Below are 64301 nucleotides of genomic sequence, written 5' to 3'. Positions count from 1 at the left end.
GAGTTCAGACGAGCACCTGCAATGGAAATAACGATAAAACAAGGATAGGCTCGCAACGTCTCTTCTGTGGGAGAGAGGTTGCAGGGTAGAGAAAAGGGCATCCCCCACTAAGCCACGAAGTCTATTTTGTACTCTGTCAAAGCAGGATAGGCTGTTTTTAGCAGCTCCTGCCCAGATATGGCAACAGTATTCCATCCTTTTTGTAATGTTAAAACTTTTACATTAAATAAAGGAGTTCAAATCATTTTCTCTTCGTGCAATTATAATCAGGGCATCCATCGTCCGTTTGCCGGGGGTATTTACGCCGAGAGGCGTACAAGAGCTTGTAGGTCATCAGAGCATCCCTCATTAAATACTTGTAGAACCGGCAGAGGGATGCAACATTTCGTCGATGGAACAGAGGTTGCAGCTTAGATGACAGTTCAGGACCTACCAGGTTGGCGACTCTTCCTAACCTGTCCAGGAGATAGACTATTAGCTGATGCATCAGCCCAAGTGTGTCAACAATACTCCATACATGGGCGAATGGTGTCCTATTAGATGTACAGGATACTTTCAGGCGTAAGTAACTTTCTAGCACGGTAGAGAGAGACCACCTTCTTCGCAGAGGGGTGGAAGAAGATTCTAGCTAAGAAACTTTTATTTAGTTCTAGAGTGACAAGGATGACAAACAACCCCCATATTTCCCCCCGTTTGAGTTTGGCTTGTGCCTAAGTTTTTTGTTCATGTTCATTTTTGCCTGAATAAAAGATTTAATATCTGGAAGTGTAGTATCTGTTCCGGAAGATGCTGCAAGCAAAAACCCTATATACCAAGAGACTCTCACTATCCAGTTTTCATTTCCCACATCTCGGGAGCTGGTCCCCATTCCTCTCCCCCTCTGTAGATTTAAAAACGGTCTCATGCCTTATTTGTTCCCATGGGGAAGCAAATAAACACAGACCACCTTCCTCGCAGTGGTCCTGACAATGCTCTCCATGTATCTGTTCCAACTCATGTTCCCTGTGAACGATAGGCCGAGGAGTTTTAAAAAATACTTTCAGGTAATGTATCTTTAGCACTAGCTATTGGTGATTGAAAAAGGTTTCTTGTAATTATTAGTTCTGGCAGCATTGAATGTTACCATTCATTTTTGACCCTACGCCACTACAGACTGGAGGTCTTCATCTAGTGTATCTACGGTTGCCTTGAGTATGTGTTTATTTGTTCTCCCTAATGCCTTTATAGAGCGTAGTGTCGTCAGCAAATATACCCATCTCAGAGACTATTTTATCACGGAGGTCATTTATGAATATCAGAAATAACAAAGGTTTAAGGATCGACACCTGAAGTATACCCGTATTTATATCATATTGCTTGGATTTATAGCCATCGAAGTAAACCTGGATTCTTCTCTAATTAATTAAGGATTTAATTATGCTAAGTATTCGTCCAGTAATACCATAGGATGTGATTTTCATGAGAAGACCATCGTGTCATACTCTGTGAAAAGCCTTAAATATATCTAGGCTACTACCCTTCACTACCCTGCCTTATCCAGTGCATGGTATATACGTTCAGATATTACAGTTAGAATCTTTACAGTAGAACAGGCTTTCCTAAATCCGTATTGTTTGTCGGTAAGAAGTTTAACAGCTGTAAGGTGATGGACTTCTGGCGAAAGAACGGACCCAGTATCGCCCTATAAGCCTCTCCCCTCTTCACGCCCAAATATTTGAGTTCATGCTTAATCAAGCTCTAGTCTATCAGTCTAATGTGATGCTTCCTCGCTGACTATAACCATGGTCGTTGTCAAGTCTAATGTAAATAAGTTCTTGTTAAACTGTTTTCTTAAACAAATAAACCCTACTCAAGTTGTTCAAATAATCCAAATAATATGAATTATCAATCCTCATCTCAAAAAATCAGAAACGCAATGAAATATAAATAGATTTTTAAATACTTATTATCACCCTTTATCGAGGCCGGAGAAGAAGCACTCGAAGATAAACGTTAAAGAAATGTTCAGGTAAACAGTGAACGTTTTATTAAAGGAATTGAATCAGTGGGTCGAATGAACGGAAGATTACATAAAAGGAATCTATTATCTGAGAGAACGGATTAATAAGTATTTGCTTATATTAGATTTCAAGACGACCATGTTGTAGTTTGTTGGAAATCAACCTCGTAATATTTTGTTCCACAGATGTTTGTTTTTTTAGTACAGAGAGGGAAACAGGAAAGTTTCATGCCGTGGTTGTAGTTAGATGAGTTCGTTTTATAAATATTTTCCTTGCAAGAGAGATCAAGGATTAGAGCTCAGCCGAGCACGTACCAGGAAGATAACAATACAGCAGAGAAAAGCTAACAATATCTTTTCTTAGAGAAAGGGGATGTAAGAACGAGAAAATGTCATTCTCCACTAGATTGCGTAGTCAATTTTATACTCTGTCAAAGCAGCACCTCCCCATATATCTGGCTCTTATGTAGGTAGAAGATTATGTCAGGAATGGGGTACTTTCTGGTAGAAGCATTCAATCATTTTTATAGTGACTTTATCAGCAGGTTTGATGTAAGTTTTCCATTTCGTGTCTGGAGTGAAAATCAGTCCCAAGAAGTTTTTTTTTTTAAAAGTGGGGCTTCTTTCAAGTGGGAGAAAATGAGGATCTTAATTCACTAGGTGTTCCAAAGTCAGAACATACACAGAGAGAGACAGAGGGGGAGAGAGAGAGAGAGAGAGGGAGAGAATGAGAGAGAAAGAGAGAGAGAGAGAGAGAGAGAGAGAGAGAGAGAGAGAGAGAGGGACCTTGATCATTAATGCTCTTCAATGCGTTTCAACAGACAGTTGGAAGTACCCGAAATCCAATGGATCTAAATATTTTTTCTGTTATTTTCTTAGTTTTATTTCTATTACGGCCTGTAATAGTTAGTGTTCACTAGTTATGTAAGGTGATGTTTACACTCAAGTTTTTTTTGTTTGTGTGTCATATTTGTTCTGTATTGATCTGCCTTTTATTCAATTTTTTCCTAGTCTTGTATCCAGGTTTTGAGAACTGTTCCTAGTGCCCCTAAGATTATTTGTATTACAGCAATTTCCCTCTTGTTAGCTATTATCATATCTGGTCTCCTTGCTTAGATTAGTTTGCCTTGTTTTACTTCCATTTTATTGTTTTCGTTCTTTTATATTTTCTTCGATTTGTGTCTGTACGATTTGTAAGCGAGAAAAATATTGGAAGATAAAAAGGAAAGAAAAATAGTCTTTTGCTTTTTATACATACATGCATGCATACATACATACATACATACATACACACATTATTATATTATAGATGCTAAAATCTGGGAGAATTTTCCTTCTGTTTTAATTGGTTGAAGCAGACTGTTGATTGAATACCTTGTTAAATCAAGAGTTTCCTCTGTCTCTTCCAACAAGATACATTATCAGAGATACAAGAGTTTTCACTGCTATAAATTAATAGTCGAACACGTAGCACGAAGAGCTGAAATCTATTCAAAGTATCCACCTTCACTCTCAATAATCGCCTCGATACTTAGCAAATGGTGGTGATAAGTCTGGCTTTGTTATCGTGGGGGTCATGTTGGTGATGTTCTCAACGTTGGACCAAACAAAGTAGTCCAGTGGGTTCAGGTCGACGGAGGAGGTAGGGCCAGTGAAAGAAGTGTACAAAGTCGTAGCACTCCTTCTCAAACTTGTGGGCGGGCGCCAAGTTCTGCTGGCACATCCAGAGTCTGCTAGCTGCCACCTGATTAGACCAGGGAATCACTATACCCTTCAGCACATTCTGCTACACTTTGGTGTTAACTTTAAAGCCGACTTCGAGGAGGTGAGGTGGCAGGATATAGCCCTGCCTTGAAACCACACCAAAGACTGTATCGTCCGATGCATTGAACAGTGCCGTGAAGCGTTGAACCGTAAAGATTTGCATATTGAGGGCGCTAGCAATTGTTCTGTTGTCTAAAAATTACGAAAATTTATCAAATAGAACAACTGCTATTGTGGTTTTAATTTAAAAAAAATCAATCACTATAGACAACAAATTGTAAAAACAAGGATTCATTAGTTAAGATATCGAAGAAGTCGATGGTTTAAGAATCGTGCATTACAGTGTTCAGAAAATTGTATAAAAAATTTTCCGCTCTATTATATAAATTATATTTTATTAAAAGTTATTAATAAGAATCATTGTTCATTGTTTTATATTAGAAAGAAGACTTATTGATAAAGGTTAATAATATTTCAATAGATGCATTGGTTATTAGTGAGCAGGCAATAAAAAACATTCAAGTTGTTTGTGTGTGTGTGTTTGTGTGTAGACATGTTAGCAAGCTCAAAGTTGAACGGTGGGATGGCGAGGACGCCAGTTCATTGTTTTCGGCTCAACTGGTTTCTTTAAGAAAAACGTGTCTTTTTAAGGAATCAAAGTGACTCCCAGAAAGACCATTTCGAATAATCTCAGAAAATTATCTGATTGGTCCCAAATATAATTATTTGTTTTTATTTAGGATAATGCATGCAAAAACTGTGCGCACAAACGAGTTTAGCCAATTTATTTTGGACGCCGAAGTGTAAAGGTTGGCGGTCACAGCTTTTTTGTGAAAATATTTTAAGTTTCTTTCATTCATTTTCCTCGTCAAAAAATAAATATTTTTTTAATAATATAATGCAGTGAGTGTTTTCCTTGATAAAAAAAATGTTTCATTTTTTTAAATGTTGCAATGCTGTAGAGAGAGAGAGAGAGAGAGAGAGAGAGAGAGAGAGAGAGAAGGACATCATGTGACCTTCTTGACTAATGAGAATGCGAGAAAATTTGCATCCTTTGTTCTTTCAACCAACAAACTTGAAAACTACCCTCCCTATTGCAACTTTACTATAAATAAACCCAACATATAAACAGCCAAATTTCAGCCTCGTTTCACCTATCTCTATTCTCGCAACCTGTTTTTGTGAGTAACGATCATCTAAGTGACCTGTTTCCATCTTGATTTCAACGAAAGAGCTTGCTGCCCCTCCAATTTTTTGGATCGCGGCAGTCGGGCGCTTTTGGTCGTTGGCCAGGAGTTGTTCTTTTTGCGTTTTTTGCTTTTGCCCACTCTGGGCAACCATTAACTGCTTTTTCTCTTTTTCTTACAGATAGTCCAGGGTCCAGCTGTCACTTAAGCAGCCGGCAGGGCCAAGGGATACTGACGTGCCTCTTTTGGCGAAGGTCCCCTTGGTTTCCGAATCGGCGGGTGATCAGCCGGGCCTTGGGCCACCAAAATAGATGGAGCAGACCTCTGCTCCTTCCACCTTGGGGGACGCCCCGGGTGTAGTGTCCGTGAAGGGTCCGGGGGGTGCCGTCCCGCAAGGCACCCCCAGTTCGAGAAGGGTTACTGGGGTCGCCGCCCCAGAGTGGTTCGGATCGCGAGCGGGGGTCGCCACCTCCAGTAGGGTCGAGTTGGGTGTTGCCACCCCGAAAGGCAACACCACCATGTCCGGATCGAGAGCGGGGTTCGCCAACCCCAGTAGCGGAGAGTCGGGTGCTGCCACCCCGAAAGGCAGCACCAGTGGGGTCGTATCCGCAGCGGTCGGTACCCCAACGGTCGAGGCGGTGCACAAGAGACCGGTCAAAAAGTGGTGGGTGCGGGAAAAGGAACCTCTTACCAGATCGCAGTCAGCGAGGGGAAGTCCGGCTAAGGAGAAAGAAGAGGGTCTGCGGAGGTGCAAGTCGGCGGAAGTCATAGTAGTAGATGGGTGCTCCCCCAGGGTGGGAGGGGTCGGGTTGTCGATGCCAAACAGCCAATTCGAGTGGCCATCCCTCACAAACAGCGACTGTTCCCCAATTCCACCGGGACAGGGAAACAAAGTGGTACCACAAGAAACAGCAGGGACCAGCAAATCCACAGCAGCGGTACAGGAGAGCGGGGCATGGGGTCCGAAGAAGATAACGAAGAAGACCCCGGAATACTACCGAAGGCTGCTGGAGGGCAAATACAAAGAATATGTCACCGGTAACAAGTTGGGAATCATCCCAGGAGCCCTGGAGGACATTAAGCTGCGTACGGTCTCCCTTGTCACCCTAGATGCAAATGGCAAAGGTTTGACAGGCGTACCCCTAGAAAAAATGTGCGACGTCATAGGAGACTTAAAAATACCCGCACAGTACCTAGTCAGAAAGTACCACGCCACGTGGGATCTCCTCCTGCCGACGAAGGAGGAGGCAGAAAAGCTGGCAGGAGGAGACCTCACGTGGAAGAATCTGAGGTTACGCCCCGAGTACTTGTCAAAGAGGAGAGCCGGGATAACAGTGCTCGGGGTACCAAGCTTTATCACGGGGGATCAGTTGGGTGCCACCTTGGCCCAGTTTGGAGAAGTCGAAGAAGTTGTCCCTACAAAGGGGCCTAGAAATATCCAAACTGGGTCATATAAAATTCATATGAAGGTAGACCGAAAGAGTTTCCACGACATCCCGGCCCAGTTGACCTGTGAAAGCTGGCAGATGGCAGTGATAGTTGAAGGAAGGAGGCCATACTGCTGGCAATGCTCAAAACCCGGCCACGTTGCCCGTTTCTGCCCCCAAAGAAAGGGACCTGACCCTCCAAAAACCGGAGCAAAAACGGGGGCTAAGGAGATACCAGTGGCGGAGGGCAGTAAGGAGAATGTCGATGAAGGAGGTGTATGGAGCAAGGTCGTCGCCAAGAGGGGCAAGAAGGAAGGAGTCGCCCCTCCAGCACCAACAAGGACACCGGCGACGACCGCAAAACGAAAGCTGAAAGTGAGTTCCTCGGAGTCCGAGGGGGAGGAAAGTGAACCCTCGGGCAAACAAGCAGGGAAAAAAGAGAGGAAGGGAACCCCAAAGGCATCCCCGAAGAAGTCTCCCCCTCGGAAATCCTCGGAAAAAGAGGAGGAAATGGAAGAACAGGAAGAAGCAGCTACTGAGCCTCCAACACAACCATCCCCAGAGGACGCTCAGCCCACCCCTCCCCTTTTCAACACCCCGGAGCAAGATGTGACGGCTCCAGTAGAACACGAGGTCATAGCAGAAGAACCGGAAGTGGAGAAGACGGCCCCCAGGAAGGAAAAAACCAGAAAATGTCCATTCTGGCCGGGGGTCCGTCTCTGTGAGGTCGATGAGGCGGTCGGTGACCTCAGTGGAACACAGAAAAAATATCTACGAATACTGGAGAGCCTCAAGATGGTGGAGGGGAAGGAGGTCACCGACCCCAGAAACTTCCCTGACGCTCCACAGATCGTAACGTTCGTCAGGCCAAACAGGGGTGGGCGAGCCAAGGCCCTTTGGAGAATGTTGGAGGAGGGAAAATCGGCATTCCCGGGGATAAGATTAATAGACGGGGAGCACCCATCTCTGGAGCCAATCGCGAAGCGATGCGAAGGGAGGGTCCCGGTTTACGTTCACCCCTCCTTTTATAGGGCTATTAAGTTGACGTTCCCTCTGGACGTGGGAGGTCTGGCCAAAGACGGGCGGCTTACGCCTGTCCTGCTTACGGTCAGTCTTGGGCAGACCTTTGACGCTCTTTCCCCCGAGGATTTCAGACCCTTGATAGACGAATATTACTAGTTAGGGAAACATGGCCACAAGCTTGAACCTAGCTAGTTTGAATGCGAGGGGCATGAGGTCTCGAAGCAAGGCTTCTCGCGTGCTGAGGGACCTCATGGCCCTTGAGGTAGACATAGCTGCAATTCAGGAGACCTACTTTGTTGGGGCTGGGGACTGCGATGTGCTGGTAAACGACTTTGACGTTTACTCAGCATATGGCAGTCTCCATAGCCGGGGGGTTTCTGTGCTAGTAAGTCGCACCCTATCTGCGACGGTTACACTTGTTCATGCGGACGCTCATGGGAGGCTGGTCGTGGTCGATGTTGCCGTTAGCAGCGGCGCGTTCCGGATCATGGCAGTTTATGCGCCCAACATCCAAACCGAGAGGGTTTCCTTTTTTCGGCGGGTGGAGGGGTTTCTCTCGGGTCCGGAGCGGGTAGTATTAATGGGGGACTGGAATGCCATCCTGGACCCCAAGTTAGATAGGGTCGGGGGGTCTAGAGGGCCGGGTAGGTGTGAAAGCAGCCTGTCTGACCTGATGGCCTCGTGCGATCTGGTCGACAGGTTCCGTCTGGATCACCCCGGGAGGGAGATGTGGACGTGGCATACTAGTGCGGCCGCCTATCCAAGTACATACTTGGACAGGATGTTAATTAGAAGGAGCGACGTAGATTTTCTATCTTGTCCCACGTTCCACTGGTTAGGTCATTCGGACCACAAACTCGTGTTGGCCCGTTTGAAGTTAGGTAATAGGCCTAGGTTGGCTGGCTACTGGAAGATGAACGCCTCCTTGTTGGAGTCGGTCGACTTCCGGGAGCAGCTGACGACACTAATTCAGAGGGAGTTAGTGGGGGCGGTTACCGGGAGTAGATGGTGGGTTAATCTTAAGGTCACCATTAGGCATTTTTGTGTCCAATATAGCCAAAGCCTCGCTTTAACTAGGGCTCGGACCAAAAAGCACCTAGAGGATAGATTGACCCGGGCGGTGGCAGGGGGGGGATTCCCTAGATCTAGCACTAATTAAGGGGGACCTCAATCGCTTGGCTAGCGAGCGATATGAAGGTCAAGTAGTTAGGGCTAGGTTAAAGAGAGTCTCCAACGAAGCCGTGAACGTTGACGCTGTTGAGCGTAAGGCCGCTTTAAGACGCGGCTCGGATGGGTACATTCGGGAGGTGAAAAACCTGGAAGGACGTTCTCTCGTATCGGCGCGGGAGATCTGCAATGGGTTTCGGCAACATTTGGAGGAGCGCTTCACCAAACTACCCAGACTCCGCGGCCAGGAGTTTGGCAGCTATTTAGCTGGCTCGCCCCGCCTTACTGCGGCCCGAGCGGCTAGTTGCGAGGGGGTGGTTACGGAGCGTGAGGTCATTACTGCGTTGAAGCAGGTTGGCCACAACAAATCTCCGGGGCTCGATGGTTTGCCCTACGAATTGTACTTGAGGCTGTCGCCCATGTTTGTGCCCCTTTTGACGGGCGTGTTTAACCACTGGTTTGCCCAGGACTCGATCCCGAGGCAGGTAACCAAAGGAGTGGTCACGCTTCTGAAGAAGGGAAACCAACATGGTGGGGGGAACTTAGATGATTATAGGCCCATAACTCTGCTTAACGCAGATTTTAAGATTTTGGCCCGTATTCTTGCAAACCGACTGCAGGTTGTTATCGACGAGTTGGTCGAACCGGATCAGAACTACGCTGTGAAGGGTCGAACAATTCAAAACAATCTGCACTTGGTGCGCACGATAATAGAGGGGTTAGAAGACGACACAGGAGCCGCGCTGATCAATTTAGATCAGTCCAAGGCGTTCGATAGGGTGGACCATGGGTTCCTGAGGGCTGTTGTGGAGGCCGCCGGCTTTGGTCCGGACTTCCGCAAGTGGATCTCCGCCCTGTATCGTGACCCCGCGGTGGTGGTGCAAGTCAATGGTAGGTTGTCGGAGTCCTTTGGGGTCTCCCGGTCGGTGCGGCAGGGCTGTCCGCTGTCGCCTCTGCTCTATGTCCTGGCGTTGGAGCCCTTCCTTCGCAAATTAAGGGACGAGGCGGCGAGACCAGTCCTACGCGGCATTGCTCTACCTGGCCGCCGATTTGCCAGGGTGTCCGCGTACGCCGATGACGTCACCGTTTTCGCAGCCAGTCGTAACGACATCGAAGCGGTGATAAAGGCGATCGCTGAGTACGAAGTTGTCACAGGGGCCGTGATCAATCGCAGCAAGTCCGTCGGCCTGCGGTTGAGCGCCTGGACCGGGGTAAACTCGCTTCCAGGTGCGTTCGGCTGGACTGATGGCCCGGTTAAGATCCTCGGTGTGTGGTTCGGGCCGGATCTCCAGCTGGACAAGAATTGGTCGGAGGTACAGACTAAGGTCGAATCCGCTGTCGGAACTTGGATTCGAAGGAGATTGTCCTTGAAGGGTCGTGCGGAGGCATGCGCCACTTACGTGTTTCCGTTGATCCTTTACCGTTTATCTGTTCTTCCCCTGCCTGCGGACCGCTGTAAGGCTTTAGAGCGACTCCTTTTCAAACTGCTCTGGAAGGGAGGAAAGCCGTATGTCCGTAGACAGGTCTGTACGCAGAAGCTTAGCGAGGGAGGCTTGGGGATGCCTGATCTGCGCAGCCATCAACGCGCAGAAAGACTGGCGTTCCTGAGTCGGACACTGATAGAGGAGGCACCCTGGGTTCCGGCCGTGCAGCGCGTTTTCCCACGGCTATTAACCAACCCCGCCGCCGAAGGTCGCCGTCGACCAGCGGGGGAAGGGCGCTTCCTGACCGAATGCCGAGCCGCCCTTAGGGCATTGCCGGGGTCCAATGACCTTGCACGGCCTAGGTGGAGGCTATATGAGGAGTTAGTGGAGGGTACCGCGAACGATCCGCTGGTGGAGCGGCTACACCTGTCGAGGGGGGAGGTTCGCTCGCTTTGGAGTTGGGCGCCTGCCAGTAGCTACATCAATAATGCGGAATTTTCGGTAACGTGGAGGCTAGTCCGGGATGCGTTGCCTCTCTTCGACCGACTTGCCAGGGATTTCCGGGATCCCGGTTATTATTTTCCCCCGTGCCCACGCTGCAACGATGAGAACGAGGACGAAACGCGTGACCACGCGTTCTTTCTTTGCAGCGAGGTGCGGAGTCTCTGGAGGTATGTCGAGGGGGTAACGGCTCGCATCGACCCCGAGCGGTCGGTGCCACTTGATTTGGCGTACGTGGTTGACAATGTGGACCCGCCGTTTAGCAGGGAGAAACGGGCGGTGTTTCTGGCGATACTGGCTGTAGCTAGGTTAGTGACGTGGGTTACACGTCTGAGCATTGTCTATGAGGGGCAATCTGCTTCCGATCACGATCTGGTCCTTTATTTTAAGCATCAACTTAAAATAAAAATCAGATGTGATTGGAAAAGATTGCCCCGCATCGACTTTGATAGGAGATGGGTGCACAACACTAGTTTGTGCATCCGACGAGGAGCTAGGTACGAGCTTGTGTTTCCACCCTAGTAGTATTCGTCTGGAGGTGCTGAAGTTTCGATTGTCGTGCACTCGGAACCCAGCCCCTCATATATTAATACGGGGTTTACCCCGTAATCATGGGTAGGAGTAGGTTTGCTAGTTAGGCGGAGTAACCACCTAGAGTGGAAAGCACATACTTTATTTAGGGCCTAGACTAGGGTGAATGTGAGTTTGATCCCGTCCCCTGTAGTTCTTTGTTTTCTGATAAGATTGGCACTAGGAGAGCTTCCAAAGATGCCCAAAGTCCACCAGTTTTATTTTGTCCTCGGCCCGATTGTACCCCTTACGTATTTTATCTTGGAAGACGCCATCCATCCCTGTGATCCCCGACCCTAAGTTATTTTTCTTACAAGTCCCTAGTTCCTCCACTCCCCCCTAGGGAGCGACCTGCTTGCTTTCACCCTTTCCCCCTGGGGGAAATGGATTGGAAGACAGTGGGCGTTTCATACGACAGACCAGCCGTTAGGTAGGGAGGGTCCCCTTACTAACCCGCCCCCATAGGCATTTTATTAAGTTGTTTTCTTTTTCTTTCTTTTTGGGTGTATTTTAGTTTGCCCCCCTCCCCATCATCGCACCCCCATTTATAAAAAAAAAAAAAAAAAAAAAAAAAAAATACAATACATTACTTTAAGTTTGTAAATACCATTTTGTTTTGTTTTTCTTTTGTACATATTCTTCTCTTTTTACAGTACGAGTGTCGCCCGCCATCCCGATAAGCTGGGGAGCTGTCTCTTTTAAGTAGGTCCTGGTAAGAATGTAGGCGGATGTGTTATGATAGAATCTAGTATAGGTTTTCTAAATAAAATACTTGCTTTCTAACGCAAGTTTAGCTAGCGAATTTAGCAAAGTCCCGTTTTCTTCCCCACTTCCCCCTTACTGGCCTTGTGCCTAAGTTGTATCGGACCCCAAATGAGGGCCTGGCAGTAGATAATGCCAGGTCCGGGGCCGATACGACTAAATAAAACCTGTTTTTGTGAGTAACGATCATCTAAGTGACCTGTTTCCATCTTGATTTCAACGAAAGAGCTTGCTGCCCCTCCAATTTTTTGGTTCGCGGCAATCAAGCGCTTTTGGTCATTGGCCAAAAGTTATTCTTTTGCGTTCTTTGCTTATTGTTGTTTTTGCCCACTCTGGGCACCATTAACTGCGCTTTCTCTTTTTATTACAGATAGTCCAGGGTCCAGCTGTCACTTAAGCAGCCGGCAGGGCCAAGGGAAACTGACGTGCCTCTTTTGGCGAAGGTCCCCTTGGTTTCCGAATCGGCGGGTGATCAGCCGGGCCTTGGGCCACCAAAATAGATGGAGCAGACCTCTGCTCCTTCCACCTTGGGGGACGCCCCGGGTGTAGTGTCCGTGAAGGGTCCGGGGGGTGCCGTCCCGCAAGGCACCCCCAGTTCGAGAAGGGTTACTGGGGTCGCCGCCCCAGAGTGGTTCGGATCGCGAGCGGGGGTCGCCACCCCCAGTAGGGTCGAGTCGGGTGTTGCCACCCCGAAAGGCAACACCATGTTCGGATCGAGAGCGGGGTCCGCCAACCCCAGTAGCGGAGAGTCGGGTGCTGCCACCCCGAAAGGCAGCACCAGTGGGGTCGTATCCGCAGCGGTCGGTACCCCAACGGTCGAGGCGGTGAACAAGAAGAGACCGGTCAAAAAGTGGTGGGTGCTGGAAAAGGAACCTCTTACCAGATCGCAGTCAGCGAGGGGAAGTCCGGCTAAGGAGAAAGAAGAGGGTCTGCGGAGGTGCAAGTCGGCGGAAGTCATAGTAGTAGATGGGTGCTCCCCCAGGGTGGGAGGGGTCGGGTTGTCGATGCCAAACAGCCAATTCGAGTGGCCATCCCTCACAAACAGCGACTGTTCCCCAATTCCACCGGGACAGGGAAACAAAGTGGTACCACAAGAAACAGCAGGGACCAGCAAATCCACAGCAGCGGTACAGGAGAGCGGGGTATGGGGTCCAAAGAAGATAACGAAGAAGACCCCGGAATACTACCAAAGGCTGCTGGAAGGCAAATACAAAGAATATGTCACCGGGAATAAGTTGGGGATCATCCCAGGAGCCTTGGAGGACATTAAGCTGCGTACAGTCTCCCTGGTCACCTTAGACGCAAACGGCAAAGGTTTGACGGGCGTACCACTAGAAAAAATGTGCGACGTCATCGGTGACTTAAAAATACCCGCACAGTACCTAGTCAGGAAGTACCACGCTACGTGGGATCTCCTCCTGCCGACGAAGGAGGAGGCAGAAAAGCTGGCAGGAGGAGACCTCACGTGGAAGAATCTGAGGTTACGCCCCGAGTACTTGTCAAAGAGGAGAGCCGGGATAACAGTGCTCGGGGTACCAAGCTTTATCACGGGGGATCAGTTGGGTGCCACCTTGGCCCAGTTTGGAGAAGTCGAAGAAGTTGTCCCTACAAAGGGGCCTAGAAATATCCAAACTGGGTCATATAAAATTTATATGAAGGTGGACCGAAAGAGTTTCCACGACATCCCGGCCCAGTTGACCTGTGAAAGCTGGCAGATGGCGGTGATAGTTGAAGGAAGGAGGCCATACTGCTGGCAATGCTCAAAACCCGGCCACGTTGCCCGTTTCTGCCCCCAAAGAAAGGGACCTGACCCTCCAAAAACCGGAGCAAAAACGGGGGCTAAGGAGATACCAGTGGCGGAGGGCAGTAAGGAGAATGTCGATGAAGGAGGTGTATGGAGCAAGGTCGTCGCCAAGAGGGGCAAGAAGGAAGGAGTCGCCCCTCCAGCACCAACAAGGACACCGGCGACGACCGCAAAACGAAAGCTGAAAGTGAGCTCCTCGGAGTCCGAGGGGGAGGAAGGTGAACCCTCGGGAAAACAAGCAGGGAAAAAAGAGAGGAAGGGAACCCCAAAGGCATCCCCGAAGAAGTCTCCCCCTCGGAAATCCTCGGAAAAAGAGGAGGAAATGGAAGAACAGGAAGAAGCAGCTACTGAGCCTCCAACACAACCATCCCCAGAGGACGCTCAGCCCACCCCTCCCCTTTTCAACACCCCGGAGCAAGATGTGACGGCTCCAGTAGATCACGAGGTCATAGCAGAAGAACCGGAAGTGGAGAAGACGGCCCCCAGGAAGGAAAAAACCAGAAAATGTCCATTCTGGCCGGGGGTCCGTCTCTGTGAGGTCGATGAGGCGGTCGGTGACCTCAGTGGAACACAGAAAAAATATTTACGAATACTGGAGAGCCTCAAGATGGTGGAGGGGAAGGAGGTCACCGACCCCAGAAACTTCCCTGACGCTCCACAGATCGTAACGTTCGTCAGGCCAAACAGGGGTGGGCGAGCCAAGGCCCTTTGGAGAATGTTGGAGGAGGGAAAATCGGCATTCCCGGGGATAAGATTAATAGACGGGGAGCACCCATCTCTAGAGCCAATCGCGAAGCGATGCGAAGGGAGGGTCCCGGTTTACGTTCACCCCTCCTTTTATAGGGCTATTAAGTTGACGTTCCCTCTGGAGTGGGAGGTCTGGCCAAAGACGGGCGGCTTACGCCTGTCCTGCTTACGGGCAGTCTTGGGCAGACCTTTGACGCCCTTTCCCCCGAGGATTTCAGACCCTTGATAGACGAATATTACTAGTTAGGGAAACATGGCCACAAGCTTGAACCTAGCTAGTTTGAATGCGAGGGGCATGAGGTCTCGAAGCAAGGCTTCTCGCGTGCTGAGGGACCTCATGGCCCTTGAGGTAGACATAGCTGCAATTCAGGAGACCCACTTTGTTGGGGCTGGGGACTGCGATGTGCTGGTAAACGACTTTGACGTTTACTCAGCATATGGCAGTCTCCATAGCCGGGGGGTTTCTGTGCTAGTAAGTCGCACCCTATCTGCGACGGTTACACTTGTTCATGCGGACGCTCATGGGAGGCTGGTCGTGGTCGATGTTGCCGTTAGCAGCGGCGCGTTCCGGATCATGGCAGTTTATGCGCCCAACATCCAAACCGAGAGGGTTTCCTTTTTTCGGCGGGTGGAGGGGTTTCTCTCGGGTCCGGAGCGGGTAGTATTAATGGGGGACTGGAATGCCATCCTGGACCCCAAGTTAGATAGGGTCGGGGGGTCTAGAGGGTCGGGTAGGCGTGAAAGCAGCCTGTCTGACCTGATGGCCTCGTGCGATCTGGTCGACAGGTTCCGTCTGGATCACCCCGGGAGGGAGATGTGGACGTGGCATACTAGTGCGGCCGCCTATCCAAGTACATACTTGGACAGGATGTTAATTAGAAGGGGCGACGTAGATTTTCTATCTTGTCCCACGTTCCACTGGTTAGGTCATTCGGACCACAAACTCGTATTGGCCCGTTTGAAGTTAGGTAATAGGCCTAGGTTGGCTGGCTACTGGAAGATGAACACCTCCTTGTTGGAGTCGGTCGACTTCCGGGAGCAGCTGACGACACTAATTCAGAGGGAGTTAGTGGGGGCGGTTACCGGGAGTAGATGGTGGGTTAATCTTAAGGTCACCATTAGGCATTTTTGTGTCCAATATAGCCAAAGCCTCGCTTTAACTAGGGCTCGGACCAAAAAGCACCTAGAGGATAGATTGACCCGGGCGGTGGCAGGGGGGGATTCCCTAGATCTAGCACTAATTAAGGGGGACCTCAATCGCTTGGCTAGCGAGCGATATGAAGGTCAAGTAGTTAGGGCTAGGTTAAAGAGAGTCTCCAACGAAGCCGTGAACGTTGACGCTGTTGAGCGTAAGGCCGCTTTAAGACGCGGCTCGGATGGGTACATTCGGGAGGTGAAAAACCTGGAAGGACGTTCTCTCGTATCGGCGCGGGAGATCTGCAATGGGTTTCGGCAACATTTGGAGGAGCGCTTCACCAAACTACCCAGACTCCGCGGCCAGGAGTTTGGCAGCTATTTAGCTGGCTCGCCCCGCCTTACTGCGGCCCGAGCGGCTAGTTGCGAGGGGGTGGTTACGGAGCGTGAGGTCATTACTGCGTTGAAGCAGGTTGGCCACAACAAATCTCCGGGGCTCGATGGTTTGCCCTACGAATTGTACTTGAGGCTGTCGCCCATGTTTGTGCCCCTTTTGACGGGCGTGTTTAACCACTGGTTTGCCCAGGACTCGATCCCGAGGCAGGTAACCAAAGGAGTGGTCACGCTTCTGAAGAAGGGAAACCAACATGGTGGGGGGAACTTAGATGATTATAGGCCCATAACTCTGCTTAACGCAGATTTTAAGATTTTGGCCCGTATTCTTGCAAACCGACTGCAGGTTGTTATCGACGAGTTGGTCGAACCGGATCAGAACTACGCTGTGAAGGGTCGAACAATTCAAAACAATCTGCACTTGGTGCGCACGATAATAGAGGGGTTAGAAGACGACACAGGAGCCGCGCTGATCAATTTAGATCAGTCCAAGGCGTTCGATAGGGTGGACCATGGGTTCCTGAGGGCTGTTGTGGAGGCCGCCGGCTTTGGTCCGGACTTCCGCAAGTGGATCTCCGCCCTGTATCGTGACCCCGCGGTGGTGGTGCAAGTCAATGGTAGGTTGTCGGAGTCCTTTGGGGTCTCCCGGTCGGTGCGGCAGGGCTGTCCGCTGTCGCCTCTGCTCTATGTCCTGGCGTTGGAGCCCTTCCTTCGCAAATTAAGGGACGAGGCGGCGAGACCAGTCCTACGCGGCATTGCTCTACCTGGCCGCCGATTTGCCAGGGTGTCCGCGTACGCCGATGACGTCACCGTTTTCGCAGCCAGTCGTAACGACATCGAAGCGGTGATAAAGGCGATCGCTGAGTACGAAGTTGTCACAGGGGCCGTGATCAATCGCAGCAAGTCCGTCGGCCTGCGGTTGAGCGCCTGGACCGGGGTAAACTCGCTTCCAGGTGCGTTCGGCTGGACTGATGGCCCGGTTAAGATCCTCGGTGTGTGGTTCGGGCCGGATCTCCAGCTGGACAAGAATTGGTCGGAGGTACAGACTAAGGTCGAATCCGCTGTCGGAACTTGGATTCGAAAGAGATTGTCCTTGAAGGGTCGTGCGGAGGCATGCGCCACTTACGTGTTTCCGTTGATCCTTTACCGTTTATCTGTTCTTCCCCTGCCTGCGGACCGCTGTAAGGCTTTAGAGCGACTCCTTTTCAAACTGCTCTGGAAGGGAGGAAAGCCGTATGTCCGTAGACAGGTCTGTACGCAGAAGCTTAGCGAGGGAGGCTTGGGGATGCCTGATCTGCGCAGCCATCAACGCGCAGAAAGACTGGCGTTCCTGAGTCGGACACTGATAGAGGAGGCACCCTGGGTTCCGGCCGTGCAGCGCGTTTTCCCACGGCTATTAACCAACCCCGCCGCCGAAGGTCGCCGTCGACCAGCGGGGGAAGGGCGCTTCCTGACCGAATGCCGAGCCGCCCTTAGGGCATTGCCGGGGTCCAATGACCTTGCACGGCCTAGGTGGAGGCTATATGAGGAGTTAGTGGAGGGTACCGCGAACGATCCGCTGGTGGAGCGGCTACACCTGTCGAGGGGGGAGGTTCGCTCGCTTTGGAGTTGGGCGCCTGCCAGTAGCTACATCAATAATGCGGAATTTTCGGTAACGTGGAGGCTAGTCCGGGATGCGTTGCCTCTCTTCGACCGACTTGCCAGGGATTTCCGGGATCCCGGTTATTATTTTCCCCCGTGCCCACGCTGCAACGATGAGAACGAGGACGAAACGCGTGACCACGCGTTCTTTCTTTGCAGCGGGGTGCGGAGTCTCTGGAGGTATGTCGAAGGGGTAACGGCTCGCATCGACCCCGAGCGGTCGGTGCCACTTGATTTGGCGTACGTGGTTGACAATGTGGACCCGCCGTTTATCAGGGAGAAACGGGCGGTGTTTCTGGCGATACTGGCTGTAGCTAGGTTAGTGACGTGGGTTACACGTCTGAGCATTGTCTATGAGGGGCAATCTGCTTCCGATCACGATCTGGTCCTTTATTTTAAGCATCAACTTAAAATAAAAATCAGATGTGATTTGAAAAGATTGCCCCGCATCGACTTTGATAGGAGATGGGTGCACAACACTAGTTTGTGCATCCGACGAGGAGCTAGGTACGAGCTTGTGTTTCCACCCTAGTAGTATTCGTCTGGAGGTGCTGAAGTTTCGATTGTCGTGCACTCGGAACCCAGCCCCTCATATATTAATACGGGGTTTACCCCGTAATCATGGGTAGGAGTAGGTTTGCTAGTTAGGCGGAGTAACCACCTAGAGTGGGAAGCACATACTTTATTTAGGGCCTAGACTAGGGTGAATGTGAGTTTGATCCCGTCCCCTGTAGTTCTTTGTTTTCTGATAAGATTGGCACTAGGAGAGCTTCCAAAGATGCCCAAAGTCCACCAGTTTTATTTTGTCCTCGGCCCGATTGTACCCCTTACGTATTTTATCTTGGAAGACGCCATCCATCCCTGTGATCCCCGACCCTAAGTTATTTTTCTTACAAGTCCCTAGTTCCTCCACTCCCCCCTAGGGAGCGACCTGCTTGCTTTCACCCTTTCCCCCTGGGGGAAGTGGATTGGAAGACAGTGGGCGTTTCATACGACAGACCAGCCGTTAGGTAGGGAGGGTCCCCTTACTAACCCGCCCCCATAGGCATTTTATTAAGTTGTTTTCTTTTTCTTTCTTTTTGGGTGTATTTTAGTTTGCCCCCCTCCCCATCATCGCACCCCCATTTATAAAAAAAAAAAAAAAAAAAAAAAAAAAATACAATACATTACTTTAAGTTTGTAAATACCATTTTGTTTTGTTTTTCTTTTGTACATATTCTTCTCTTTTTACAGTACGAGTGTCGCCCGCCATCCCGATAAGCTGGGGAGCTGTCTCTTTTAAGTAGGTCCTGGTAAGAATGTAGGCGGATGTGTTATGATAGAATCTAGTATAGGTTTTCTAAATAAAATACTTGCTTTCTAACGCAAGTTTAGCTAGCGAATTTAGCAAAGTCCCGTTTTCTTCCCCACTTCCCCCTTACTGGCCTTGTGCCTAAGTTGTATCGGACCCCAAATGAGGGCCTGGCAGTAGATAATGCCAGGTCCGGGGCCGATACGACTAAATAAAACCTATCTCTATTCTCGCGAAGAAATGGCTCGTACCAAGCAAACCGCTCGTAAATCCACCGGAGGCAAAGCTCCTCGTAAGCAGTTGGCAACCAAGGCCGCCCGCAAAAGCGCCCCAGCGACTGGAGGAGTGAAGAAACCTCATCGTTATAGGCCCGGAACCGTCGCTCTTCGCGAAATTCGGCGTTATCAAAAGTCCACCGAGCTCCTCATCAGAAAACTTCCCTTCCAACGTCTTGTGCGTGAGATCGCCCAGGATTTCAAGACCGACCTTCGTTTCCAGAGTTCTGCCGTGATGGCACTTCAGGAGGCCAGCGAGGCTTATTTGGTTGGTCTCTTCGAAGATACGAACTTGTGTGCTATCCATGCCAAGAGGGTGACCATCATGCCGAAAGACATCCAACTCGCTCGCCGCATTCGTGGCGAGAGAACCTAATTTCTTTTAGACTAAAATCTCTGGTTCTAGAATCTCTTTGAACTCTTTCGTATTTAAAATATAAACCTTACGAGTGTCTTTCCGTCACTTTTAGAGTTGCAACATTTTCGAAAAGTTAATCACGTGTGTGATCATCACTGTACATTTATTTATTTTTCAAACCACGTTGTCCCGCGAACACTGATCCTAACCTCAATTTTAAGTTTGCCGCGAATGAGACTTAAAAATGACTTCATTTAAATATTAGATTTAAATTTTCTTAAAATAAAATTAGGATTCAATGTAAATTGAAACCTGTCTATATGCTGGCATAATCGCAGTTTTAATTCATGGGAGTCTGCGCCACGGTTTAATTTTTCTAAATGGATTTTATTGCATGTACATTATCATTAAAACAAACTCGTCCGTCTTAAATGATTACAACCGACAAACTAGTGTAAATTTGAACACCGGACATTTTCCAAACATTTCTGTATATATTTTTAAACAAGGATAAGTTTTTCATATCTGATGTGTTTTTTTTTTTTTTTTTTTTTTTTTTTTTTATTAACCGACAATCGAGGCTGCACATTCCTGTTCCTCTTTTCCAAAGCAAAGAGAAGACACTTTTTATTTGTTAGAAAAATCCAGTTAGGTAGAAGAGGAACTTATCGGTGGGTTATTTTTGCAAGGCTCTCTGTAGAACTAAAAAAAATTGTCCAGCCCGAGCTTCGATAATCGCTCAAAATCGAAAATAGGACATGACTTGGTAACATTTATTGGATGCGTCTATCAATATATTTAATTTTTGAGCGATTATCACGACTATAGTCTAACAATATTTCAAGTTTAAAACTTATCCCGGTAGTTAGAATAGTAAACTTTTCTCCCTTAAATTCTTCAATTCGGTTTGAAACAAGTGTTCAGCTATGTGGGAACAAAAGCAAAAAAGAATGGCCGCAATATCTCTCCTATGTCTTGAAAATGAATTAAAATAAAACCATGATGGTAGAAACCCACCCAATGAAACCAACATTTGAGTTGGTTTCTACCATAATTATCATTGTCGAGACCCCACAGCCATTTTTTTTTCTCGCGCAGTGCTGAACGTTGTTTTTCGAACCAAATAAACATTTTACAGTTTTTCATACCTCTGTTTGTGAAACAAATCCCAAACTTTGACTAGTTTGTATTTTTACGTAGAAAAATAACTTGCCTTTGGTAACATCTGCATATTTACTTCAGAACGTATATTTTAATTCAAGATTATGGTTAACAAAGGGGAGAGCTGAAAGGAAATGGTCAACTTTTACCAAATATAAAATTGTCTTAACCAGCATAGTTTTTGACTTTTTCCGCTTCTCTAGAATATTTAATTTTAAATGAAACAAATGGTATTTATCATGTCAATAGAAATATGCAAGAATGACGCAAAACTAGAAATTAAACATGACGCTTATAATGGAAACGTCCCAGTTTCTCGTATGACAATCTTTTAATAAAATGGAATTCTTCCTTAGCACAATCACATTCTCAAAGAACGCATCTTTTAATGCATTTTAAATGTGAACGTTCTATTCATCAGTTTACTTGTTCCCAAACAAGTTTCATTTTCGAAATGGGTCAAGTAATTATTTCCACTAAAATATTTCGAAGAAATGAATTCTAAACATTGTCATCCCATAATTCTATTTTGTAACTGCAGTTTTTTTTTAAACAATGGTCATGTAAATCTCGTGAAGGCGACACACATGTAGCCATGCGAAAGTTCCGTCGTAGTAGAAATGTTTTTTTTGTCTGATAATCGTCATTGATTCATGGGAGATAACTCTAATTTACTAAACGATTATAAGTTTTCATACGAGAATTTCGGACGTTAATTTGAAGTTTTTTTTTTTTAAGAAAAACTCAATTTGTTTACATTATCACGCAAACTCCTGTTTTGACTTGACAATGAATGCCCTGGAAAGTAACTTCTGATTAATTGCAAGGAAAAAGCGACGCTAACTGCATAGGAAGTGTTAATTTCGACCTTTTTTCTTTTTAAAGAAAAGGCCACTTTGAGAAATTAAGGAAAATATACGTTCTAATTTTTAAAATGTTCCTTTGCATAAAAATGCGACTTTAATTGCAGAGGAAATGTACAGTGTGATGGCTTTTTTATTTAACGATAATTTAAATCTACAAAAGACTATATCATAAATATTCGAATAACTAAATTTTTAAACGATATTTAATGTAACGATTTCGTAGTGTTATTAAAACAATATATTAACAGCATTAGTTATAGCTTTATAACAACTTGCCACCCTTGTTAGTTATTTATAAATATAAAAGCATCCCATTCCCCAACGCGGGTTCGGTATATCTGTACTTATATATACTTAAAAATGTTTTATTTTTCGTTTTAAAATCTGAATTTACTTATTGTCTTAATATTTAGATCTTAATTCCTTATTTCGTCTTAAAATTCATTTTTTTCTTCTTCACTTTGAATTTTGCAAACCCTAACATTGACAAGTAAAACTGATTGTGATCTTAATTTATTTTGGTTTTATTGCAAGGTAGCTGACATTATCTTAATTTATGGAAGGATTTATTTTTTATATTTATGCCCAAGAATATTGAGTTGTATCGGAGCGATATTTTATGCAAAATAAACGTCGCAGTTTCCTTTAATAAAATTAACTTCAATTGTTACATTAAAGTAGTCGCAGCGTTAACCCCCCCCCCAAAAAAAACCCCACAGTTCATATGCAATTACCGTCGCATTTTCCTTAGTAATTTTAAAGACGTTATTTTTATTCTATTTTTTTTTTTTTTTTATAGTTTTAATGTTACAAAACTTAGATTAAAGTATTTTAATGTTAATAAAAATGACAATATCGTTCTTTGTAAAGTTAAATATTTCAGTGTCCCAAATTATGGTTAAAAAAAAAATGAACGAATACAAAACCTTCGATAATTTTATTTTATTATAAACTTAGTTACATTAAAGGCGTCTTAATTATTTGCTAAATGACATTTCCTCTGATTATCCTCGCTCTTTATTTATTTATTTTTTTTAAGGGCATTCATCAAACCGAACAGCTGACGTTATATTGTAAACCAACACAGATGGAAGATGAACGTTATATATTTTTCCTTACAACTTTTCGAAGTTGCTTATTAAAAGTTGTTCAAATAACATTCTCTGAAATTAGCATCACCTTTTCATTTTTTTTTTTTTTGTAATGTTAAAACTTTTACATTAAATAAAGGAGTTCAAAACATTTTCTCTTCGTGCAATTATAATCAGGGCCTTCATCGTCCGTTTGCCGGGGGTATTTACGCCGAGAGGGGTATAAGAGCTTGTAGGTCATCAGAGCCTCCCTCATTAAATACTTGTAGAACCGGCAGAGGGATGCAACATTTCGTCGATGGAACAGAGGTTGAAGCTTAGATGACAGTTCAGGACCTACCAGGTTGGCGACTCTTCTTAACCTGTCCAGGAGATAGACTATTAGCTGATGCATCAGCCCAAATGTGTCAACAATACTCCATACATGGGCGAATGGTGTCCTATTAGATGTACAGGATAGTTTCAGGCGTAGGTAACTTTCTAGCACGATAGAGAGAGAGAGAGAGAGAGAGAGAGAGAGACGACCTTCTTCGCAGAGGGGTGGAAGAAGATTCTAGCTAAGAGAAACTTTTATTTAGTTCTAGAGTGACAAGGATGACAAACAACCCCCATATTTCTCCCCGTTTGAGTTTGGCTTGTGCCTAAGTTTTTTGTTCATGTTCATTTTTGCCTGAATAAAAGATTTAATATCTGGAAGTGTAGTATCTGTTCCGGAAGATGCTGCAAGCAAAGACCCTATATACCAAGAGACTCTCACTATCCAGTTTTCATTTCCCACATCTCGGGAGCTGGTCCCCATTCCTCTCCCCCTCTGTAGATTTAAAAACGGTCTCATGCCTTATTTGTTCCCATGGGGAAGCAAATAAACACAGACCACCTTCCTCGCAGTGGTCCTGGCCATGCTCTCCATATATCTGTTCCAACTCTTATTCCCTGTGAACGATAGGCCGAGGAGTTAAAGTACTTTCAGGTAATGTATCTTTAGCACTAGCTATTGGTGATTGAAAAGATTTCTTGTAATTATTAGTCTTTGCAGCATTGAATGTTACCATACATTTTTGACCCTACGCCACTACAGACTGGAGGTTTTCATCTAGTGTATCTGCGGTTGCCTTGGGTATGTGTTTATTTGTGCTCCCTAATGCCTTTATAGAGCGTAGTGTCGTCAGCAAATATACCCATCTCAGAGACTATTTTATCACGGAGGTCATTTATGAATATCAGAAATAACAAAGGTTTAAGGATCGACACCTGAAGTATACCCGTATTTATATCATATTGCTTGGATTTATAGCCATCGAAGTAAACCTGGATTCTTCTCTAATTAATTAAGGATTTAATTATGCTAAGTATTCGTCCAGTAATACCATAGGATGTGATTTTCATGAGAAGACCATCGTGTCATACTCTGTGAAAAGCCTTAAATATATCTAGGCTACTACCCTTCACTACACTGCCTTATCCAGTGCATGGTATATACGTTCAGATATTACAGTTAGAATCTTTACAGTAGAACAGGCTTTCCTAAATCCGTATTGTTTGTCGGTAAGAAGTTTAACAGCTGTAAGGTGATAGACTTCTGACGAAAGAACGGACCCAGTATCGCCCTATAAGCCTCTCCCCTCTTCACGCCCAAATATTTGAGTTCATGCTTAATCAAGCTCTAGTCTATCAGTCTAATGTGATGCTTCCTCGCTGACTATAACCATGGTCGTTGTCAAGTCTAATGTAAATAAGTTCTTGTTGAACAGTTTTCTTAAACAAATAAACCCTACTCAAGTTGTTCAAATAATCCAAATAATATGAATTATCAATCCTCATCTCAAAAAATCAGAAACGCAATGAAATATAAATATATTTTTAAATACTTATTATCACCCTTTATCGAGGCCGGAGAAGAAGCACTCGAAGATAAACGTTAAAGAAATGTTCAGGTAAACAGTGAACGCTTTATGAAAAGAATGGAATCAGTGGGTAGAATGAACGTAAGAGGAATCTATTATCTAAGAGAACGGATCAACAAGTATTTGTTTATATTAGACTTCAAGACTACTATGTTGTAGTTGGTTGGAAATCAACCTCGTAATATTTTGTTCCACAGATGAGATGATATAGGAAAGAACTAAAATTCTGTTTGTTTTTTAGTACAGAGAGGGAAACAGGAAAGTTCCATGCCGTGGTTGTAGTTAGATGAGTTCGTTTTATAAATATTTTTCTTGCAAGAGAGATCAAGGATTAGAGCTCAGCCGAGCACGTACCAGGAAGATAACAATACAGCAGAGAAAAGCTAACAATATCTTTTCTTAGAGAAAGGGGATGTAAGAACGAGAAAATGTCATTCTCCACTAGATTGCGTAGTCAATTTTATACTCTGTCAAAGCAGCACCTCCCCATATATCTGGCTCTTATGTAGGTAGAAGATTATGTCAGGAATGGGGTACTTTCTGGTAGAAGCATTCAATCATTTTTATAGTGACTTTATCAGCAGGTTTGATGTAAGTTTTCCATTTCGTGTCTGGAGTGAAAATCAGTCCCAAGAAGTTTTTTTTTTAAAAGTGGGGCTTCTTTCAAGTGGGAGAAAATGAGGATTTTAATTCACTAGGTGTTCCAAAGTCAGAACATAAATAGAGAGAGAGAGAAAGAGAAAGAGAAAGAGAGAGAGAGAGAAAGAGAGAGAGAGAGAGAGAGAGAGAGAGAGAGAGAGAGAGAGAGAGAGAGAGAGGGACCTTGATCATTAATGCTCTTCAATGCGTTTCAACAGACAGTTGGAAGTGCCCGAAATCCAATGGATCTAAATATTTTTTCTGTTATTTTCTTAGTTTTATTTCTATTACAGCCTGTAATAGTTAGTGTTCACTAGTTATGTAAGGTGATGTTTACACTCAAGCTTTTTTTGTTTGTGTGTCATACTTGTTCTGTATTGATCTGCCTTTTATTCAATTTTTTCCTAGTCTTGTATCCAGGTTTTGAGAACTGTTCCTAGTGCCCCTAAGATTATTTGTATTACAGCAATTTCCTTCTTGTTAGCTATTATCATATCTGGTCTCCTTGCTTAGATTAGTTTGCCTTTTTTTACTTCCATTTTATTGTTTTCGTTCTGTAATATTTTCTTCGATTTGTGTCTGTACGATTTGTAAGCGAGAAAAATATTGGAAGATAAAAAGGAAAGAAAAATAGTCTTTTGCTTTTTATACATACATGCATGCATACATACATACATACATACATACATACATACATACATACATAATACATGCATACATACATACATACATACATACATACATACATACATACACACATTATTATATTATAGATGCTAAAATCTGGGAGAATTTTCCTTCTGTTTTAATTGGTTGAAGCAGACTGTTGATTGAATACCTTGTTAAATCAAGAGTTTCCTCTGTCTCTTCCAACAAGATACATTATCAGAGATACAAGAGTTTTCACTGCTATAAATTAATAGTCGAACACGTAGCACGAAGAGCTGAAATCTATTCAAAGTATCCACCTTCACTCTCAATAATCGCCTCGATACTTAGCAAATGGTGGTGATAAGTCTGGCTTTGTTATCGTGGGGGTCATGTTGGTGATGTTCTCAACGTTGGACCAAACAAAGTAGTCCAGTGGGTTCAGGTCGACGGAGGAGGTAGGGCCAGTGAAAGAAGTGTACAAAGTCGTAGCACTCCTTCTCAAACTTGTGGGCGGGCGCCAAGTTCTGCTGGCACATCCAGAGTCTGCTAGCTGCCACCTGATTAGACCAGGGAATCACTATACCCTTCAGCACATTCTGCTACACTTTGGTGTTAACTTTAAAGCCGACTTCGAGGAGGTGAGGTGGCAGGATATAGCCCTGCCTTGAAACCACACCAAAGACTGTATCGTCCGATGCATTGAACAGTGCCGTGAAGCGTTGAACCGTAAAGATTTGCATATTGAGGGCGCTAGCAATTGTTCTGTTGTCTAAAAATTACGAAAATTTATCAAATAGAACAACTGCTATTGTGGTTTTAATTTAAAAAAAATCAATCACTATAGACAACAAATTGTAAAAACAAGGATTCATTAGTTAAGATATCGAAGAAGTCGATGGTTTAAGAATCGTGCATTACAGTGTTCAGAAAATTGTATAAAAAATTTTCCGCTCAATTATATAAATTATATTTTATTAAAAGTTATTAATAAGAATCATTGTTCATTGTTTTATATTAGAAAGAAGACTTATTGATAAAGGTTAATAATATTTCAATAGATGCATTGGTTATTAGTGAGCAGGCAATAAAAAACATTCAAGTTGTTTGTGTGTGTGTGTTTGTGTGTAGACATGTTAGCAAGCTCAAAGTTGAACGGTGGGATGTCGAGGACGCCAGTTCATTGTTTTCGGCTCAACTGGTTTCTTTAAGAAAAACGTGTCTTTTTAAGGAAACAAAGTGACTCCCAGAAATGCCATTTCGAATAATCTCAGAAAATTATCTGATTGGTCCCAAATATAATTATTTGTTTTTATTTAGGATAATGCATGCAAAAACTGTGCGCACAAACGAGTTTAGCCAATTTATTTTGGACGCCGAAGTGTAAAGGTCGGCGGTCACAGCTTTTTTGTGAAAATATTTTAAGTTTCTTTCATTCATTTTCCTCGTCAAAAAATAAATATTTTTTTAATAATAAAATTCGGTGAGTGTTTTCCTTGCTTTAAAAAAATGTTTCATGTTTTTTAATGTTGCAATGCTGTAGAAAGAGAAAGAGAAAGAAATTCACATTTCATTGGTTGAAAGAACAAAGGATGCAAATTTTCTCGCATTCTCATTAGTCAAGAAGGTCACGTGATGTCTCTCTCTCTCTCTCTCTCTCGCGCGCGCAAACTTGAAAACTACCCTCCCTATCGCAACTTTACTATAAATAAACCCTGCAGCCAGATTTCAGCCTCGTTTCCCCATCTCTATTCTCGCGAAGAAATGGCTCGTACCAAGCAAACCGCTCGTAAATCCACCGGAGGCAAAGCTCCTCGTAAGCAGTTGGCAACCAAGGCGTCCCGCAAAAGCGCCCCAGCGACCGGAGGCGTGAAGAAACCTCATCGTTATAGGCCCGGAACCGTCGCTCTTCGCGAAATCCGGCGTTATCAAAAGTCCACCGAGCTCCTCATCAGGAAACTTCCCTTCCAACGTCTTGTCCGTGAGATCGCTCAGGATTTCAAGACCGACCTTCGTTTCCAGAGTTCTGCCGTGATGGCACTTCAGGAGGCCAGCGAGGCTTATTTGGTTGGTCTCTTCGAAGATACGAATTTGTGTGCTATCCATGCCAAGAGGGTGACCATCATGCCGAAAGACATCCAACTCGCTCGCCGCATTCGTGGCGAGAGAACATAATTTCTTTTCGTTTAAAAGCTCTGGTTCTAGAATCTTTGAACCTCTTTCGTATTTAAAATATAAACCTTACCGGTGTCTTTCCATCACTTTAGGAGTTGCAACTTCTCGAAATGTTTATCACGTGCGCGATCATCACTGTACATTTAATCTGTTTTCTCAACTTTCATAAAAGGGTTCATGACTCTCTCTTAAGGATCCAACTTTGCGGGTAATTTTCTAGTTTAACTATTTTTCTTGAATGTTGTTGGCACATGGGCGACTTTAAAAAAATAACAAAAAAAAAAAACAAACTACGTAACCTGGCAAACAACCTTTAATACTAACCTCAATTAAATTGGAGATAATGATGGATTTAAGTTTTAATCTATCACATGTACATTAAAAAAAAAAAACGCCCAAAAAAACAATTACAGCCGACAAACTAACGCAAATTTGAACACCGAACATTTTTACAAATATTTCTGTATATATTTTTAACAAGGATAAAATTTTTCATATCAGATATTTGCTTTTATTTATTGAATATGTGTGTGGGGGGGTATTAATGGATGTCGCCCAATTTGTATGCAACCACTTCCCTTGAGTTCCTAACATTCTTTTCAACTTTACTGTGTCACGACCCAAATCTATGCTTTGCATCTTTTTCTCCCGCACTGAAAAATTCGGTTCGGTTGAACACAATTTTCACTGAATTGGTGATCGCTTTAAGTGGCTCTGCGAGCCTTTTTTGTAAAGGCTGTAGATAAAACTAATTGTTTCGATAATCGCTGAAAATCGAATATAAAATAGTGCTAGAACATGACTTGGTCACATTTATTGAATTCGTTTATCAGTAGTTCATTTTTGAGCCGTTATCACGACTCTGCACTTCACACTACTTGAAGTTTAAAACTTATTCAGATAGGTTGAATAGTAACTTTTCCATTTTTTTTTTTTTTTTTTTTTTTTTTTTTTTTTTTTTTTTTTTTTAAACAAAGTTAATAACTATAGGCAACTGTTCTCAACGGCTTGCTCTTAACTTTGAAATATCCCCCCCCTCCGGAAAACCTGTTTCCGGTTTTTATTTTCTCAAGTGTCCATAATCGCCGCCTCCCCAAATGTGAAAATTAAAATACAGTTAATAAAATATATTGATCTGCATTTCGATATTGCTAAAAATAGGATACCGATGCCTCGCGTTTCCATATGGAAGCTCAACTTTTCGTACTTTTATTGACTTAAAATAAACACTTGGGTTTGTTTTAAAATTCATAGGTATGAAAGTGGTAAAAATTTCTGTTACCAAAGTGTTCTACTGGATAAGTTGTGATTTTGACTTTTTTCTGTTTGACACTGAAGTAGTGTTCAGCGTCACGTGAGAAAAATGGCCGCGATGTCACCTCTTCGAAGTCATGACAATGGATTAAAAATGAAAACAATGGAGGTAGAAACCCACCCAATGACACTAACATGTGAGCGGGTTTTCTACCACAATTATATCGTTGTCGAGACCTCGCAGCCTTTTTTTGTGCTCGCGCAGTGCTGAACTAGGTGTATCAGAATTTTTGTAGGAATTTTTGACCCCCCCCCAACACGAAACTGCGAATAAAATATAAAACTCGTAATTTCTCTTAAAAGTGGGGTTTCTTTTTGGATTATACTTCCAAAATAAACTAAAGTTGTATAAAAAGAAATATTTTATTAAAAAAAACAAACTAATGAAATTTTACGAGTTCGGTATTTTTCAATTTTTAAACTTAAACAATTTTTCTATTGATTCTATTTTTTTTTTTTTTTTTTTTTTTTTTTTTTTTTTTTTTTTTTTTTTTTTTACGATATTTTCAGGATCAATGTGAAATTTTCTCTTTCCAATAAACAGAATATATTTTATACACCTTTTTAATTCACGCCCCGCCTCAATTTTGAAATGTCTATTAAAAAAATTTACTCGCCAAAGTTTTCAATATCACAAATTGAAGATAAAAGATCAATAAGCAATATATTCAAATTTAAAACGTTTTTTTTTTTTAAATTTTTTTATTTTATCACGTTGCTTTTTTTAAATGAAACCTTGGTCCTTGCTCCTTAATTGAAGAAAAAATTAGGGTTTGAATTACATTTTCGAGTGGTCATAAGCTTGGAAACACAGGGGGTCGAATTATTCAATATTTTTCACCATATTTCTGACACACCTAGTGCTGAACGTTACTTTTTTTTTTTTTTTTTTTTTTTTTTTTTTTTTTTTTAAACCAAATCAACCTTTTACAATTTTTTCATACCCTGAATTTTAAAACAAATTTAAATACTTTGACTTATTTGTATTTTTACGTAGAAAAATAATTTATTGCCTTTGGTAACATTTGCATATTTACTTCAGCAACGTACATTTTATTTCAAGATTATGGTTAACAAAAGGGATGGGAGCTGAAAGAATGTTCAACTTTTATCAATAATAAAATTGTATCGACCAGCATAGTTTTTAGTTTGACTTTCTTTCCGCTTCTCTAGAATTAGAAATGTTTAAATGAAACAAATGGTATTTATCATGTCTAAATAGAAATATGCAATAATTACGAAAAACTAGAAATTAAAAATAACGCTTTTAATGGAAACGTCAGTTTCTCGTATGACATAAAAATGAAATTTTTGATGGCATTCTCTTCCTTAGTAAAATCACGAATTCTCAAATAACTCATGTTTTTATAAATTTTAAGTTTCAACTTTTTTGTCAGTTTACTTGTTCCCAAACAAGTTTCCATTTTCGAAATGGGTCAAGTAATTTCCACTAAAATATTACGAAAAAAAATTCTAAACCTTGTCGTCCTATAATTCTATTTTTTAACTCCAGCTTTATTTTTACCGTATTACATGTTTCTGATAAACAATGGTCATGTAAATCTCGTAAAGGTGACAAACACATGTAGCCACGCGAAAGTTCCGTTTTAGTAGATATAATTTTGTTTCTTTTGCGATCATCGTCATTGGTTCATGGGAGATAACTCTAATTTACTAAACGATTCTTTCGAAGTTTTCATACGAGAATTTCGGACGTTAATTTTAGTTACTTTTAAGAAAACTCACCTTGTTTGCAGTATCACGTCAGCTGCTGTTTTGACTTGACGATGAATGCCCTGGAGAAGTCACTTAGCTGCAAGGAAAAAGCGACGCTAATTACATAGGAAGTATTAATTTCGACTCCACTTTGAGAAATTAAGGAAAATATTATGTACGTTCCCATTTTTAATGTTTCTTTGCCTAAAAATGCGAGGTTAATTGCAGAGGAAATGTAATTAAGTGTGATGGCTTTTTTTTAACGATAATTTTTGGCGCTAAAACATTTAAATCTACAAAAGACAATATCTCCATCTTTTATAAATATTCAGCAAAACATTCGAATAACTAAATGGTACTTGTACAGTGTAGTCAAGACATTAAAAAAATGAAAATATCGAAAAGTTTAAAGTGTATGTATCCGTTATGGAACGAAGTTCTCTGAAAAAAAAAAATTCGCTTAATTTCATCAAGTAGTTTTTAACAATGGAAAAACTCGTTTTATAAGAGCGCGTTTAAGGCAGCCATCTTGGATTAAAATGTTTGAATTTTAGAAATGCCAAAAGGAGATAACTCCAGTTAAAGCGCTGACACCCCTTCCCATTTTTAATACTAGCTTTTCTTCCTAAAAATCGAACATTTTGTTCGGTATCATAAATTGTTTTTCGTTGTGTAAAAAAAAAAAAAAAAAAAAAAAAAAAAAAAAAAAAAAATTCACTTTGTGAAATTTTTTTTTTTTCCGAGAACTTCGTTCCATAACGGATACATACAATTTAAACTTTTTTCGATACTTTTTTTTATTTTATTTTTAATGTCTTGATTAAACTGTACAAGTACCAAGTAAATTTGTAAACGATATTTAATGTAACGGTTTTATAGTGTTATTAAAACAATATCTTAACATTATAGCTTTATAACAACTTTCTACCTTCATTGGTGTAATTTAAATATGAAAGCACCCGCCCCGACAACGCGGGTTCGGTATATCTGTACTTGTATATACTTTAAAATAAATGTATTCTATTTTTCGTTTTAAAATCTGAATTTACTCATTGTCTTAATTCCTTATTTCGTCTTGAAATTCATTTCTTTCTTCTCCACTTTGAATTTTGCAAACCCTAACGTTGACAAGTAAAAATGGTTGTAATCTTATTTTATTTTGGTTTTGTTGAAAGCGGACATCTTAATTTCTTATGGAAGGATTTATTTCTTATATTTATGCCCAAGAATATTGAATTGTATCGGAACAAAATAAACGTCGGAGTTTCCTTTAATAAAATTAACTTCAATTGCTACACTAAAGTGGTCTTAGCGTTAAGTCACAATTCCTATACAATTACCGTCGCATTTTCCTTAGTAATTTTAAAGACGTTATTTTTATTTAATTTTTTTATAGCTTTAATGTTACAAAACTTGGTTAGATTAAAGTAGTTGAATGTTAACAAAAATGATCATATCGTCCTTTGTAAAGTTAAATGTTTCAGTGTCCCAAATTATTGAAAAAATTAATTCAGGTAACTTGATTATGTAGTAGACATCTATTCAAAGTAGCCGCCTACAGCCAAAATAACCGCCTGGATACTCAGCAAATGGTGGCGATCAGGCTGGCTTTGGTGTCGTGGGGTCATGTTGGTGATGTTCTCGACGTATGATCAAACGAAGTACCCCCGTGGGTTCAGGTCAAGGGAGGAGGGTGGCCAGTGTAAGAACGGTACAAAGTCGTAGCACTCCTTCTAAAGTCAAACCTGGGTCTTTTTGGACTTGTGGGCCGGCGCCAAGTTCTGCTGCCACACCCAGAGTCTGCCAACAGTCAGCTGACTGCACCAGGGAATCCCCATACTCTGCAGCACATCCAGGTATATTTTGGTGTTGACTTTAAAGCCGACTTCGAAGATATGTGGCATGATGTGGTCCTCATTTGAAACCACAGCAAAGACCATAACAGCGAGACGTCCGATGCATTGAACTGTGCCCTCAAGCGTTGAACCGTCAAGACTTGCATATTGAGGGTGCTATCAATTGTCCCGTTGTTATAAGTTGTATCGGTAGAGAGCATGAGTTGTACAGCGGCACATCTCCGATCTCGCTCCTTGAGCATTGTGCCACTTTCATACATGAGAAAAGGCTCCTAACGCTCTTGGGATTTTTACACAACTGATCAACTAGTAGATTGTCTGCAAAACAACCCCAAAAAAAGTAAACCGGCTTTCTTCAAACAGAAATGGAATCATGTGGTCTTTTCTATGGCGACAATTTTATCGTTCCACCCTGTAATCAACAAACTCACGTTTAAAACAAAACAACGAAAGGTTTATTTGGACGCCAGAAAGATGGACTGTGTCCTTGTATGTTGCGTTTAGCGGAAATCGTCTATGCTGGACTGTCAAATGGATAAGAGAGAGAGTGGGGTCTGTCTTGCTGGGTTCTCTATGTTGACCGACAATTACTCCCAAATAGTTAAATAAGTTCCTAAGAGGACAGATGGAATCAATATGACCTGCATTTAAACTTCTGCATATCAATAAAGTCACGGAAGCAGGTAGCAGGAAGGCAATTCCAAAGTTTAGCTGTTCTATAGAAGAGACTATTAAAGTGGAAAGCTTTCTAGAATTTAGGGACCTCAACAGTGAAGCTTGGAGATTTTGTTGTTAAGCGGGTTTGTCGAGGATATGTACAGCGATGGGACATAAGTGAAACGAGTTCATCAGAGCACATTCCACTAAAATATTTGTTAAACAGGAACAGTCATGCAACATTTTGGCGATGGGACAGGAGTTGGAGCTTAGGTGACAAAGTGAGACCTATTAGATTGAAAACTCTTTTTTGGACCCTATCCAAGATGGAGAATCTAGTGGTGAATGTACCAGCCCATATGTGGCAACAATACTCCATTCATGGTTAAATGGTGGCCTTGTAGACGTACACGATACTATCAGATGTGTTTATAGCTCGATAGAGGGAAACCACCTTCTTTGCAGCAGCCATTGACAATACCGTCAATGTATTTGTTCCTGTTCATCTTACTCGTTAATATTAGGGCGAGGAATTGAAGGAAGACCTTTTATGTGTGACTACTACAATTACTTGGCGATGCTTTACATTTGAAAGGAATTTTCAAGCCTTTAAACTGCCAAATATAAAGTTTTTTTTTTAACTGGTTTTTAAATTTGTAGCAAATCGTCACGTAAGTTTTTTTTATGAATAGATATTAAAACCAAATGACTTTAAAAACAATTAAGTTCAATTAATAATGACAAAAGAATATCGTAAAAATTAAATATAGGCACTGTTCAGCTTTTGTGATCAAACGGAACCGACATTTTGTTTGGCTTCTTCCAACTGTTTACGCAAACGGACGGAATATATTGTAGTGCTTATCTAATTATAAATCAAGAAAAAAATTGTAAATTAATTTTAAGTCGTGAAAAAATTTCTTTAAAAAGACTTAATTTTTTAGGGGATTATTTCTTTATTTTAAGGAGGTTTGGAAGTTTTGAAGGTTTTAGGGGGTTTTATAGTGCTTCTTAAGATATTTTCTATAAAAAAGATTTTGTTAATATGTTGTTTTAAGCAAAAACCATATTTCATACTTAAATGTCATGTCGAAAAGTAATATATCTAAAAATTACGAAAATTCATCAAATAGAACAACTGCTCTTGTGGTTTTATTAAAAAAAAATCTATCACTATAGACAACAAATATTGACGCCATGAACAAGTAATCTAAAATATTCGTACCTGGTTATGTCCCCTGTGTGGAGATTTTTACTGTCTTCTTTATAAAATCTAAGAAAAATTCAATTTTACCCAATTTTCTGTAAAAAATATTTTTAACTATGAATAACTCTTTACTCGATGAATTTTCGTAATTTTTGGATATATTACTATTTTCGGCATGGCAATTAAGTACGTGATATTGGTTTAGCTGTCAGTGAAATACATCCAGCGAACATGGTTTATAATTAAATGTGAGAAAACGGTAAATAATACAAAATAATGAGTTCAAATGAAATATATTCAGAAAAGTGATATTTTATATACGTTTAAAAAAGAAGGTTTACAGCAATAGGAAAACATAGAATGTTCGTGAATAATTTTAGAGTCGTTGTAAAAACAAGGGTTCATTAGTTAAGATATCGAAGAAGCCGATGGTTTCAGAGTCGTGCATTACAGTGTTCAGAAAATCGTATCAACATTTTCCGCTCAATTATATAAATTATATTTTATTAAAAGTTATTAATAAGAGTCATTGTTCATTGTTTTATATTAGAAAGAAGACTTATTGATAAAGGTTCATAATATTTCAATAGATGCATTGGTTATTAGTGAGCAGGCAATAAAAACATTCAAGTTGTTTGTGTGTGTGTTTGTGTGTAGACATGTCAGCAAGCTCAAAGTTGAATGGTGGGATGTCGAGGATGCCAGTTCATTGTTTTCGGCTCAACTGGTTTCTTTAAGAAAAACGTGTCTTTTTAAGGGATCAAAGTGATCACAGAAAGGCCATTTCGAATAATCTCAGAAAATTCTCTGATTGGTCTCAAATATAATTATTTGTTTTTATTTAAGATAATGCATGCAAAAACTGTGCGCACAAACGAGTTTAGCCAATTTATTTTGGACGCCGAAGTGTAAAGGTTGGCGGTCACAGCTTTTTTGTGAAAATATTTTAAGTTTCATTCATTTTCCTCGTAAAAAATAAATATTTTTTTAAATAATAAAATGCGGTGAGTGTTTTTCTTGCTTTAAAAAAATGTTTCATTTTCGTTGTTGTTGTTGTTGTTGTTGCTGCAATGCTATGGAAAGAGAGAGAGAGGGGGGCAGGGTGTGTGTGTGTGTGTGTGTGTGTGTGAGTGAGAGTGTGAGAGAGAGAGAGATTAACTGCATATCACGTGATCTTCTTGACTCGTGAGAATGCGAGAAAATTTGCATTCTTTATTCTTTCAACCAATGAAATGTGAACCGCGCAAACTACCGTCATAATACCAACTTAACTATAAATAAACCCTGCACCCAGATCTCAGCCGCGTTTTTCTCATCTTTATTCTCCTGAAGAAATGGCTCGTACCAAGCAAACCGCTCGTAAATCTACCGGAGGCAAAGCTCCTCGTAAGCAATTGGCAACCAAGGCCGCCCGCAAAAGCGCCCCAGCGACCGGAGGCGTAAAGAAACCTCATCGTTATAGGCCCGGGACTGTTGCTCTTCGCGAAATCCGGCGTTATCAAAAGTCCACCGAGCTCCTCATCAGGAAACTTCCCTTCCAACGTCTTGTCCGTGAGATCGCTCAGGATTTCAAGACCGACCTTCGCTTCCAGAGTTCTGCCGTAATGGCACTTCAGGAGGCCAGCGAGGCTTATTTGGTTGGTCTCTTCGAAGATACGAACTTGTGTGCTATCCATGCCAAGAGGGTTACCATCATGCCGAAAGACATCCAACTCGCTCGCCGTATTCGTGGCGAGAGAACCTAATTTCTTTTAACCTAAAATCTTTGCTTCTTGAACTCTTTCGTATTTAAAATATAAACCTTGTCAGTGTCTTTCCATCACTTTAGGAGTTGCAACTTTTTCGAAAAGTTGATCACGTGCGCGATCATCACTGTACATTTAATCTTTTATTTTCTCTCTTGACCATTATAAACGGTTTCATGACTTTAAGGATTCCAGTTTGCGGGTAATTTTCTCGTTTAACCATCTCTCTTTCTTGAATGTTTGCATGGGCAAGTTTATAAACTACATAGCCTCGTTAACACACTAATCATAGTATCTAAGTTGTTAGCTTAGACGTAAGCAAATGGAAACTGTAGGCGATAAAAATGGATTCGTTTAAATATGAAACTTTTCCTAATTAAAATCTAATTAGGATTATCTATGTAAATAGAAAAAACATGTTTATATGCTACAATAATCGCAGTTTTAACGCAAAGGAGTCCGCAACATGCGTTTGTTTTCCTAAATTGATTTTAATTAAAAATTTTAAGTCTTTAGCCTGTACATTTTCTTTTGATATATATATGAGCTTAAAAGATTACAGCTGACAAATTAGCACAAATGTAAACACAGAACATTTTCCAAACTTTTCTGTATATACTTTTAAACAAGGATAAAATATTTCATATCGATGTATGTGCTTTTTTTTTCTTTTATTTATTGAACTAATATCGGTGGGGGGAGTATAAACGGATATCACCCTAACTTGTGTGCACCCACCTACATTGAGGACTCCCCAAAATTCTTTAAACTTAACGATTTAAATCCATACTTGTTGCATCTTTTTCTTTTGCACTGAAAATATCGGTTCGGTTGAATATGAAATTTTCACCGAATTGCTAACCGTTTAAGTGTATTTCAATTTTTAAGCGATTACCGAGGCTATTGTTCCTCTTTTTCTTAAAGGATGAGGACATTTGTTTCCATTTCGTTAAGGCTGCCGATAGAACGAAATTGTTTTTCGCTCTAGCCTCGATCACTTAAAATACTGTTAGAACATGACTTTGTCACACCAAATGATTGCTAACATTTATTGATGCGTCTATCAGTATTTAATTTGAGGGATTATCGCGACTCTGAAAAGCTTGCAATGCCTTCTTTAAGCTAGAAAGGCGCTTTAAGTTTAAAACGAACTGATTCAGGTAATTAAAACCGTAACTTGTCTTCCCTTTAACATTTGCTTTTTTTTCTCTCTCCACTAAACAAGAGGTGATAATAACCGTAGGCAACAAATGTTCCTAACGGCAAGATGTTACTCTTGCTTTAACTTTGAAACTAACTACATTTTTGTAAAACCTACTCCGGCTTTTTTCTTTTTCCCGACTAAGTTGTGTACGGAAAATTGTGACTGCAGTCATGGTGGTGGACTGCTAAGGGTGGCATGTGAACTCTAAACCCGACCGACGGGACAAAAGGCGACAAATCAGGTTCGATCGCGTCTTCATTTGCATGAATGAGACTATATAAGGCCGGCAATGAAGAGGTCGGGGGCGAGTTGAGTTCTGGACAACCGGACTGAACATGTTAGCGCGGAGAATGTTCTAATGCTGACAAGAATCTAGTCCACCTTTTTCTGTTAGAAGTTGCTAAAGATAGAATACCGATGCTTCCTCTCCATATTAAAAAAAACTTCAACTCTTCTTACTTCTATTGGGTTATTAAAATAAACACCTTAAAATACTTGGGGGTGTTTTAAAATCCAGAGGTATGAAAAAACATATATAAATGTTCCCAAAGGCAAGAGAAGTTAATTTTCTAGAATACTTAACATAATTAAATCCTCCTTAGATTAGAGAAAAATCCAGGTTGTCCTCGACGGTCGTACATATCTAAACAATGATATAAATGCGGGAGTGCCCCAGTGGTCTATCCTTGGACTTTTACTGTTCCTGATATTCATAAATGACCTCCCCGACAAAATTGCCTCTGAGATGGGTATATATGCTGATGACACTACACTCTATAACAGGCACGACAGGAAAACAAATGAACACATATCTTAAGAAATGGCAGAAACACTAGAGGATGACCTCCAATCTGTAGTGGAAAGAGGACAAAAGTAGATGGTCACGTTCAATGTCGCCAAGACTAAACTAGTTTCATTCAATAATTACAAGAAACCTTCTCTACCACCTATAGCAATGGCCAACGACTCTTTATCTGAGAGTACATCTTTCAAACTCCTTGGCCTAACGTTCACAGGAAACATGAGTCGGAACAATTACATTGAAAGTATTGCCAGAGCTGCTTCGAAGAAGGTAGACTCTCTCTACCGTGCTAGAAAACTAACACCCGAAAGTATTCTGTACCTCTATAAGGCCACCATTCGTCCCTGTATGGAGTATCGCTGTCACATCTGGGCTGGTGCATCTGCTACTAGTCTCTCGCTCCTTGACAAGGTTTAAAAGAGTCGCAAACCTGATAGGCCCTGAACTGGCCTTTTAATGGTGAATGCTCTGACGAACTGCAAGCACTTGTTCCCCCTCGACAAATGCGACAAGCTTCTAAATCCCACCCCACACTGTAGAGATCCCTAGATGTAAAAGATCTTTCTACTCCAGTAGTTTCTTCTCCCAGAACCGCTAGACTTTGTAATTCCATTCCAGGTCTCTGCTTCCCCAACTGTACTGACGTGCAGAAGTTCAAATGCAACGTGAACCGACATCTTGCTGCCCAAATCCCTACATAGTACCCCAGTAGTTGTAGCCCCATACACCAAAGTAGCAATGTGCCTTGTTTGGGGTGAAAATGTAATAATAATAATAAAGGTTTTAGTGATTTTTACTTAATGTTTATTCGGTTTGAAACGAGTGTTCAGCGCTACGTGAGAACAAAATAGCCGCGACGTCTCATCTTTTAAGTTTTGACAATGAATTAAAAAAACCTTGTTGTAGAAACCCACCCAATGACACTAACATTTGAGTGGGTTTATACCACAATTTTATCATTGTCGAGACCTCCCAACCCTTTCTTCTCGCGCAGAGCTAAATATTTTTTTCCTGGAACCGAATAAACATTTTAAAAACTTTTTCATACCTCTGTAGATTATAAAACAAATTCAAATACTTCTATTTGTATAGTTTAGTAGAAAAATCTTTATTGCCTTTGGTAACCTTTGTATATTTACTTCAACGTATATTTTAATTCAAGATTATAGTTAACAAAAGGGAGGCGGGAGCTGAAAAAATTTCAACTTTTTACCAAAGACACCAACAGCATAGTTTTCAGTTTAACGATTCTTTTTTTTACGTTTCTCCGGAATTAAATATTTTTGTTTTTTAAATAAAACAAATGGTTTTTAATTGTCATGTCTAAATAGGGAAAATATGCAAAAATTACGAAAAACGATAGAAATTAAACATTCGAAGAAATTGCAAGTTTTAATTAGAGTTCGTATTGCACCATAGGACGCAACGTCCCAGTTTCTCATATGAAATAAAAAATGAAATCTTTTAATAAAATGGCATTCTTCCTCAGCACAATAAGTTCTCAAAGAACGCACTTCTGTTTTTGAGAATTTTAAGTTTGAACTTTCTATTCGGCAGATTAAATGTTCCTAAACAAGTTTCAGTTCACGAAGTGTCAAATAATTCAACTAAAATATTACGAAGAAATAAATTCTAAACGTTGGCATACCATAATTTTTTTTAAAAATCGTATTAGATGTAAAAAAATTGAGATGTAAAGGCGACACATGCAGGCAAGCGAAAGTTCCGTTTTAGTATAGATTTTAATTTTGTCTCTTTTGCAAAAGTCGTCATTGGTTTGTGGGAGGTAACTATTTTACTAAACGATTTTTAAGTATTCATACGAGAATTTGGGACGTTAATTGATGAGTTATTTTTAAAACACAACTTGTTTACAGTATCACGTCAGCTGATGTTTTGGCCTGACGATGAATACCTTGGGAAGTTACTTCTGATTAATTGCAAGGAAAAAGCAACGCTAATTATAGGAAGTGTTCATTTCGACTTAAAAAAATTTTTTTACATGCTTTTTTTAATAAGAAAAAGCAACTTCGAGAACTTGTTTTATACACACACACACTTGCAAAACGTCTTCTTGCATTATATAAAAATATTTTTTTCCAAGGACTTTTATGACAAGATTAGACCCTCTGGATCATTATGTCCTAGACTTTATGGTCTACCAAAAATACATAAGGTACCCCACTGAGACCTATTTTATCTGATAGGCTCCGCTCAACATTCTTTGACTTTTAGCAATTTGCAACCTGTGCGTGAGTTATATACTACGCATTATATACCTGATTCTTTCGGTTTTGTTGAGTATTTACGTGGATTAGACTCTGGTTCTGAAAGGTCTTTTATGTGTTCTTTTGAGGTCCCTAGTCCTTTTACCAATGTACCATTGGATGAGACTATACGTATTTGAACCGACGCACTCCATGGTGGTCGCCTGACTCCTCTCCAGTTTTCTAAGGAAATATTCATAGATCTCATATTACGTACTCGGTTGTATTTTAGAAGGGTACCAAATATTCGTATATGTTATGTAATTCTTATTAGAAGAGGACTGATATTATTTGTTGTTGTTCATTTTTGTGAGAGTCTTAGAGTGATAGACAGTCTTAGGAGCGTCTTGTGTGTTGAGTGTTCATATGTCTTAAGATGTTCATGTTGTAAGAGATGGAGAAATTGGTGAGATATAGACAGAGTACAGATAAAGAGAGAAAGACAGTTCTGTATATATATATATATATATATATCATAGACAGGTACATGTTACTACAAGAGAACCAATTCAATGAGAGGAGATTTATGAATATCTTGATAGATAGACCGAGAGATAGTGCGTTTGACATTTACGTTTTGACAGTTGTGCCTATAATATAAACACGTTACCTTTCTCGTTGTAATGGTGAACACAGAAGACGCAGATACACAAAGATGATGTCGTCCTTTATTTCATGACCGGTCCATGATTTCGCGTGAGGAATTTAAAGTTTCTTTACATGTTTATTTCTAAAACCCTCTCACTTCTAGAGGGTGTCTTGATTCTAACGGAGAATCGGTCTGAACCTCTCTGCTCCTCTGATCTGACTGATCTCACTCTCCCTAACAAATTTGGAACTCTTTCCTATATTGAGAACACGTCACGTCATCGCATGATGAAACATGTGCTCATAAAGCTCGTTGGATGACAAACGTCACGTTGCCAAACTTGACATGACCTCGAGTTCAGTAACCTATTTTTCAAATAACATTTTTACAAAATATGTTCACAATTTCAATTGACGATTAAATTCCTTAACAGAAACAAATTTCATTATTACATTCCTTTGTACATATACAGATATGTAAGCTAAACAATTGCAATTCCTTATTTCAATAACATTCTGTATTTATTTTAACTTATGATTGGAATTTTCAATTCCATATCTAGCTTCGCAAGTTCGAATCCTTAACTATCCTATTTCATATTTACATTTAACTAATCAAATCACACAGGGTAGAGCGGGATCTGTGAGTCTCCCTTCCCTCTACAGTTCTGGACTCCGCTATTAGCCAACATCTGGTTGAGAATACTTGTTGTTCCAATCAATATAAAATTGAATGGTTTGAGATACTTCATAAAGCAGATTCTAAAAATAATTTAAAAATTTTAGAATTTCTATTGCAATTCGTAACCCTTTGTGCTGGCTAAAGGAATTGTTGAATGCGTTAAATCTCTTCAGGGAACTTTGACCCCCTCCCCATTATTTTCCCCTCGCTGTACTATTTTAATCGTTTTTTACAGGCTTTATTAATTAAATTATTGCTTTTTTTACCTTTTAATTAAAGAAAAAATCCTATATTAGTCTTTTTTCGTTATTAATATTATTTCAATGCTATCGGTTTTTTCTTATGAGATGATAGCCGAAAGGGCTCTTGAGAGATTTCCGCTTATTTTCAAATGTATTTATAAATTCTGTACCTAATATATATGTATATATATATGTTCAATTTTTTCTATTTTTTACAATATCACGTCAGCTGATATAATCAATTTAAAATCGTTTTTTTTTGTCTAGACAAAGTTCATTTGTATAAAGATGCAACTATTTAAAAATGCGACGATAATCGCAGAGAAAATGTAATATTAAAGTGTTTTCGTTTTTTTGTTGTTTTTTTTTTTACTGTGCTTTGAGGCGCTGAAGGCTTTTCCCCCACAAAAGACAATATCGCCACCTTTAATATTAAGCAAAACATTCGAATAACTATTTTTTTAACGATATTTAATGTAACGGTTTTATTAAGGGTTATTAAATCATTATCTTAAGAGCATTAGTTATAACTTGATAACAATCTGGATCCCTTAATAATTTTTTTTATATAAATATATCCCAACACTGGTTAGGTATATCTGTACTTATATATGCGTAAAAATAAATTCTTTCGGTTTTTCATTTTTAAAAATCTGAATTTACTCATCGTCTTAATATTTAAATCTTAATTCCTTATTTCGTCTTAAAATTCACAATATCACCCCCCCTCTTGAATTTTGCAAACCATAACGTTAAGTAAAAATGGTTGTAATCTTAATTTATTTTTGTTTTGTTGAAAGCTAGCTGACATCTTAATTTATGGAAGGATTTATTTTTTATATTTATGGCCAAAAATATTGAATTGTATCGGAGCGATATTTTATGCAAAATAAACGTCGTCTCCGTTTCTTTTAAATAAAATCAACATCAATTGTTACATACTAGCTTGGGTGTCCGGCGTTGCTCTGGTTTTTGGAGGTGTGTTAAGCAAAAAAAGTGGTACGAGGCAGGCAGGCTCGGACCCGTACCGCGAAGGAGGAAAACGTGAAAAAATATTTTTGCTGTAGCTCCATATCGCCAAACCGGAAGTGACGTAGGTTTTAATTAAGGCTAGTCAATCGAAAAGAAGTGATGGCTTTCGAAAATATCGGCGAAAAAAGCGACACCTTCTCTGTAGAAAAGTGCCTAGTTGAGGGTGAAGGAATTAATATTTTTTAACCAATTTTTCGATATTTGTGGTCCGAAGGGTTGAGTTTCAATTCGATACCGATCTCCTGAAAATCCGTCGCATCTGCCAAAAATTTTAGACATACATTCATTTAAACAGACGGGTTAGATTTATATTGTAGATTACTGTCGCATTTTCCTTTTCGTCTTTGTAAAGTTAAATGTCTCAGTATCCCAAATTATGGTATAAAAAATTGAACGAATAAAACGGAACATTCCATGATTTTATTTTAATATTATAAACTTTGTTACATTAAAGGCGTCTCACTTGTTGCTACATATTACATTTCCTCTGCTATTATTGCCGCATTTTTAAATAGTCGTTCTGTTTAAGCAAACGAATTTTGGCTGGTTTTCAGAATAACATTATTTTAAAAGGGTAAACCTTAACCAGAAGTGATTTTTACAGGGCATTCATCAAACCAAAATATCAGCTGACGTTATATTGTAAACCAGCACAGAAGGAACTTGAACGCTATATATTTTTTCTTACAAATTTTTTTCGAAGTTACTTTTTTCTTAAAAGCAGTTCAAGAAATAATTCCTCTGCAATTAGCATCACCTTTTCATTTTATTGTAGTTTTTTTTTGTAATGTTAAAACTGTTACATTAAATAAAGAAGTTGACAGACATTTTTTTCTTCGTGCAGTTATAATCAGTAACTTTTCCAGGACATCCATCCTCGAGGCCAAATATCTGTTGATGTAATATTGTAAACAAGCTGGCGTTTTTGTTCTTTCTTTTTTTTTTAAATTCCATTTTCACCCCAAACAAGACACAGATCGACTTTGATGTGGGGGGGTTTAATATCGGGGACATGTTGTAGGGATACTATGTGGGAGTTGAGCAGCAAGATGTCTGCATGCATTACACTTGAATTTCTGCATGTCATTACAGTTTGGAAAGGAAGAAAACGGAAGGTAGTTCCAAAGTCTAGCAGTTCTGGGGATGAAAGTATTAGAGTAAAAAGCTTTTTTACATCTTGGGAGCTCTACTGTATAGGGGTGGGATTTTGCTGTTTGTCGAGGCCACAAGAACTTGTAGTTCGTTGGAGCAACCGCCATTAAAATACGTGTAGAATAGGCAGAGGGATGTAAAATTACGTCAGTGGGATAGAGGCTGAAGTCTAGATGACAGTTCAGGACCTATCAGGTTAGCGACTCTCTTTTGAACCTTTTCTAGGAGCGAGAGACTAGTAGCAAATGCACCAGCCAAAATGTGACAATGGTAGTCTTGTAGAGATACAGGATACTTTCAGACGTAAGTAACTTTGTAACACAGAGAGAGCTCACCTTCTTCGCAGCAGCCCTGGCAATGCTCTCAATGTATCTGTTCCAACTCATGTTCCCTGTGAACATTAGGCCTAGGAGTTGGAAAAAAGTATTTTCAGGTAATGTGATTTTTAGCCATAGCTATTCATGGTAGAGAAGTTTTTTTTGTAATTATTGATGGAAACAAGCTTAGTCTTGGCAGCATTCAATGTGACCATCCATTTTTGTCCATCATTCCACTACACATTGGAGGTCTTCCTCTATTATTTCTGTCATTTTCTTAGATATGTGTTCATTTGTTTTCCCCTCGTGCCTGTTATATAGCGTGGTGTCATCATTTCCAAAAATACGCATCGCAGACAATTTTATCAGGAGGTAAGCTCCCAAATATTTGCGATTTGCCGGAAAAAGTACGGAAGTTTATCAAACGAAATAAAACGAACTTATTTTATGCCAAAATTTTTATTGCCGCAACATATTTCTTTTAATAAATTTCCGAAATGTTTTTACGAAACAAATTGTAATAAAAAATGCGCGATTATTTGGAAGCTAAACTTTTCAATATATATGAAATGCGTCAGTTTAAACCACTATCAATCAACACAAGCACACAAAAAATAACAATACTGACATGTAAAATACATAAATGTTTATATTGTTACGCACACTCTCTTTTTTATAATTTAGCTTATTGTTTGTGAAAATCTGACTACAGTTATCAATTTGGCCTTTTTTCTGAAACATTTGGCTTCAAATATTTAGTAGAGTCTGGCACCCTAATTAGAGTTAGTTATTGGACACATTTACTTTTTTAGAACCTTGCATTTACAAATATTTGTGGACATAGAACTAACAAAGGTGATATAGAATCATTTTTCCTAGAAAACTCCTCGGATATTTTAGCACTGTGAAATCAACTTGCAATCCTCTGTCCCCTTTAACATGTCTGATTATCTTCCACTTTGTCGTAAGGACACTGTACTCTAATCAATCATGTCTCTGATAACAGATGTAGCGCCCAAGTATATGCATTTGGTAACTTTAATGCTCACCACAATAATTGGCTTAGCTTCTCTAACTACACACGCAGTTGGTACCATCATCCATAACTTTTCTATATCCCTTTCTTTGATACAGACAGTAACATTCCCGACCCGACTCTCGGATCACCAAGACAAGCAAGCCTCGTTTCTGGATCTATTTCTGACAACAGTTCCTGAGGATTGTGTAACAAATTCCCATTACCCAGTAAGGAATGCTGATCACGCTGTGATAATGATAGATATCACTCTGAACTCTCGACCTCAAGTTCAAGAGCCATTGCTCAAAACGACAAGGCACCACAGTAAGGCTGACTTAGATGCCATATCAGATCACATCAGAGATGGCCCATGGGTAAATATTTTTTCTCTTCCTGCGGAAAAGGGGCACAAATGAGACCATTGAATGGTTCAAAGCAGCAACTGAAGCACATGTTCACACACGGAAGTTCTATAGCAAACCCCACTCTGTCTAATGGTTTATTTTTGGTTTTTGCTTGCGAAGCACCCATTGCTCAATGTCAACACGCATACCGAAGATTTATCCAGTATCAGTCCAGAAAAAACAGGCAAAAGTTTATAGAAGTTAGAAATAATTGTAGGAAAGAAATAGCGATAGCTAAGAGTGAATATACCGAAACCACCAGAAAATGTATCGAAGCGCAGAAATTAGGAACTCGTGATTTCTGGAAAAACTACAACAGTGTAGTAAATAATGGTCAGTCAACAATTCTCCCACTATCAAACAATCTCTGATTTTCCTTTGCGAGCAGAAACAACATTGGATGATCTGAAAACCACCCTTCTCAAATATATGATATCATAAAAAATATAGACACCTTAAAAGCATGTCAACATGATCTTATCCCGGTTGTACTATTAAAAATTGCTCCACTGAGGTTGCTCCAGTTTTCTCTAAACTCTTCAACAAATACCTTAACGAATCATGCTTTTTTGACTGATGGAAAACTGCTTCTGTGGTACCAGTTTACAAAACCCTGGTGAAAGAACCATACAGAGCGTGGGCGTATACTTCCACTGGGCAACACCCGTACACTGGTCCTTCTAATTACATTAATAAAATATAAAAAATAGACGTCTTCTAGAACTGTCCATAACTTTTTGACTAAAATATCGTTATTATTACACTAGTATTTTTTAAGCAATAAATAAAAATGTTAATTTTCATTTTAACATATTGTAAAAATGTTCTAACATATTTTTAATATACTGCTTTGACTAACTCGTTAAAGGGTATTTTAGCGTTTATTCAATTTCATATTAATATTTAAAATTGCTCGTAGAAATAATGAACGAAATGGCATAAAAAACTTCTCTGCTTACGTGCGTTCCAAAAATCTTGGGTACATTTCAAGTCCTCATATTCGCTTTACAATGGATAGCAGTAAAATCTAAGTGGTGCCATTTTAAAGTTAAATTCATTATTTATTTTTTAGCTTCTTTTCAGATCCAGTAATGGCGTCCATTCAACCAGTAAAGGCGTTTTGTGTGCTTGAATTTGCAAAAACTGAATTATGAACATTTGTTCAACATGCATTTTGCAAAAAAAAAAAAAAAAATTACACCCTTCAATTTTTTTGGGTGGTGGTGGTGGAGGGATTTGTGAAAAGAACTGGTCTATATGCCTCCCATTCTCAGAGACGTCGACAGGCTGGAGGCCCGAATAACTGAATCTGTTGCAACCATTGACAACGCAATGTTAGGGCGGGTTTGGCAATAATTGGACTATCGGCTTTAGTGTTTCATATCACACTGAACATCTTTTAATATTACTATGGAAAACTAGAGATTTAAAGCTTTCTGGATATATCAGATGTGTTTTAATAATCTTCATAGTTCTCGAGATATTTAATGTCAAAATGTGCCTGAGATTCTTAGAACACCATGTATTAAGAGACAGTACACGATAAAATAGGACAAATTGATCCAGTATTTTTGGTTAAAAAACGTCCAATTCTCTCATCGATCCTTTCTCGCCTTCATTAAGATCAATTCCTTAGGGGCATAACTTAAGCTTTAAGACTCATTTGTGCATATTCAGAATTGGCGGTTATGGCGGCACTTAAAAGTAAAGAAAATACAGAAATCTGTATGATGAACGTACCAGTTACGGAACGAAGATGAAATACAGAAAAAGAAAAAAAAAACACAATTTTGATCAAGTAGTAAAAAAAATAATATGACTAAGCAAGTCATCGTATTTTCATTGGCCATGATGAAACCCGATGAAATAAGGGGGAGAGAACTCCACTCTAAGTGTCGAGGTCAAAATCAGTTTTGTTTTCAATACGGTTCAAAGGTAAAATCGGTAAAAATCGTAAATTTACGTAATGACATATTCGTTCCATGATGAGTATGTACAAATGTTTTTCTTTTTTTTTTAATTTTGAAAAAGCATTGAATCACCTCCCCTGCCACTCTGTGTTAAAATACATTCAAAAATTTATGTGCTGGGATAATTTTTATTTAATTTTTTAAAGCAAAAATTAGAATTTGCATACATTTTTATGTAAGCTTTTTTTAACATTTCGGGTAAGTACAGTTTTTGTGCAATTATTATCATAATACGCTTGCCAAATTATAATACAATTTATAAGAAATTATATTTACAAATGTTCGCAAAAGTACTCGTCTAGTTGTAAAAGCTGCCAACAATTTCCCTTATTCTCTCTATGTGCCTAAAACTAAACGAAAATTCCACGAGCAGGTTTTTTTCTAGAACTACCGTTTTGTAGAACTACCGTTTTGTAGTCCTAGCTGACTAACTGTCAAGTGTAATATAAATAAGTTCTTGTTGAACTGTTTTCTTAAATAATTAAACCCTGTTCAGGTTCCACCATCATCGATCATCCGTGTTGTTTCACTGGCCATTTGACACTAATTAATCCTTATCATCGAATGGCTTTTGGGACTTGATGTTACGTTGTATTCCCTTCAACGGGACCACGGCTCTAAATTAACTATGTGTTATGTTCTCTTTTAAGGAACTGCTGGTCGATGTACCTTGTATACAAAAATGCATTTCAATTCTTTGCATCCTTGACACATTAAAAATGCATATAAACTCTTTTTCGTTTTATCGCCAAAAGTGCAAATAACTTGCTTGTCTGTGTTTTTGACTGACAGCTTTACAAAAACATCTTAACAATTCAAAACAATTTATAACAGAACGTCGTAGTATTATTTTTTATTAATGGCAAAATGTGAACAAATTTTATTTTTAATTTCGTTTTCTTTATCTTCTTCCTTTTTTTTTTTTAACCAACTCGACATATATTTTTCCTCTCTATTTTTCCAACTTTAAATCGTGACATTCAACAATTTCTTTTTTTTACCTGCATATGTTTTCATTATTCTTTTTTATGACATATCGCCTTTTTCGTAATTCTTATACACATGTGTGCGGTTATTTTTTTTTTCTCTTTTTCTTTCTACTTTAATATTTTTCAACTCATTTAACATTAACTTTTTTCTTCTTAAAACTTAGACCCTTATTTCTGTTGGTTGTTTTTTTTTTCTTGACGTTGTGTGTGTGTGTGTGTGTCCGTGTGTGTGTGTGTGTGTGTGTGTGTGTGTTGGTGTATGTGTGTGGTGTAATCCAGGTTTTCACGCTCCCTTGTGGAGAGCCTGTGGTCATCAGCACCAGAATGTGTTAGGGTTAGGGGAGCACGGTACTAAATAAACTATATGTTACGTTTCCCTTTGTGCTATTGTTGGACAGTGCGAGATGAAATGTATGTTACGTAGCGCCAGATTAACGATGTGTTAGATAGTCGGATCTATATATATATGTAAGGGGTCTATATAATGTATGTGGGTATATAAGTTTCTTGTGTCATCTAATGTTCATAATTCCTTGTAGATGTGTGTATGGCATGGGTTACAGGGCATTTAGAATACAGATAACACAAAGGGGACAGGACACAGTTCTGGGTGGTTATGCATCTTGCCAATAAAGAAAACATACCTTCGTTAATCTGTGAGTGTTAATTGACGAATCTGCCAAAAGCTGAAATGAAGATCCATCCCAAGTAATGACCAACAAGTCTCGGGTTGTATATTCAGACAACTTTTATTCCACTTCTCATTGGAATATTGCACACGTCTTAGATTCTGCTTCCCCCGGCGTTCAAGGCCATAAGCCCTGACATATTTCCTCTTTTTCGATTTATTATTTAGAACCTTTTTGCTTGTGTATTTCGGCATTCTTTTCATCAAGGTCACATTCTATTCCTTAGTTTATTCTCCAGGACCCGTTCTAAATTCCAAAAACCATATAAACATATTTGCTTTTGTCCACAGACTAATTTTGCGTGCGACAAATAATAATGTTCTTTAACTTTCAATAATAATAGTCGATTTAGGAAAATCGACTATTAGTAAGGTAACCAGGTGTCGCCCCGGCATAATCTACCATTGATAAGCGGTGACTCTCCAGTGAATAAAAATGTTTTAGAACGTCATTAGGTATAGAGAAAATCTCTCGAAACAGAAAAGAATAACTAAGCTCAAATACAATATACAGTCTTTGTTTTCTCAATACAAATAAGCGTATATCAGTAAAATTGCGTCATGACACGATTATTTCCGCAATTATCATTGCAGTTTTTGTAATGCTTTCTCTTTTGACGAATTATAGTCCCCAAGTATACAGGCAACCGCACCTACAAACACTTCTTGCACATTGGATTGTGTCTCTCAATCGTAGGCGTGTCCCTTTTCTTCTTGAGATGTCCATGGATGATCCTGCTCTCGATATGAAATCAATTAGAAACTGCTTAGTCTTTATTTATCATCAAATCTTTCTGGGATTTAATATATTTGATCCATTGCTCCTTCTGATTCTCATAAAATCGGTTCTTTTTATCGCTCTAAACACGTTGTCGCACCTGAGGCTATTTTCTATCTCTACAAATCTACTATCAGACTATGTATGGAGTATTGTTGTTGTATTTGGGTTAGTGACTCCCAGTTTCATTTGAAAGTTCTGGATAAATTGCAGAAGTGTATCAGTAATTTGATTTTTTCCACCTTTTCTTCTTCAACCCTTTTTCAACAACCGTAATTTTGCGGACTCTCTACTTGCTGATTGTTTTCCTCTTACCTATAAATTGGTCTTTTCAGAATTAAGGTCAACAGGCATCCCTTGTTTATGCGAATAGCATTTTTTATAATAATTAGCTCCTTACATCAAGTGACTTCACGTCTTGTCTGAAGCGACTTTCATAGAAACTATAAGAGAATAAAATATGTCTTACTTTTACAATACATATGTTACATCAAAGTTTTCAGGTTTAAACAAATGAAGGCTAAATAGTTACAAGCCACATACACAGGTAAACATAAGATTATACTCAATAGCAAAGCAGTCCCGGTTTATGGTAGGACTATGATGCCCGATTATAACTTGCGACATAATAATACGACAACTATGCTTTCATCATGTAGAACAACGATGTAAGAGGTTTGGTGCCGTGATCAGGATCTATTATGAGACTGTTCGCTAATTATAATTGTTACGTAATACTGCAATGTTATATTCACATATTTTGTCCCATAAACACAGAAATTACAATAAGAAACTTGTTGGCACATGTTCCCAACTTTTAGATTGCATTGTAAATATCAATCACAAAGGGCCGAACGTTCCCTGACAGAGAGAAAGCAGAAGAGGAAAATTGCAGTTTTAACCAGTGAGCGGGAAAATAGCACGTGAAAAAAAGCGGAGAGAGAGAAAACAGTGTCCCCGCCGACAAACAAGTGGACACCAAAAGCGAGAAAAAGGAAATTATTGTATCTTGCAAAAAAGCAGGCATCGCATTTTTACTCTAAATTTCAGAGAAATTGTCGCGAGAAAGACGAATAAATAATTAAAGGTAATTTATTTGGTATCGAATTTTAATTCCACATTTTTCATAACACCAAAAGACACAAATAATAAAAACATCATATTTAAATTTCCAATGCAAGGGATTTAGTCAAGCAAACAAACCAATCCCGCCAAGAAGCCGCATAGACATTCGATTTGTTTTTGTTTGTTTTGTCTTATTTTCGCATTAATAAATATGTATTACCGTTCATAAAGCCTCATGTTTGCTTTGTTTTGAACACGTTGCACGAGGAAGATTTTTACTTTCGTATACCTGTTGTTAACACAAGTTTTATAGTCGTCCGTCCTCGCGAGGGCAGAATACACGTAAGCGTTAATAATAATAATAATAATAATAATAATAATAATAATAATAATAATAATGACAAAAAAAAAATATATAACAACGTTAGGTTATACTTTAACCTAATCTTAATACGTATACAGCATAATAACGTTGACACACCGGTTCTCATTAGATCATCCAAATTAAGCAACGTTGATCCTGGTTAGTACCAGACGGGTGACGAATTTGGGAATTCCAGTATGTAGGAGCACGTCGACACTTCCGTACAAGAGTTGCAAAAAAAAAAAAAAAAAAAAAAAAACGTCGTAATCTCCCCAAGCGGGGATATACATGTAGATAGGAACCGCTTGTGAATTTCATACTCCCATAGAATTTCCTTCTTTGGAGAAAGCCGGTTAAACCTGCATAGGGTTATTGCCGGTTCCATTTTTTAAAAATCTTAATATATATTCTAATTACACGTAACGTTACAGACATATTCGCTCGCACAGACAGTCCATTAAATAAATGTTGTTATCTATATGATTGACATTACCATAAATTCATACTAAATCGATAAACCAAAGGCCGTCATCGTTGTCTTACTTTACATAAGAACCAATAATTGATTAAGGAATATTAGAATAATCATTAAGCTAAGTAATAAGTCTGTTATGCATTTTAATACGAACATTGTAACCATTTAATTCCTGCACGAATAGATCAATTTAATCAGACAGAGAATACGTCTTATATAAATATTAGGAGAAAGGATAATATTCGTAGATAGGAAATATTTGCAAATATTAAATGAAGTGTTTGCATTCTTTATTTGAAAAAAAAGTGAAAGCAGGGAAATGTTGAAATTAATATCTGCAAATATTTCAGATGTAAAAATATATTTCATTTTTGTTCTAATGTTTAAAAAAAAATGTATGTTTGGATTTTTAATTTAACTCGTGTTCAGTCTCATCTTGTGATGTTAACCTCAATATATCTAAATAGTTTTGCAATCAGCGAAATAAATGATAATCTGAGGGAGCTAGGCAAGGAGAATAAGCAGGATGGGGCAAGAGTGCCAAGACAGATTTTCCTAGATCTTTGATCTGTAGTGCTGTGTAAAGATGAGCATTATCATAATGATTGGAAAAGTTGTTTTCGCGTCAACATGTACGAGAATATGATAGAAAAATATAAATGATGCTTTAATAATCTAACAAATATTATAAATTAATAATTAAGATGGCGCGGACTGCTATATGCAAATACTGAATCGTGAGCGAAATGATGTTACGGTAAGAAAAAAGAAGACTATAAAAAGGAGAGATCACATTTGAGAAGACAATCACGTTAAAGACGTGGATGACGTCCGAGAGCATGCTCGAGAAAACTGTTACATTGGAGACAGTCGTAATGAGAAGTCACGCGTTGCGTGAGAATGAGAAAATAAATGTCGTTGTGTAACAAAAAAAAATGAGTTGAAGTTGTCTATTTTGCGACTGAGACTACAACGTGCCAGGTAACTTTACATAAGTAATAAAATATGCATGAAATAAATTACAATGTCTTAAAATGCTTTTTTTACAAACCGGCAGAAACTTTTGCGCTGACTTAATATATTATATTGAGATCTGGACATTTTGAGGGCCATTCATTTGGTTCAAGGAAATGGGTAGTGTTTCGTTTTGGGCCAGTCAACATTGTCCTTACAAGCATGGACTTTTATTCATCTTGTTGTCATGTTTTTTTAATCTTCTCTTTCCGTTAATCTATATAAATAAAATAGTAAATATATGTGGGTGTAGCTGTGAAAATATTTAACCAATAATCTCTTAAACTGCTGGTCACATAACACTGAAGTTATCAAGAAAGAGTAATCATATCCCGACAATGGTTTATAATGAGTAAAATCTTTGTTTGGATGGATGAATAACGCGTACAGAAATATGTTGGCAAGTTGAAATGGAAAATGTCCATTTGAACTTGTCCATATATTTCTATTACTTTTGCACATGTGCAAATTCATTCATAGCTTAAAGTGATTTAATTTTAAATCTTCCTTATCTATCTCTCGATAGTTCAAACCGTAGACAATGCGGCTGGAGCGCTGAGTGTTTTGGTTTCGATTCTAACTGATGGTACCCAAGACATTCTTAAAAGTCTTTTGAAATCAGTATTATATATTCGGCACGATCCTGTTGACACAATCACTCCGGTTCTCGCCAAATCAACGAAGTTAAGCAACGATGTCTAGCCAGTATCAGGTGGATTCCCATTTGGGAAAGCTAGGCGCTGTATGTACTGCGCCGAGTCGTAGAAATTTCCAAGTTGGTATTGTTGGGGGGGTCAAGGGGAGAGACATATCTGAATCAAGACGAAAAGCACAGGAAACTACTGTTTTTACTTGTCTTCCCGAGATTACCATGACTATACAATTTGAAGAACGATGGTTGCTGACGCTGTTAAAACAAACAAACAAACAAACAAACAAACGAAACATGTCCACTGAAAAATATTAGGTATCATATAATATTCAATTGAGAATCCAGGCTTTCCAGATGTTCAGCAGATTCCATGACACATTCTGCACTTGAGTTGATGGTTTTTTAAATTTTAAACAATGATAGAACTTGCTTGTCAAGTTGGGTTTTCCAGTATTTCAACTTTTTTTTTTATAAAATTTTTAATCTTTTGTGAGCAAGTGACAAAGTTAGATTTCCTTCCTAGGAGTTGCAAAGTTAGCAAATTTAGTTCATTTACAAAATTAAAAATGTCACTGAGATAAAATATGTTTGATTTAATTGCATTCTTATTCAGATTATCCTAAAATTTCTGAGCTTTTGTCTTTTGTTTTTGAGTACAGCTAACAGATTCAGATTTGAATTTTAAAAAGTTCAGTACAGCTTGCCAGTTACTAACAAATCTGTCAAGGCTGTTACCTTTGAACAGTCACCTAATTTCTTAAATTGTTCATCTTCATAAATTTTTTAAAATGATGTCCTTTAAGGAATTTGTTTTTATGATATTTTTCTCCGATATATATTTATAGCTGCATCAACAGTTTCCTCTATATTTCCACCCAGATTTTTTGCAGCCAAGTGTTGTCTGTAAATAATTCAGTGTACATACATTATATGGGGGCAACAGTTTTCATCTGCAGGTGATGGATGCAGAACCATCTGTGCTTATTTGAATCAAATAAGTTAATAGAATATTGTTATTATTCAAATAATTGTTTACTTTAGAAAGGATATCTCCTCCATTTGTTTTCTCTGGCAAACTTTTAAAAATAGTATTTTTCTCTGATGTCATTCTGATATACAATTCGGACTTATGAAAGCAGCTTGATTATGAATTGCTGTTTCATCAATTTTTTTTTTTTTGAAGAATTTCTATTAATTTATCTTGAACATATACGGCCATTTTATCTTGCCTTCTCGTTATTGTTTCTCTTGACAGAGATATTTTTTCAACGACTACTGCACCTTCTTTAGCAATGTCTTCAACACTAGCCAGCATGTCAGCTTTAATCAGTTCTTCTCCATATTGTTGTAGCGCACCTACTTTAGCAATCATTACTGACACAATACAACAAGGTTTTATGTATTAAGCTGAAAAGCATTCACTTTCGTGAAGAAGTCAACTAATTTCAGAGGTTAAAGTTTTAATTTTAACTCAAAATAATTTTTCCTCTACCAACGGATAATGGATGATTTGTTTTCTGGTGAATCTTTAACTTGGCCTTCTTCATGGAATCATTACAAATAACAAGACCACATTCAATACAAACTGATTTATTGTCATCAACTTGTTTGACAAATCCTAATAAAAAAAGTCATCAGTGTATTGTCTCACTTTTATTCTTTCTTGCAGGAGAATTTTGCTGCCATTTTCTAAAATCGAAATTGCACAATCGTATTATAAAATTCAAAATAATTATAAAATAAACCATTAATAAATAATGAAAATTTTTCAGAATATATATATACATATATATATATATATATATATATATATATATATATATATATATATATATATGTGTGTGTGTGTGTGTGTGTGTGTGTGTGTGTGTGTGTGTAAAATAATACATTTTATTGGACTTTAAATGTTTCACATCAAAAAGATAATTATTTTTTGATAACCAAATTAAGCTGCAGACCAAAATTCTTCTATGCATCACCGGTGGTCCACATGGACCACATTAAACATCACTGCCGAAACGTCTGTCACGTTATCTTTCATCCTCTTTTTATACAACCATTGGAAGTGAAGTGCATTAGTTATCATTAGTAATTAATTAGTTATCATTAGTAATTAATCAAATGTTAATGATATTTAGAAACTACGTCTCTCACGTGCCGAATATTGATATGAGAATTGATATTTTTTGTTTATTAAAATTATCTGGAAAACTACTATGATCGTGGATATTATGTTCACGACTTACCCCGAAAAATGGCGTTAATTAACTGTTTTCATCTCTCTCTCTCTCTCTCTCTCTCTCTCTCTCTCTCTGTCTCCTCCCCACACGCATATATATATATATATATATATATATATATATATATATATATATATATATATATATATATATATACTAGCATTTCAGCCCGGCGTTGCCCGGGAGTTTGGATGTGTATGTTTAGCAAAAAAAAAAGTGGTAGTAGGAAGGCAGGCTCGAACCCGTATCGCAAAGGAGGAAAAGAACTGGGTAAAACCTAACGCTTATGCTGTTACGACCACCGCCAGACCGAAAGCGACATTTTTTAAAAGTAAGGCTAGACAATCTAAAGGAGAGGATAACTTCCAAAAATATCGGCGAAAACGTGACCCCCCTGTAGAAAAGTACCTAGTTGAAGGGGAAGATATTAATGTTTTTAGCAAATTTTTCGATATTTGTCGTATAAAAGATCGAACTTTAAAACGATACTAATCTTGGTAAAATCCGTCGCCTCTATTGAAAGATTAAGGCAGAGATGCAAACAGACATACATACATACATTTATATATAGGTAACTAAAAATTTTCGACCCAAACTGATGAAAAAGCTTGCTCTATCTTTGAATACCCTTTATGTAAAATTTCAAATATTTAGACCAGAAATTGCCTGAGTAATTTGGAAGAGACCGCAGAGGTCATTTTTTTAAACTTTGACCCCTATTATGACCCCTTAAAATTTATTGTTTTGGTCTCAAATCAAGTTATTAAGTTAGATCCATGTCTAAGGAATCTATATCTAAAATATCAAGTGCGTAGACCCAAAATTGTCGGAGGAGTTTGGTAGAGTTTTCAAAGGTCAAATCGTTGAACTTTGACCCGTTAATCGCCAAATTTCTGGCCAAAAACCAATCACATTGATTTTCCCAAATCTCCGTAACCTGTATATCAAATTTCGAGTCTGTAGACTAAAAATTGACAGAGTTATTGCGTAGGGAAATGTACACAGACACACAGACATACAGATACACAGACACACAGATACTTTCACTTATATATATATATATATAGATAGACTAATAGATTAAACAAAAATATATACGTATGCATAAATTTATATGGACCAATTTTTTGTTTAATGTAAAGATTTTACGCAAATATTATGCAAGTATAAATCATGTAGAATATCTGCATGAATATAATTACATAGTTAACTCTAGATGATCATCCCATAAGAAAACCGAAAAAAACTAATAGGGAATTAATTAAAATGAATGTTTAAAAAGAATATGCCAATTAGCTAGATCGTTTGCTAGTGAATGCATTTCCACTGCCCGTATATAAGAAAATTGTATTTTCTTTTTAAATAAATAAATAGAAAAGAGGGTTTTTAATATGAATATCAATACACACAAAAGAAAAACGAATTTATAGGAGGATAGAATAGAAGATAGATAGATAAATATATGCTACAATCCTTTGGAAATATTAGCCAACATGCGAACTCCATTAATATATTTTATCAAAATCAAATGACACCTAGCTTTAGAATAGAAGAAAATGCAATTAAAAATATCGTACGTAGATACTTGACGCCTTTTGGCAGTAATTCTAAAATTAAATTTATTATTTACTACAAGAAGTTTAGAACACAAAACCTCATGGTTAGAAACAACTGATCACCGCCTATAAAAATGTTGGAACAAACCATTGTAGTATACAAAATCAAATGCTCTATGGGAGAACGTAACTCCGAAAATAATTAATACATTGGACAAACAACGACAACATTGTCCCGGCGAATAACCATGCATCTAAATAATACTAGTGCTACATATAAACATTTGATAAAAGAATATAACTGCCGCACTTTCGATCTTAGAAAGGTTCTCGTTGACAACATAAAAATTATACAACATGAAAATAATATTAAAAAATTAAAATTTTTGAAGCGTCATATATTAGAACCCTTCAACCCACTATAAGATAACGACTTTTGAATCGTATCTGGGTTCTCTTCTTATTTCCTTGTTTTTTTTTTCCGAGGAAGTATTCTTTTTTCTGTAACTGGTCTTTCGTACGTATGATACGCCTGACTCCTTGATGTTTCTTGAGTCGCTCTTCACGCTGATTATGCGTTGGTAATCTTCCACCAGCTTTTGGAGTGTGAGTCCTTGTTCGCTTTCGAGTTTGGAGAGAACTCGTCGTCTTATCTCTGCGTTTTTCGTCAAAACGAGACCCTGTGCAAAAATCAAACACTTGAAATCATCTGCTGATAGTTCATCCAAACGAAAATTGCACCAGTGCTTATTAACAATAGACGCAAACGTGAGATAATCTTCGTTGTTGCGTTTCGCCAGGTTGAAACACTTCCGTCTCTTGTGACCTCTTCGAAGTATTCCAGATTATGAGCTATTAGGAATAGAGGATACGAGAAATAAGAGGGATAATATAATATGGCGAAGGATGGTGACAGGGAGAATGTCTATTTAAATGGACATTTGATGAGGTTGTATTAGATAGTTGTCAGGCACGGATCGCATAGGCCGGTGGTTAGAACTGCAACCTATCAACTAGATGGCTGTAGATTCAATCTCTGGCTTCAGATGGGTGCTATTCTAGCCGAACTGATGAGCTTTGATACCGTGAAACAGTACTTTATGTATATATATATATATATATATATATATAATTTAAAGGAGATTAGAATAATAGTCTAAAGAGCTAAGTGTATTTTAATGTAATAGTGAAATTACTAGTTTAATTAAAATACAGGAAATGCTCGTTGTAATTTAGATATATAATAAGCTCGATAGTTAAATGTCCTAGAGCTAATTCAATATTAAGTAATGTGATTTATAATTTAATTTAAAACTTTTAAATTATAAATCACATTACTTAATATATATATATATATATATATATATATATATATATATATATATATATTGTGTTAATCGCTTTATTGCAGATTAGTAAAATATCAATATTTCACTAAATATACGTCACAACAAAATGAAAATTATATCATCAAACGACTCCTTTAAGGTTAATTATTTCCAAACATTTTATTCAAATTCATGCGATATTCACGTTATGTTAAGTTATGAAATTTTATTCTTTATCAAAGAATGTCCACTGTCCATCGCTTTATTGCAGGTCTCTTAAAATGTTGTTTTAGGGCAAAAATCAATTCTTTGATCTAAAAGGGGTTATGGCTCTAGCAACATAAACTATGTTCGCCCACAAGGCATGCCTTGAAGTAAATTGCTCTCCTTCCTCATAAACTCCTCTTATATATTCAATGGGGTTAAAGTCTGGAGAACACGGTGGTCAGTCATGAGAGTTTCCCTAACAAATTCCATAGATTCAAGGGAAGATGCAGTCGCTCTAGCAGAATGGGATGATACATTGTCATGTGTAAAAATCACCTGAAAGTGACGTGATAATGGTAGGTCATATAGCCATGTCGACAAATGATTATCTGAAAAGGCCGTGTACGCCTATTTGGTAAGCTTTACATCCTCTGGCGCTCGGAATGGTCCAACTAACTTATCTCTAATGATTCCCGGCCAAAACATGATGCCGCAACCTCCTTGTTGGCGATGATCTCTGTAACGGGCCGGAGTCCCGTTTGCGTTTCAAACTTTGGTCCCTCTATCCGGACCGTCAAAAGTAGCATAGGCCCCATCCCTAAATAGGACCTGTTGGAAATCAATTTTCATGTAATTTTCTGTCGAAGCCATTTGTTTTCCCTATGTTGCTTGCTCATTGGAGGCATTGGAGGAGGTTTGATGTTCCTTGCAATCTCATTCAACACATTGTATCAGGCATGCCTGGATCTTGGAGCGATTCCAGCTTTTGCGAAAACGAAAGCACTGGTGCTGTTTTTGTTTCGGTTGATTTCCCTACGAATTTTCCGAATATCACGAACTAAAAGATTTCTCCTGATGACCTTATTTTTCTGGATTTGGTGATCGGGTTGTTCAAGAATGCAGCCAAGGTTTTTGGATCCCATTCCAGCTCCGTGGCTAAATTCTGGATGGACAATCCTTCTGCGAGTGTAGCAATTACCTTTGCTTTTCGATAACATTTATTCGCCTGATTTTTAGCGTTGTAAGAGATCTGTAATAAAGCGATGGACAGTAAAATTTCTTTGATAAATGATGGTATAATTTTCATTTTTTTTGTGACATATATTTAGCGAAATATTGATATTTTACTAATCTGCAATAAAGCGATTGTCCCAGTTTATATAAACCTATAAATTTGTGTATTCTGTGTATTTTTCTATTTATTTAAAAGGAAAATAAAACTTCTTTATATATGGGTTGTGGAATTGCGTTTACTAGCAAAAGATCTAGCTAATTTGCATATTCTTTTAAACATTCATTTTAATTAATTCCCTATTAGTTTTTTCGGTTTTCTTATGGGATGATCATCTTTAGTTAACTATTACGTGTAATTATATTCATGCAGATATTCTGCATAATTTATACTTGCATACTATTTGCGTAAAATGTTATAGTAAACACAAGCATCTTTCTATATATTTATGTATGCGTATATATATTTGTTTAAGTATTTTTGCCTATCAAACCCCTCTGTGATACAGACATGAAACTCAATATAGGGTATTTGAAACCACGCTAAACTTTATATTTGAGTTTTAGCCGGTGAAAATCGGTGCAAAAGTGTGAAAATAAAAAAAATTGGAATTTGCCAGGTGAAGGTTGAACGATGGCATTACGAATATGCATGCGTAACGTAGTAGTTATTGGTTCATATTTTAATTTTTATTCTTGCAGCAAACATGTCTTCATAAATCAGGTATTAACGTTAAAGGTAAAAGTAAATCGTAAGCTAAACGTTTTAGTTTCAATTCTCTATTCTCGGTGGCGAGTCATTTTTTAAAAAAACTTTTTAAATGATTGCTATACATTGAGTGCAATAGAATATAATAAATGCAACATCTGCATTAACCAAAATATCATAGTTACATGTATTTTACACAATCAATCGGTTACATATTACACAATTTACAGCCGGAAACTAAAAGAATCGAGAAAATTAGCAGAAAAATTAAGAAAAAAGAAAACTGTCGTATTTAACCAAAGTTGCCTTGACAATGACTTGCTGCATATATATATATATATATATGGCTCCGTTTCTTAGTGTTTTGTCCGAATAAAATGAAACTTATGCCATAACTAGTTTATTATATTCAAAACATCACATCAAAACACTAGGGTCTTTGGCCTTTTTTCTCCGTTCTACAGCATATGTTCTAGATGGCCTCCATTTAACTCCGTGCATTTCTTGAGGCGCAGCACGAAGTTGTCCATGACGTTCTTACAGACCGAATTGGTAATGGCTCTCATCTCTTCCCTGATGGCTTCCTTGAGTTCCGTGATGGTTCTGGGTTTCCCTGCGTAAAATCTGTCCTTAAGATATCTGGGTGGGGGGCTTAGGTCCGAGCTATGTGGTGCCCACTCAAAATCAGTTGAACTGACGCATAAAACTGTCCTGGATTTTCTTAAACGAGCCTGTCTTGTAGTAAAATTTAACACAGTGTATTCTTTGTCCCAGCTCCCACTGGGGTCTTGTACTCACGGTCGTTGATTCTGCCATGTCCTGTAAAATAAGGGAAATCGGTGAATAAACAATGGAGATATTCCATAAAATGTACACAGGGCCCGTTTTTTTTTAGTCACCCTATATATATATATATATATATATATATATATATATATATATATATATATATAATTCAATTTTCACCCCAAACTAGGCACAGTGCTACTTTGGAGTAAGGGGCTACTATCGGGACATAAGTTACAGGGATATTATGAAGAGATGAGTGGCAAGATGTCTGTTCGTATTACACTTGAACTTCTGCATGTCAGTACAGTTAGGAAAGCAGAATCCCGGAAGTTTAGCAGTTTTGGGGAAAAAACTATTGGAGTAGAAGGTTTTCTTACACCTAGGGATCTCTACTGTGAAGAGGTGGGATTTAGCTGCTTGTCGGGTTTGTCAGGGGTATTTAGGTAGATGCGGTACAGGTGCTTGTAGTTCATCAGAGCATTCACCATTAAAGTGCTTGTAGAACAGGCAGTGGGATGCAACATTTCCTCGATGGGACAGAGGCTGAAGCCTAGATAACATTTCAGGACTTATCAGCTTGGCGACTCTTTTTTGAGTGAGAGACACGTAGCCGATACACCAGCCCAAATGTGACAACAGTACTCCATACATGGGCGAATGATGGCCTTATAGAAGTACAGGATACTTTCAGGCGTAAGTAGTTTTTAGTATGGTAAAGAGAGCCCACCTTCTTCACAGCAGCCTTTGCAAAGCTCTGAATGTATCTATTCCAGTTCATGTTCCCTGTGAACGTTAGGCCGAGGAGTTTAAAGGAAGTACTTTCAGGTAATGTGTTCTTGGCCATTGCTATTGGTGATAGAGAAGGTTTCTTGTAATTAATGATGATAAAGAACTCACTGTAGATTTTATATTTCGAGTCTTTTGGCTTGTGTGGTTATAAAACTTCTTAAATGCATCCGTGATGTTAGGCTGTGTAAGGCGTTAACTTTAGTAAATATCGTCCGTTCTTTCTTTCATCGGATTATCTTGATTATGGATTATCGATAATCCTGGAAGACATTCCGACAAAAATTCTAAGAACACCACCAGGCACATAACGTACCTTCGTGTAAAATGTTATAAAAATCGGCGCAGCCGTTTTCGAGTCTATAGGGAACGAACTCACAGACACACGGACAATGTTCCTTATATATATTGTTTGGAAGTGACTTTTAAACTTTTGTAAAACTATAAAAAATGTCCTTCATTGGGAAATTATTTTGTCAGTAAGTCTCCTGTAAATTCATTGATCGAAATAAGCACCCGCAGAATCAAAACACTTTTGCCAACGCAAAACAAGTGTATTCATGCCAGTGATGTAAAAATCTCGCGTTGTGGTGGCGATGAAGTCGCTAAAAGCGTTTTTGATATCGCTTACGTTTTTGAAGCATTTCTCACTTAGACACTTGTAGGGATGCTTAAAAAAGTGGTAGTCGGTAGGTGAGAGATCTGAAGAGTATGGCGGATGAGGTAAAATTTTGTAGCTTAATTCGTTCAACTTCTGCAGGGTCGGTTTAGCAACGTGCGATTGGGCATTGTCGTGGAGAAGAATTGGGCCTTTTCTGTTGACAATGCTGGGTGTTGTTGTCGACGTTTCTGATGCATTCCTCCATTTGTTGACAGTACTTCTTCGCCGTAATGGTTTCGTCTACATTAAAAAAACTGTGATGGATGAAACCGGTCGCAAATCACCAAACAGTCAGGGTGATCTTGCTTTGGTGCAACTCAGGTTTCGGAAAGTGTTGTGGAGCTTCTTCGGCGTCGAACTACTCAGCTGACTGTCGTCGATTGTCGTAAAACCCCAGTTTTCATCGCAAGTCACAACGGCTGTTCTTGTTGAGTAAAAGAAGGAAAGATGACATTTCATAACGGCGTTTCTTTTGGTTGTCATTCAGTTCGTGAGCCACTCATTTATCAAGTTTTTTTTGTCTTTCCAATCTCTCTCCACTGGTTGGAAATCGTCGTATACGTTACATTTAATTCAGAAGCAAGTTATCGAACAGTTCTACGTGAATTAGTTACGACTAAAGCTCTTAATTGGTCGTTGTCAACATCCGATGGCTGATTACTACGCTGATCTTTAAGACTCTAGTCGCTGCCACGAAATTTCTTAATCCGCAATTGTGTTGTGCGTTCAGTAGTCGTTCTTGGGTAAAATGCTTTGTTGCTATCGTGAGCTGTTTCAGCAGCTTTTCGGACTAGCTTGAATTGAAATAAGAAAATTGTGTGAATTTGCTTTTTTTCCATCTTGTATTCAACATTTTGAAAAGAAA

General features: G+C 39.2%; 3 protein-coding genes across 3 annotated transcripts; all 3 read left to right on the top strand.

The window, feature by feature from the left end:
* The first annotated feature begins 19056 nt into the window (after positions 1 to 19056).
* LOC145254730 (histone H3-like) lies at positions 19057 to 19778 on the top strand. The gene has a single exon (XM_080113463.1). The coding sequence runs from the start codon at positions 19075 to 19077 to the stop codon at positions 19483 to 19485; it is 411 nt and encodes a 136-aa protein (XP_079969589.1). The 5' UTR covers positions 19057 to 19074; the 3' UTR covers positions 19486 to 19778.
* Positions 19779 to 27497: 7719 nt separating this feature from the next.
* Positions 27498 to 28784, top strand: LOC145254594 (histone H3-like). Its single transcript, XM_080113202.1, has one exon. The coding sequence runs from the start codon at positions 27541 to 27543 to the stop codon at positions 27949 to 27951; it is 411 nt and encodes a 136-aa protein (XP_079969328.1). The 5' UTR covers positions 27498 to 27540; the 3' UTR covers positions 27952 to 28784.
* A 7194-nt stretch (positions 28785 to 35978) lies between these two features.
* LOC145254729 (histone H3-like) lies at positions 35979 to 37469 on the top strand. The gene has a single exon (XM_080113462.1). It carries the CDS (start codon positions 36036 to 36038, stop codon positions 36444 to 36446), a length of 411 nt encoding a protein of 136 aa, XP_079969588.1. The 5' UTR covers positions 35979 to 36035; the 3' UTR covers positions 36447 to 37469.
* The last annotated feature ends 26832 nt before the right edge of the window (positions 37470 to 64301 follow it).

This window comes from Euprymna scolopes, chromosome 30 (genome assembly GCF_053919585.1).
Source record: "Euprymna scolopes isolate OS-2025 chromosome 30, ASM5391958v1, whole genome shotgun sequence".
Taxonomy (NCBI): domain Eukaryota; kingdom Metazoa; phylum Mollusca; class Cephalopoda; order Sepiida; family Sepiolidae; genus Euprymna; species Euprymna scolopes.
Note: the sequence above shows the minus strand (reverse complement) of the source record. Positions and strands in the feature narration are given on the sequence as shown.

Excerpts from the sequence above, each read along its gene's own strand:
- LOC145254730 (XM_080113463.1), top strand. The coding sequence starts at position 19,075 with ATGGCTCGTACCAAGCAAACCGCTCGTAAATCCACCGGAGGCAAAGCT.
- LOC145254594 (XM_080113202.1), top strand. The coding sequence starts at position 27,541 with ATGGCTCGTACCAAGCAAACCGCTCGTAAATCCACCGGAGGCAAAGCT.
- LOC145254729 (XM_080113462.1), top strand. The coding sequence starts at position 36,036 with ATGGCTCGTACCAAGCAAACCGCTCGTAAATCTACCGGAGGCAAAGCT.